We start from the raw sequence: 72089 nt of genomic DNA, 5'->3' as shown, positions 1-72089 counted from the left end.
CCGTCTTATTGTAAGGGATGTCAACTAGATGAGCAAAGGAGTCGCTAAAATTGCATCTCTAACATGGTCAAGTGCACCGACTTTCTTAATATCATCCCACCACGCCCTAAGCGACGTGGAGTGCACCAACCCGATACATAACACATCTCGATGTACGCAAAAATGAAACTAAAATTAAAAAATAAAAATAAAAATATAATGTATTGAACTACTAAAATTAACTACTACTACTACTAATTTATGAAATTAAAATATACCTGTTGTTCAAGAACAACTCTTGAGACATGCCTATCATGAAACCTCTTAGACACCGGCCTAAGATGGCTGAAATCAATAGCATCCGCAGGAAATTCAAAATCGACTTGCTGATATTGAAGCAGCAATGGATCGTCAGCCTCAGCTCCTTGATTTACAGCTCCGGAAGTGATTGGTTCATCATCTAGATCACCACTGGGATTATCCCAAACGTATGCACTGTTTTCTTCTTCCTCACCGCCACCACTCCATCGTGTTTGGTTATTATAGACGGATTCGTCGTCGGAACTCATTTTTTTCCTACTAACTAGAGTGACTTAGTTGAAAAAAAATTTGTAAAATGACAAAAGTCCGACTGTCGCGCGACATTAAATAAAACATAGCACGCGACATTAGTCTTGGGCGCTACGCTCTTTCAATCGTCGCTACGACAGTGATATTGGGCGCGCCAGATTAATGTCGCTACGGCCAAGACTAATGTCGCGCAGGTGGGTCCCCAATGAATTTTGCGACCGCGAATTTGCGACCACCTAGAGTTGGTCGAAATTTGCTATCAGATTCTGTGGTAGCATTCTTCAAATTTGAAGAGTATGCTACCACCACCTAGAGATACTCTAAGTAAACACACAACCACACAATTGCAAGTACCACATATAGCACAACCGAAATATCTATAAAACAAGCTCATCCAACATATAACACAACCAAAATATCCATAAAACAAAATAACACATCGGAAGTATCCATAACAAAACAACGTATCCAGAAAGCAAAGTAACACGTCCAAAATCCTGACTTGACTAATACAAAATAAAATACTTCCAAGTCCAAAATGAAAATGACACTATGTGTCTACTAAAAGAGGAGAAATGGCCTTTAACAACGAGGGGAGAAACTGCAGAAATTCCTTAGGCCAAATAATATTTCCTTGCCCAACTTGACCAAGGGTACGAAAGTGATTATAGGGCTCAGGCAATTCGCAAGAACCTATAGTAATCGCCTCAATGTAAACCAAGAATTTTCCATCTCCCAAAGTTCTATCTCCAATCTTAAATGTTGGATCAACTTGTTTCACCATCCCAGATGCAACCTTTCTCAAGGGCCAAAAGGCTCTCACATTGACCATTCATGTAATTGGGTCCCTTCAAAAATAGATAAAAAATAAAATAAAATAACATTAGTTAAAAGTTCAAATACACAAACTATTAAATTTCACTATTACTATGAGAATAAAATAAAGTCATACATATTCGTACCTGAGAGAATATATCATGTGATCCAGAAGAAGAGGGTCCAACAGGGGAATTACATGTGGGTGGCATCTGGCGGACAAGATTCTGCACCGTTTCATTAATCGATTTACTTTTTCCATCAAATGAGTCCTTCAAATTTCATCAATTTTCTTTTCAAACTGATCTTTTAACTCCTCAGTGACCTTAATATGTTTCTGATATCTCTTCCTATAAGGAGCCGAATGCTTAAATGAAAACTTAGAGACACCAGAACCCATGACCCGCATGCGTCCTCTTGAGTCTTTACCAACAACCTGTGTACTTGGAGATTTTAATTCGAGGAATAAAAAAAAAATTGAGCAAAGTATAAATTCATACCTCTGTTATAACATCACTGTCGCATGTTTCAAAGTCGGAGTTGGAGGTCGTGTTAGAGTTCAAAGGGGAACGTTGAGAAATCTTATCCTATTCAATGCAAAACATAAAAACATTCTAAAATCATATAGATAACACAAATGTATCACTGACTAAGCATACACTTTTAAATAGCATATATATAAGTGATGCATTGACTAAGCATCCAGGAAAAAAGTTTATAAAATAAAGACTTATTGCCAAACTCTGTCGTTGGGGTGTACCATTTTTTTTAAGTGTGTGCATTTCTACGTACATATCACCCTGATCAACTTCTTCCACCGACACACTTTGTTCTTTTGCAATTTTACGGCGATAAACTTGTGCTGGTGTCCTCCCCCTACAGTTTGGTTCAATTTACATTGCACGGTTCTGAATATTTCTCGCACTTAATGCCTACATAACATACACAAATTAAGTTACAGTTTGCTTTGCATCTTATAAGCTAGTAAGGGAAGGGAATATCGTATAGTATATTGTTAGAATGTCTAAGACAATACCTTAAATTCATCTGAATGACAATGATTCACAAAAGCTTTCCAATCCTCCAAAGGGATTCCGTCTGGTGCCTTCATTTTCACAATTTTTGGATCCTTACCAGCAACATATATCTTTTTCAGTTAACCCTTGTGGCTCTTCCATGCGGCCATGACTTTATCCCAAACATACTTACAGTCTACCCCCTTGTCTTCATCACCATTAACAAATACAAAAGTGTCGTTCAAGATTTTAATGATTCTATTATAGTGAGTTCCTTTACTAAGTTTCATCATAGTTGGCCAATCCTTATAGAAGCATGGAATCTCACGGTCCGCAAGGCGAGCAGCTTCACTAGATAGCCTACTGACACCTTCTTCAGGAAAATTAGGCTGGTTATAGATATTAAGCCAAAGTTCAATTCTCTGCCCCTCTTCCAAATGATCGGATATAGGTAGAGTAGGACCTCTAGTGTTATCTGAGCGCGGTCGTGAAGTAGCAGACCCACCTGATAATGCAAAAACTGATGATGTTATACAAGGATGATTAACTTAATCAGATAATCATGAATAATTAACTAATTACCAGTGTTAGTGTTGGGGGAGTGCTACTAGCCATAATACAAAGTGACAACTAAACTCTGCAAATTAAACAAGCACTTGCATATACAGTTAAGTTAATGATCAATACAATAAGGATCAACGCACAAATAACAAAAAATGAATTAAAAAATTAGTCAAAATATGAAACACTAATTTAAAAATGTGAACCACTAATTTAAATATGAATTCATAACAAGCAGCAAAACAGGTTTAAATATGTAATTCTCGGAACAAAAGACTTCATATAATAATATAACATCTCATTTCTTTCTAGGTCTTTTTCTTCGGTTGATAACCTCAAACAGCAGCAACCATATTCTCTTCATTAAAGATCAACTCATCCTCCATACGTTCTGGAACGATAGGACTCGCGAACGATTCATCCACAACTATATTTTCTAACACTACTCTTGTTGAGTCCAGATCAGAATAACCTTTCTTGGAACCTCAATACCCACATGCCAATCAAGATTCATTGGGTCTTTAGAGTAAAAGACCTGGGATACATGCTCAGTAAGAATGAATGGTTGGTCATTCATTTGAGATGAACCAAGCATATTGGATAGATTGACCAACAACAATTTTGACTCGTTATCCACCTTCACACCATTTGGGAGCTTAACCCAATCGCACTTGAATAACACTGGTTTGTAATCAGTATTTCGGTACTCCAATTGAACAATTTTCCTAAGAACACCGTAGTATTCAGCAGATGGTTCTATAGGATTTTTATCCTTAGCACTCGAGCGAAAGGTAGTTGGGCATTTGGTACAAACTCCACTGTTTTGGTTTCTTTTAGTCAACTCATAATCTTTGGTGACAAATAAAAATCCATTGACTGTATACTTCTCATATGTTATGGCAAAATGTGCTGGTCCCCTTGCTATTTCTATAAGCTCGTCATCTTTCAGGTTTTGAACCTCAAGTTGTCTCCTCAACCATGGCATGAACTTATCTTTTTAGGTACTTTGAACTGGCCAGACTTTCTTCCTGTGTTTCTCTTGCAGACCTCGAGGAAGTTATTGTACTCTTTGTTCAATATCATTAATAAAAGCACAATAAATAATATAAAAATGTCTATTTGGTAATTGAAAAATACATACACGTAAACTACAATAGACTTACTTTTCCCACATTTCATACTTTGGATGACTTTTCAATATCCACTTACGTGCTTGCTCCCACTCAACACCCTCTAAAAGGTAACGTTTACTTGGACCAAGAGGACCTACTTCGTCATCTTCATCGAGCAAACTAGGAGGCATTGTTACCTCAAAACCCTCGGTGCACTCTTCTAGCTTTTGAAGGAGGCCACCCCTCTTCAGATCCTCCACAAGATATCATTGTCTCCTCCTTCAAGTATCGCCAAAGAATGCAACCTTCCTCGCGGTGCTTTTTATTCAGAACATAATCCTTGTACTACTTAATTAACCTTTAAATAACAAAACTTAAATAGAAAGTACGAGAAATAAAACCAAATAATCATGTGAAAAGTTCTTTTTTATCTAAGTATACCTTTCAAAGACATACATCCACCGATAGAACAATGGTCCTAACACGTGGGCCTCATAGGCTAAATGAATGGGAAGATGCATCATTATGACAAAAAGTGACGGAGGACACATCTTCTCAAGATCACATAAAGTTCTGGCCATACCCATCTCAAGTATAACCAAAGCATCAACTTCAATTCTCCTCGAGCATAGAGCACGAAAAAAAGTACAAAAACTCAATATAACAGCCAGGGCCTCCTTTCGATCTTTATATACGTGCTGGATCAATGCAGGAAGCAAATGTTGCATTAGAATGTGATAGTCATGAGACTTCATCTCATAGAGTTCCATGGACCCCTCCTTGACAATAATCCTCCAATTGCTACTAAAACCAACAGGTACGCGCATGTTTCTTAAGGTGGTAAAAAACAAAGACTTCTCGGCAGGTGTAAGACAGAACACTCCACGCTTTTTACGATTATTGTCTATCACCCAATACTTCTTCTTTATCCCCAAAAGTTTCAAGTCTTTGCGTGCATTGAGATCATCTTTGGTTTTTTTTTTGTGTCCAACATCAAAGCAATAAGAATTTCACATACATTTTTCTCAGTGTGCATCACATCAATGTTATGAGGAACGGTGCCTCTCCATTATCAACTCCGAGACCTCCAATAAATGAATCCAACTCTTCACCACCAGATTCTTCAACCATGGTAGTAAATGCATAATTTATATTCATCTCATGCAAATTAGAGTTCCCATGGGACCCCACATTCGGATCATGTCTTTCTTCACCATGAAATATCCAGTTTAAGTATGTTGGGTCGAATTGGTTTTTATAGATGTGATACCTCACGAGTTCGTAGGCCTTTGTTTTCCCTCCATTTTTACACACACGACAAGGACACGGCATTAAGAGCTTGTTACGGTAGGTTTTTGGCCACAAAGTCCATAAAATATTTTACCACATTTATAAAACGGGTGTCATGGCAGTCTAAATTGACCCAACTACTTCTATCATTTGGAAAAAAATCCTCCATGACGTATCTACAAATAAACAAGAATCACACAAGTTCAAAAATTATTGATCAGATGACAAATTATATGCAAGATAAATAGCACGATCCATTCGAAAAAGAATTGTTCTGTGAAAAAACATTCATGAAACAAACAATTAAGGTCAACACTCAAAAGCAGTGACATGATCAAAACTTAACGAATTTCGTTCAACCTTATTTTCATCAAAAACTAAGAGTACCATCTTCAATTATTAGCAAACCATCAATCATACAAGTTAAAATAAGGAAACAAAACAAGCACTCAAATCAAATCTTAAACCGGACTAAACCAGTGAGAACAACAACAACATCCACATATAAATCAATCAAATAATGAAACCCAATTAACTAGTAGTGAAAAAACAAAAGCCCAACTTAAAAAAAAATACTAACTTTAATCTAACACATGTCAAATATCAAACTACAACTTCAATCAGTTTGTTGGTACAACGTCAAACAACACATGCAACCTATTGCACTTAATTCCAAATGGAAAATCCTATATGAGTTGAGATGGCAAATACAAGTTTTGATTACCGATAATTTGGAGATGAAGTTGAAGGCAATAACAAAATCAATATAAAAAAATAACACAAATTTAAACAAACCCAACAAGTTTTACACCATATAATTACGAAACAACCTCATATTTCAACAAAACAAAGAACATCTCAAACATTAACAACTACCCCAAGTGATCAAATCAAGTTATCAAGTTATACAACATATAAAAACAAGTAGTTGAGTAGTAAATAATAACATATATCTTTGGAGATAAACGATACTTACAGATGAATAACAAGAGATGCAGTACTCTGGATTTCGAAGAAAAGCCAATGCGGTCTATATACAATCAAAATAGAACGTTGCATAAGCATTACATCAAGAGATAATATGGGAAAATTGTCATCTTTAACTTAAGAAACTCTGAGTCAAACTAAATGACAAATCATTCATTAAGTAACTTTAAATTTTATTTCAGATGAATTTATTGCGGAATGGATATCCAATATGAAGTTGGATCAAATGAAAAATTAGAGAAATCAGTCGTTTAAATATTCTGGAAATTATTTGTAAAATGTTTATTAACACCCTAGTGCAATATCTCATTAATCATGAATGAAACTACCAAATATGTATAAATAAATATTCTTTTTTGCTAACCTATATGGAAAAGAAGAGGTAGCTAGCTGGAACATGAACGTGAAGAGGAAAAAAAGACACAACCACCTCAACCTCCTAGAGAAAAAAATGGGTTATTAAAAATTGGATTGAAAATGTCAAGTAGTCTAACAATTAGGAAATTGTCTCTCAGGAACCAATCTCATATGATGTACGATAGCACATATACAGTCATGGGATTCTTAGAGATGTACCAAAAGTTAGTTGGAAGAAATTAAAATAATTATTAGAAAAGTAGTTTTCTCTTTTTAATGTTGAAACAAAATTAAAAGGAACTAATTTTTATCTAAAAAAACAACCTTTAATAATAAAAAAAAAACAAGCCTTTAAACATTAATAAACATTACCTTTGATGAGTGAAGAATATAGTACGAGAGAGATGGTGAGAGAGGGCGATGGTGACAAACTGTGAGAGACGGAGGCGGTACTGGAAGAGATGAGAAGAGAGAGAGGCGGTACTAAATTTCTTTTCTAAGTTATTTCGTTTTCGTTAGAAGAAAATTTTGGTGCTCCGCGCCCAGAATTTTCCACCACTTTTGGACCTATCCCGTTGAAGTATTGTCGTGGGTTAAAATCCACAACTATTACACACCATCAAGATCTGATCCGACGGTCCAAACCGTGGGAATATCAACGGTTATGACCGTGGAGAAAGGTAGTAAAATAAAGTGATATGGTGCTACGGCTGGTATTAGTTTGCCAACAGTAGTTAGCCGTGGGTAAATCTTCAACAACTTTTTAACATTGATAAACCAACAAAACTGAGACGAGCTATAACAAATTAGTGTGGAGAAAACCAGTCATCAATTAGTGCAAGATCTAACAAGCATATAGAGATGGAGAGAGAGGAAGAAGAGAGTAGTGTTGTGTAAGTAGTAAGGTGAATAAGTGGAGGGGTATTAGCGTAAATGCACAAACATATTTGCTATTTTTGGAGGGAATTATAAGATTAACACAGAGACAGAAAGCTTGGCATTGGGGTTTCCACTTTCCGGTTGTTAAGTTTCAATAAAGAATTGCTTGTTTGGAGATATTCACCTTACAAATTATAAGATTAACACAGTAAAGAATTGTAAGTTATAAGTTATAAGAATTATAAGATTATAAGTTATAAATTCCTATAAAACTATAAGTCTATAAGATTATAAGTTATAAGTTATAAGATTATAAGATCTTTCAAGATTGGAATCAAGCCTTCGTAGTTCTTATTAGTCACATAGTTAAAGTCAAAGTTCATTAGTGCCAATATATATAATTTTATAGTACCACGCTAAATTTTTATTAGATAATGACAAACATGTTTATACAAGTTTCGACAACATCTTATTATTGGATTTATCCACAAAGTTCAATATGTCAAAAGTTTGAAAAGTCAACGGTCAACAGTCAAAGCCAACGGTCAACAATCAACAATCAAAGTCGACGGTCAATAGTCCTAGTTGTGGTCAACAGATCATTTTCATAGACAACAAACTCATGGTTCATGGCTCATGATCATAGCCATAGTTCATGGTTAAAGTCATGGGTCGTGGTCATAACCATGGTTCATGGTTAAGGTCATGGTTCATGGACTAGACCCAACTAACCAACCCATGGTTTAACCAACAGATCATTTAATAAAACCGAATCCACCTAAACTAAACATCAAAGCCCAAACCAGAAATCGGCCCATATCAAAACTTAACAAGGCCACTTAAAATACTTAAAACCCAGCCCAACAACTTAAGGCCCAAAACCATAAACTAAACTTAAGCCCAAGATCTAAAACAAAAACCAGCCCAACACTAACAACAACATTCCAACCCACTTAAAATAATAAGGACCCAGCCCACAAAAAATAATAGAAACTGGCCCAAGCCCAACTAACTAAACATATCTCATGTTACCAAAACAAGATTAGGAGCACCAGATCGTGCTCTCGGTCATCTTCCCCACCAGCACCAACAACTCAGTTTCTAACCACCACAACTTCCACTCGCCACCACTCCAAAACCGTTCGGTTTTGCCCCCACAAAAAATCCAACAACATTAAAAAACCCAAAAACTCAATTCATCAAATCAATAACCCTTCCTCAAACTAGATCTTGACCTCCATTAATTTCAAAAGCTTCACATCAAACCACCAAAATAACAGTCAACAACCACAGTTTACCCAACAACACAATTCACCTATACAAACTCGATAGTTAAACAACCGATTCTAAACCCGACAACACCCATAAACTAACAATCCACAATCAATATAAATCAAGAAATGTCACATAATAAATAGATTGACCAAGTAAATAACAATAACACTTAATCCACAATCGCATTTTATCAATAAATCTTGCCGAGTTAGTTTTCTTGAGACTAGATATGTTCTTCAATTATGATGATAACCTTTATTTAATCACAGTTAACATTAAACAGTCGACAGTACCAAAACCAAATAATAAATCATGATGTGGACAATTTAAATATTAAGTAAAATAATTTTCCACAGTATCATGAAATCTACAGCGACGTGAAATTTATATAATATAATCAAGAAAAATAAATACTCACTCATTCAAAGGAAACTTGTTTGTTGTAAAACCCGAGACCGAAAGCGTAGCGCAATATTCCTCCTTTTCTTAGTAGATCTCCCGCAAAATTTCTCCCTTTTTCTCTCTGTGTCAAACTCTCTGTTTCCTCCCTGTTTTTAAAACCCCCAAAAATAGGAAAGAGGGTTTATCCTCTTTTCCCACGCTTCCTATCTCCAACTAATCTTTATCCCTTTATTATTATTATTATTATTATTATTATTATTTATAGTAATAGGAAATATATAAAAATACGGGGTGTTATAATTGTCTACTCTAAGAGACATCCAACAATTCCATGCTCACACCATTAAAATTGGCCAATTCCATCACATCACAAGACTCGTTGAATCTTGCTGCTCTTCATTTCAATTAATCTTCTTCTCCAAAATCCATCAACGACGTTTACTACACTCTTTCAATTCCCTTTTAAATCATCATCAAACCACCCCTTGTTATTTTCTTTACAACACTCTTATTAGAGCTTTCAACCAATCAACTCCATCAACCCCAACAAGCATTTGTACTCTTCTATCAAATGATTCACCGTGGCTAAAATCTTGAATTTACTTTGGAGTTGTTACTTTGGTGTTTAAGTTTGTATTGGTGTTTTCAGATTTGAGTTGGTGAAAACGGGTTTAATGGGTGAAGAAGAAGGATAAATGGGTCGGTTTGAGACCCATTCTTACTCAAACTGTGGGTTTTAGAAAGATCCATATTTTGTAACCAATATTTTGCCACATAAGTTGCTTGTATTTTTCCATGTGGAAAATGCAAAAAAATGAAATTGAAGAAAAAACAGACATATCAACACTTAACTAACAGATCCTAACAGATTGTTATTTTTGTTAAATCGATATAAGTACGTTGATACGTTTATTAAAAAAAATTGTATGTTGATATAAGTGTTAAGATGACCTAATTACGTTGCATATTTATGTAATTAAGCCCAAACGTTTTAGTCCATTAATTTTTTTAATTTTTAATTACATTAGGCATTTAATGTACAACACAAATTATGATTTTTTAGCCTATATAAATGTGTGAACGACCTTTGCAATGCCCTGTAAAAAATGGCTTCACAATAGAGAATATAATATGAAACCCTTCAACTCCTAAGTCATTATTTGTGTTAATACAAAATTATTTAATTCAATATTTAAAATTTCAAGTGAAACCCCTAAGTCATTAAGTGTTATAATAAATGAACCATTTAATTGGTAGTGTTTAATTCATTAAAAATGATCCCAGCCGCACACTTGCCAACATCTAATGCATATCCCTATGCGATCCTGACCACCCTTTGTCTATCAGAATGTTCTAGTCCGGACTTCTTGTACCAAAAAAAATCCGGACCTAAAGAAACCAACTCTCTCTCTCTCTCTATAATTTTTTGTTGCCAACACTCTCTTCTTGATTCAGAGACAACATACTTTAGAACAATATAATTCCTGCTTTCACTAAATGGTAGTCACCACTCACCAATGGCTTTCCAACTTTCTGGACTTTTGGACCATTTTCTGCATTCTATCATTCTATCAGTCTTTCCGAAATTAAGAACACAATTACTGGGGGAATCATCTTATGTTGGAACTTGGAACCTACAGATAGTGAGGCTGGATGCCCTAGGGTATTACTTGTACTTGTCTGACGTGGGGCATGAACTCTTCCTCTATAACTTACATTGTAGAGACTGGATTGCGAACTACAGAATGCGACATGTGCATCTAATACCATCTTGTGGTCATCTTTTCCTCATGTTGAGAAGCTAGATTATGTTCCTACATTGATTATGGAATATGTCCATTATGCAGTGCAAAATGAAGGCGCAGTCGGTCACTAGTTAGCAATCAATCGAACCTTATGTCTTATTGTTAAGTTGACAATGCCCCATCCCGGCCCCCAAGTGAATGAAAGTGTGCAGTCAAAAGTACTCGGGATGTGTTCGATTCCATATAGCTTCACTGGTAATTTGCACTTTTTGTGAAGAGTCTTCATGAGATACGAAACAAGATGGGCATGGGAAGACATTTTTACCACCCTCGATAAATATTCAAAATTTTCATGGGATAATGTATATATAGGGAGGGATAGAGGCACATTCTTATACGCACATTATAGCCACATTGTAAATTAATTCAATCAAAATTATGGACTTAAAAGTTGAATTAATGGCAGATTTTTTGTAGATATGATCTCCCCACCATGGAGAACATGCTCACAAAAATTTAGCTCATTTAAAGAAGTCTAACATTAGAACATGCTCACAAAACTTTTCGACCGTTAGATGAAAAGTTTAAAAATGAACACAAATGAACACTAATTTTTACATGGTTAGACATATCCAAATATTATGATTTTTTGTGAGAATGATCTTCATGGTGGGTAGATCATCTCCACAAAAAACTAGGCCTTAATTCATCTGTATGTCGAAAATGTGGCTATAATGTGCACATAATGCATGTGCCTCTATCCCTCTCATATATATATATATATATATATATATATATGAAGATGGGATAATTCTGATGGATTTTGGTAGGATATGAACTTGCTCAATGATTGAAAGTAGGAGTGGGAGTGATGTATGTTCTAGTATCTACACGTTCTTGGTTTAAGATGATGACCATTCTTTCTGGATGTCAAATGTGTAGTTAATCTCCAAGTAGCATTTGTTGTCGTCATCAATAAACTTCAGTCTTGTTGGAATGTACATGTTACATGTGACGTGTAGGACTGGCCAATAATAATTCTTAGTAGTGGGTGAGTAGATGTTCTATTAGAATAGGAAGTGGTCTTTCAGTTGGAGAGTGGTTGGTTATTTGAATAGAGTCCATGTTAGTCGTAGGTGATAAGTGTTTCCTTATTTAATTTCAGTATTTCAGTAGTACTTCACACCTATTTAAAAGATGAAGAGTTATCAATAAAGAAAGGAAGATAAATAGTTAATTAAACTTGTGTGATGTAGAGGTCAAAGGCTCCTCCATCAACCTTATTTCTTACTTCTGTCATTTTATTTGTTGCTTCACACAATTGGTACTAAAGAGTACGTACCAAAGTGGTATCGGAGCTTAGGGATGGACCAACATGTAAAGCACTTGGAGCAAGCTATGGAGAAGCTCTCAACTGGGCAATCAGATCTCTTGAACCGAATGACTGAAATGTGTGAGAAACTCAATGTTCGTATCAACAAGATGTCTGTTCAATCTGCTAAAGATGGTGGAGAAACTTCTGAACTATCAGCTCGAGTTTCCATTGGGCGGAATGGTGGTTCCAACATTTCATATGTGCCTAAGTTTGTGAAGTTTGATTTTCCGCATTACAACGGTGAAGACGACCCAAGCAGTTGGTTATACAAGGTGAAGGAATTTTTTCATATGAACCACATTCCTATGGAGGAACGTGTGTCATTGGCAGCTTTCCATTTTGAGGGTCCTGCTCAATTGTGGTACCAAATTTTGAAACAGGAGATGACCGTCATAACATGGGAAGAATTCGAACAAGCCATGTTTATTTGCTATGGTCCCAACCCATTTAGCAATTTTTTTAGTGACTTGGCTAAAATACTAAACTACAACAAGTTGGCTCTATAAGAGAATATCAAAGTCAATCTGAGCAACTGCTTGCAAAGGTTGAACATCTTCCACAGGAACGACAAGTGAGCTGCTTTGTTAGTGGGTTATGTCCTTCAATTAGAACCGATGTTCAGGCTGCAAGACCAAATTCATTATCTAAAGCAATAGGATTAGCTCGTCTGTTCGAAGCTTGTGATAGAGTTCACATTGATTCCAGCGACAAGGCTGCTAGCACTTCGCTAACAATTCCGGTGAAGCAATTAACTGCAAACGAATTACAAGAGCGATGTTCAAAAGGGCTATGTTTCAATTGCAACGAAAAGTTTTTTTTGGGCCATCGTTGTGAAAGATTGCTCTTGATTGAGTTGTGTAATGAAAAGGCAGATGGAGACATTGCCATGGAGAATAATGAAAGTGGCTAAAGTTCCTTGTTGTTCGTAGTGCCCTTGAGGACAAGGGCAATTTTAAGGGGGAAGGAGTTGTTACATGTGACGTGTAGGACTGGTCAGTAATAATTCTTAGCAGTGGGAGTTAGCAGTGGGTGAGTAGATGTTCTGTTAGAACAGGAGGTGGTCTTTCAGTTGGAGAGTGGTTGGTTATTTGAATAGAGTCCATTTTAGTCGTAGGTGATAAGTGTTTCCTTATTTTCAGTATTTCAGTTGTACTTCACACCTATTTAAAGGGTGAAGAGTTATCAATAAAGAAAGGAAGATAAATAGTTAAGCAGACTTGTGTGTTGTAGAGGTCAAAGGCTCCTCCATCAGCCTTATTTCTTACTTCTATCATTTTATTTGTTGCTTCACACAATTGGTACTAAGGAGTACGTACCAGAACATTCTTATTCTTCCCATCAAACCCCATTTTATTACCGGAACTTGAAAGTTGAAACTGCTCCAACAACTCATCCAAACAAAAAACAGATACCCAAGTACCCAATGTCCCAAATCACGTACCAAACAACAAACACCCACAACCCAAAACACCAGAAAACTTAATTCAAAAAGTATTCCACATTTCCCACAAAAATCTGAGTAACCCAGCAACATTAAATTGCTATCACTTGATTTTTCTTTATATCTTTGTTACAAAAGGGTAAGTAAACTAACATAACAATAAACATAATCAATAAAGCTTCACCAGATCTAGGTGTTTGTTTTTGTTGTGGCAAATGAGGTTATTGGATTGCCCTTGTTTTAGCTTTGATTCATGTAAAGTTTTTCTAATTGATCAAGTTTTAGAAGAAGAAGAAGAAGAAGAAGATTGGGGAATGGAAGTGCTATCAATTTCTATATGGACAAATGAGGGTCAATCACTGGAATTGCATAATTCATGTTAAGTTCATACACATGTGTAAGAGAGATGAGAGAGGGCGTTTAGAATTGAGAGATAGGAGAAAGGAAAAGTGGAAAGAGAAAGAGAGAGGGAGTGTGGGGTCTGATAGGAGAAAAAAGTGGAGAGATGAGAGAGAAAAAAAAAGTCGTGAGAATTCAAGTTGGTTTCTTTAGGTCTGGATTTTTTTTTGGTACGGGAAGTCCAAACTAAAGCATTTCTGTATATATATACATATAGGGGAGGGATAGAGCAACTCCCATTATAGCCACTCCCAAGCCACTCCATCGACTTACAAATTGAATTAAGACCTGATTTTTTGTGGATATGATGTTCTCACAATAGATAGCATGCCTACAAAATTTCATCCTATTTGGATATGTCTAACCTTGCGAAAACTAGTGCTCGATTTTGAACATTTATTTAACGGTCCAGAATTTTCCGATTTCATAATAATATTTGATTAGGTTAAACATATTTGAATGAGCCAAAATTTTGTGGGCATGTTATTCATGGTGGGGAGATCATATATACAAAATATCAACCCTTAATTCAATTGGTAGGATGAGATATGGCTTTGTATGTTTTGGGAGTGGCTCTATCCTACCCCATATATAATAAGTACGTACTTATTATAAGTACATACTTATTTTGTGATATTAGAAGTACATACTTATTTTAAGTTAAAATTAGTACGTAAGTAAAATTTAACTTTGAAAATGAATTCAAACGTAATAATTTGTGAATATTCACCATAAAGATCATTTCTACAAAATTTCAGCTCATTTAGAAACCTCTAACATATATATATACAGAATAAGTTTGTGGACAAGCAACTGTTTGCTATCCACAAGACCTCAGTTGCTGATTGGTGGAGTGGTTGCCCGAAAAAACTGTTTTACTGCCAAAAAAAAAAGTTAAACTGCTTGAAAATGGATTTGACCAATAGAAAGGTGTTGTTTGTGGACAAGTCTGTCCACAAATTCGGACTCTCTATATATATCTTATATATAATGCGGATACTTGCTTTTCCAATTAGTTCCCATATTCCCAGTTTTAGACCAAAGTTTTTAATCGAAAAGGGTATCGGAAATTTGGATAACCACTTTATTTTTCCTCTTCGTTGAAAGGGTAAATAGGTAATTTAAAGTATTCCCAGGACTATAAAACTTAATATCTTTAGCAAACAGATACACCGTTTCGTGGTTTCCCAATTAAAAAAAAAGTTAACCATTCGTTCGTCTTCTCTGTTCCTGATATTCCCAATTAAAACCCGTTAAGTTCGAAAGTTCAAATCAAACACTTTGCAACCAACAAACATAAATTTAAACCCTGTTTTCCATTTTCAGAATCAAAGGTAATACTTTCTTTCATTTTTCGTTTTCTTAATACTCTTTAATCATGTCCTCCTCTTTCCTCATCATCTCTCTCTCACTCTCATCCTCTTTCACTAATCATCTCTCTCACTCTCACCCACTACTGTCATTTCCCGTCTTTAACCCCATTTCTCTTACTCCCTTTTATGTAAGTATACTCTTTGTTTTTTTTTCTTCTTCTTAAATTTTAGTTTCTTTATTTCAATTTTTTTTGTTTTCACTTTTCAGTGGAATCAATGTCGGTATATTTCAAAGACGAAAGCAAAGAAATTTAACAAAACTACACCGGCTGTTTTAAAATTGAAGAAATATAAAATCAAACCTTACTCGTAAGTTCTACTTTCTTTATTATTATTATTGTTTTGTGTTTGGTTATTTATTTAATTTATTGATGGGATATGTTTTGGGGCAGGTCGTATAAGTCGAGATTTAAAACTTTGAAGGATGGTACTATTCGACGCTGGCATGAAGGGAAACTACACAATGCACATTTGAAGGTATCTATCTTCATTCAACAATTTATTACTACGCAATATAAATTGGATATGTCTGCAATTTAAGACTGCAATTTTCCTACAGTTATGTCTTCTTGCCTGGAATAATTGCTTCAGGGATTGTTTTCGTTCTTTTCGTTTCAAATTCAAAGGTACGTTCTTCTATCCCCTTTTAATTTTTTGGTGATCTCATCAAGTTTTAGTTCCATGATAAAATTGTGTCCAATTCATTGATTTAGAGGAGATGTTTGATAGTGAGATGCTTATTAGAATAAGCACTTTCTACCGTCACAACTTTACTGTCAAACTTGACCCAAGTTATTCAAGCATCTTCAATTCATTTCCTTTTTTTTTGGTTCTATCTGTGTTCTTATTCACCCATTTTTTTTGTTTTAAGTACTCATACCTTTTTGCTTTTTATACGAAGTTCTGCAATTGAGAGAGTCATACATACAAAGCCATGATTTGAAGGAACAAAGTATAATGAACATTCTAACACTCTGGATCTGCTTCAAACAAAGACAAAAGGCTTCTCGATCTGTAGGGTATGATTGTCCTTTAATGTGCTATAAAGGATTCTAAATGTGTTTGGCATGGGTTTCCTTAAGGGTAACTCAAATCAGATCAATGCATTATATTTTAGCCTTCTTCGAATGTGTTGGTTGTTTTAGTCAATATTTTTTTGGGTGAACTAGTATTACCCCCACTAGATGAGCCAATTAGGATTCCCCTAAATACACACAAAAAAAATTCGGTCAACCCACTTTGACTCTTTTTTTTGTGTGTATTTAGGGGGGAGACCCTAATTTCCCATCTAGTGGGGGGGTAATACTAGTTAACCCTATTTTTTTTTATTGGAAATAATTGTTGGCTTACTGTAGCTTTACCTGATTCCAATGTTTGTGTCTCTTGCAGGTAGCATCACATTTCGAGACAACAGAGTTTCAACTGCTACATTTGGGTATATCTCTTTCTCTTTCTCTCATATATTGATCGACTAATATCTTGGGCTCATCTATATATTAGCTGAAACTATAAAAAGCTTTTAAATCATTCGTATATACCCGATGTTAATCTATCAACTTTCATCTTCATTGATCAGTTATAATGATTTATTTATAAGAATTTCGTCAACAAAGGTATACTCTATCAGTTTCTTCATTTTGGTTTGGTGCTTGGTTTAATGTATCTACTACTCCCTTTTTCCACAGGATCCCGTTAGTGATGGCAAACAAAGTTCAGGATATCACAAAAAAGGAATATGAGATTAGGTTTGTCACTCTCAGGATTGCATCTAAGGGGCTGCAACTTCTGCATGTAGGACTTATGCAAAGTTCAAGGTACTTATCTTAGATTCTTGGCAATTTTGTTGTATTTTATTTTGTACTCATGGTTGAATGCATTTCACTATCTTATATATAATGCCAAAACTTGCTTTTTCGATTAGTTCCTGTATTTTCGGTTTTAGGCCATAGTTTTAAATCCCAAGGGTACGACAAAGTTGGATAACCACTTCTAAATTTGCTCTTCATTAGAAGGGCATATATATAATTATACACTGAAGTTCCTAAATGGTTTCCACTTTCCGAATCGTCGCACCGTTTCGGATTTCTAAAACTATTCGTTTTTATTTCTCACAAGGTCGAAGGTCTTAACTATTTCCCCATGAATAGAAAATAATACCCTCCAAAGGTCTCTTCAACTTTTGATTGCTCGGCCGCCACTTATCTTTTTTGTTATCATCACTATAATTTCAAATCCATTTGTTTAACGACTTCCACATCCATTTGTTTTTTGCATTGTTCCAAATCCAAGACTTGCAACTCTCAAATTTATGTTTCAAAAAGCGTATTCAAAATCATGAAGTTCAAATTTATATTTTATTTTATGGTTCCCTTCATTTATTTTTAAAGTTAACGGGAAAAAAGTTAACAAATCTACAATACACTAACTTTTTAAAGTTGTTTGTAACCCATGAAGATTTCTAACCCAATTTGTGTTTTATTACTAAGTTGAGTTTCTTTCATGTTCTAAGATGTGGAGAACTATGTAACCATTATATTCTTTGTTTTGTTAAGGCAGTGCTTGACTCTCCTTAGCAGAGCAGGAACTATGGTTTTGTTGCATTTTCTACTAATGTTGCTGCTAAAGCATGATGAAATGAATGGGAACATTATTGGGTGGATACCTCTCTTTATTTTGTTGTTGTCGAGCAAAAAAAAAAAAGTAAGGTCTCTTTATATGCTATCTTTTTCTTTTAAGCATTAACAAATAGATTTGGTGCATGTGACACCTCCTCATGTATCCACTGAATAGGTGCTTGTTTATGTTGTGGACAATTCATTCCAATTGCCGTCAAGTTCTCATAACACGTACATTGTGCGCTTTTAAGCCATAACTTTTGGCGATAATGAATATTAGAGTTGATTGTATTCAACATGATTGAATGTGGCAATCATTCACAATGGTACGAGAGAATTCATCTTTGATCGAATTCAATTTTTCCTTAGTGCCATTTGATTATGTTTTTAAGAGAGTTCTACTACTTTTTTTTTTTTTTTTTTTTTTTTTTTTTGTAGGATCCCTTTAGTTATGGTAAGTGCCATTTTCTTTTTCTAAATAATGTAAATGAATCACTTCTAACTACAACATATTTTCTAGAATTGCTTATGTGGCTCTCAGCATTACTATCTAAGGGGCTACCAACTTTTACAAATTAGTTGCAGCAGACTTCAAGGAGAACATCAGTCTTAACAGTTTGGGTAGATTTTCATTTCGTACTGGTAAAGCAACGTAGCAACAAAATGTGATTGACTTCTTCATTTGAAGGCAGAATAAGAATTTCATTGTACTTTCTTTGTGAGGACGTACTCCTGTCGTAACTTGCTCAAGTGGGAAACGATGCAAATGAGGAAGGAGCATCGATTGCCTCGCTTGAACAGGCAGCCCAATCTGTTAACTCCTTCAGTAGCCGTTCCCTCAAAGAGCCTCTCGGTATGCACACTTGATATTGATGTAGTTGTAAATCTTTGTCAGTTTGTGTTATTTCGTTATGCTAGGTACTTCTTGGTCATACTTGATTTTAATGTAAATAATCGAGTGAGTTAGTAAGTAAGGAATGTGTTCCAATGTTGTTCCATCATAGTTTAATACAACCTTTCATAGTAGTTGCTAACCTTCCATGCCATTTCTTAGTCCTCTTTTTCCCAAATAAAAAATCACTATGCACCGAGAGCATCAAGGTGAGCATGAATACCTTACCTGCTTCTTCATTGCTTTACACTTTTTACTTAAATTTTAGATCTTGAAATTTTTATCCATGTACTAATGATTGTACACTTAGCGAAAACAAGCAATTAAATACATTTTCAAATATATTTACTCGTGAAAAAAGGTTAAAATTCTAGGGTCCTGTATTGGGTGCCACCAGAATTGGATTGGGCAGCTTCCAGCCCAAGCCCAAATTGCGAAGCCCAACAAAAAGCCTAGTACACCCCCCACTTCCATTGTGAAACCGGAAAAACCTACTCTAACCTGTCATCTCTCTCGCGTACTCGGTCAAAAAACCCTTCGAACCCTAACCCAAAAAACCCAAAAACAATCCAATCTTATTGAAGCAATCCAATCCATAATTTAATCCAATCGCGAAACAATCCAATCCAACATTTGAGCTTTTGCAACTTCACCATTGAAGCTTTTGCAATCCAATCCAATTCAGTGAAGTATTCTCTCATCTCTCGCCAACACGCCATTGTTAAGCTATTCTCATTGCGAGTTCTCCAATTGCTCTAAAATTCAGGTTGGTTCTTCTTAATTTTCAAGCCTGGTTTATAGTGTTTGAAAGATTTATTAGATACATTACGTTCCGTATATATGAGTTATTTTCTTTTTGTAATCATCCCACTTTCCATCTTTACATTGTTTTACTAATGGTTAGTTTCTATTGAGATAATGCTTGTATTGCCAAGGATGAACTCTTATATGGCATTCTGTGATGGTTTTGTAGGAGGACTAGTGGCCCTACAAGACGATCTACTAAGGGTCAGTGGACAGCTGAAGAAGTAAGTGCTTGAAATCAAATTTCCAATTTATTCCATGATTTTTAATCAGAATGTTATACCACAATTTCATGCTTTGCTATATCAATAGTAAATATTACTCTTATTTTCTCAGAAACTCTTGTTCATGGACTTTTTATGTATTCTGTAAACATACCAATATTTTGAATTTGCCTTTGAGTCCTTTATCCTCAGTTCATTCAATTTTAAATTATTTTATGAGTCGATGGAATTTGTGATGTCGTGCTAATCGGTTGACAACTTCGTACGAAATAGTACTTTTTATTTTAAAGGAAGAGAAAAGTACGTATAGTCAAGAAGAAAACTTATTAGGAAGGTTAAGACGTCTTATTGAAGACCTTTTTCCATTTGGAAGGTCAATTTGTCATAGCTTTAGTGAGACTGAAATTTATATAAACTGCATTATGAATAAGATTCCTTGAGCATGAATTGCTTTTAGACATGAGTTTGTGGATTACTAGTTGTGACTGGGGTTGCATTTCTTCATTGTTACGCCGAACTTGTGGTACCCCCATGAGGATTTAGTCCCACATAAGATAGGAATTGTCTTTGGTTTTGGTAGTTTTTATGGTCTTACCACTTGTAACAATGCGTTTTGGGGAAAACCTTCACCAACGTTGGTGTTTGGACATTCGGTGGCCAAGTGACGACAATTGACTCATGGTTGTGAAAATGGTCTATTTTAAGATACAATTGGATCAGGGTTCTTGTTGTGAAAATGGTCGGTGTGGCAGTCGTTCTTCCATGTGTGTTTCTTGTTGCACCTATAATCTCTCGGGAAAAAGGGAACCAGGATACCATTATTCCACAATGGGGAGTCAGGATTTGTTGGAACCTTGACGTTATGCCTCTTTGTTGATTGTGAAAAGCTAGGAGCTTACAAAGTTTTTAACTCGTGCAATGTCTTAGTTTTCTCTCAAAGATCCATAGTTGTGGAGGATTTGCTAATGCCCTTTCATAGCTCATTTAGGTTAGTATCCAGATGCCTCTCAAGATATGTACCCATTGAAGATCCTTGGAATGTTACTCGATGAACATTGAGACAAGTGTTGATCTCTCGTTCCAATGCACTTATGCACGAGCCCTACATGAATAATATACCTCAGGCATTTTTCTATCAGTGAGGTTACTCTTTCTGAGCCCTTTGTAGTGACAAAAACATTTATGTTGAACACATACCTCAAGGGGAAAAAAATGAAACTTCAGTTTAATTATACGTTATATGGTCGATTTCTCAGGTTCTCCAACATTAGTAGAGTCTTAAGAGTTAGAATTTAGGAGTGATGTGCCTTACAAGCATTTTTAAGGCAGAGAGATCATTCTTTCAATGTAATTGTATTGGCTGGGGAAGTTCAAGTAGTTGGTGGGGGGGAAGGGAGATAGATAAGATTGAAACTGACTTCACAAGGGGAGGAGTCAGATTAAAATAGATCTGTGAACAATCAACAATGACAACCTTTATTTTTTTCTGCTTTTTCTACGACATACATGGTATACAACTATACATACTTATGACATGATGTAGGTATTAAACATGAGGGATTGAGGAATAGTGGTTATGATGGATGTGAAAGTGTGTGTTGATTTTCATGCTTTCGAAGTGAACAAAAAGAGTTTTCTAAATAATTCATCACTTGATTTGATGAGCACATTTTCAAGTTATTCAAATGCCAAAACTGTTACAAATTATCCTAGAGTTGAGCTGATACTATTAGTCTATTACTATGACATAGAGTTCCTTGAAGCCCATAAGGCCCAAAGAAATTCTAAAGCGTAACAAACTTGATGCTGAGAATGCTGGTTTAAGCATCTCCAGTGGGCAGTACCTATATGTTCAAATTGATAGTACAACCTACATTGTCACACATTTATAGATATTGTACATTAAAGTGGATGAATATTTAGTTACTTGATTTGTCGAGAAATTAGTTTTATGGAAGTATACCCGGTGCATTGTTTTCAGACTAGGTTCATTTGTATTAAACATAGCAATTTATCTGGTTCGATTCCATTATCTATTAGAAATTGTTTGAATTTACTGATGTTTGATTTTTATTTTAATGATCTTAGTGGTGTACCAATTATGACATTTGTTTCGTTGCGAAGTAATCCTTGTTGGAATTTTTTGAAGTTTTGGAAGTTTGGATGTTTTGGAACTGTAATAGTTACTAATACTTGTTTATTTTTCGTTGTAGAAATGGGTTCTCGATCAAAGAATGTGAAGAATGTAGCGAAAACTACATTCAAGGGTGTGAAGAAATTGTTTGGCGGCGGTTCCTCTAGTGGTGACGAAGTTGGAAAAAAGAGACAAAGGGCATAGGGCTTAACGATATCAGCGCGTAGAAGGGACCATTTGGAAAAGGAGGTTCCTGAAGTTGATTCATCGAGTGAAGATAGTGTAGATAGTGATAACAATGTAAGTTTAGATGTAAATATGGACAAAAGGAAGAGTATAGTGGAAGAGGAGAGTGAGGAGGATGATGAGGAGGGTGATAAGGATGGTGATGAGGAAGGTGAGGAGGGGGATGAGCAGGATGAGCAGGATGATGATGTGGAAGAATATGTGGTATAAGTTGTACCACTAGTGGAAGAAGCACATTTGGTATTGGATTTTGTAAGAAAATCCAATGATGATTTGGAGTTTAAAAGAGGTGAGTATGGGGGTGGGCCGTATGAGTCAGAGTTGTTGTATGACTATGCGGTGTATGTCGCTCGCGATGTTTGGGAGAGAAGGGTAATATTTTGTTTTTATGTAATACTTTGATTTTCTTTTACAAAATCTTTTGTTTCTACTCATATATATCTAATGCGTGTTTGGTTGTTTCAAGAGGATCACGGAGCGTTGAAGTGTGTTTCGCACTTAACGAAGTTCTCCCAATGGAATTTCAAGGATGAATTTCAAAAGTCTCCGAGATTTTCCCTACAGTTGAGAAGGACTGGGTTGTTTGATCTCGTGGTAACTTATCACGAGCATATGGATCCTCCATTGGTCTCTGTGTTTGTGAAGAGATGGCATCCGGAGACCAACACCTTCCATATACCATTTGGGGAGATGACTGTGACTTTGGACGATGTTGTGCAAATCTATAGAGTCACAGTTAGAGGAACTCACAGCAAGGGGACAGTGAGTTGAACTTAGAAGAATCGGTAAATCTCCTACATCGTGCTCTGGGTCTCCATATTGATTTGATTAAGGCAGAGATGGAAGCTAGCAAGTTCACTTCAAAAGTAAGGCTAGAATTCATCCGGAAGTATTTTGCTAACAAGGTTCATGATAGCCTCATATGTGATGCTGCTGGGAAGGTCGTGGAGAAGGCCTCGAGTTTCCAGGAAGTCCAACAGGCTGTCAGAGCTTTTATCCTGTTTTTCTTTGGATGTGTCATTTTTACTGACAAGTCTGGGACTAGAGTGCCTTTTTGTTATCTGAGGCCGTTGTTGAAATTCAGTGAGATAGGAGAGTATGCATGGGGTGCGCGGCCAGTTTTGGCATTTTGTATAGAGGTCTTGGGGTCCATGTGCGTAAGGTGAAAAGGAAAGTGCTATATGACTCTTCCACAGGTAAAACTTTAGTATTTTAGAGATTTTTTTTTTAATGTTAATTTTATTACTCTATCAATATGTTAACTATTTGTGTATATCTAGGCGTAGATCTATGAGTATTTTCCTATTTTCGGGCGGTCCCAAACTTCAACTATAGCTTGTCTCATTTGCTAATAGACACAATGAGTCGCTTCTACACTATTACGATACAACGCATGCATTGCGATTATCGGCGATACTGGATGATATGAACACTAGGTGAAAATAAGACTTTTTTTACAGGTAAACCCTGTCAAAAAACACTGTTTTGACCGACATCGCTGTCTCAAGGCCCGCCAAAAATCCGTGAAGTCGTTTTTTTTCTTGACGGTTAGTTACCACAATAATTTTAAATTTATTTGACGGGTGGTCAACGTCAATAATAAATAGAATTGTTGACGGTTTATAACCGAATCAAAGTTTGCTATTTCACTAGTCAAATTTTTCTGATTTTAATAGAATTTGGGATGCAAATTTGAAAATTATTGACGGTTTGCTACGTCAATTTTCTCTCAGATACATAAATTTTCTTGACGGTCTATATCCGTTAGTTTTTTTAGCATTAATGTTTTTTAAAAAGAAATTCTTATAATCTAAATTTCATATCCATTTTTCCTACAAAAATTAAACCATCCAACTCAAATCAACATTCTACCAAAATACAATAGATTCTTTCATCAAAACACCAAAATATTGTAGCAAAATACATTACATGAGTTTTAGTATACTCCATATGCCCCATACATCTTCATGTGTATGCAAAGCCAACTAGGTTGCACAAAAAAAAAAAAAACTACTAAAATGCATACAAAAGTTCACCAACTCACATCAAATTGGCTCCACAAAAGGCATGGGCCATGTGATTGTATCTCCAATTGAAATGTCGCCAAATGTTCCTTCACCAACATATAACTCAGTTGTGTAATCAAAGATATCATCAATTGTTATGTTATAACGAAGTCGCGGATGGTGCGCCATTAGACACGCTTCCAAGTGCAACGGTTCTTTCCCTGAAGTTCTTTAAAAGGCATCGTGTGGATGGTGGAACATGTGACACTTCATCAAGAACACGTGATTGTCTTCTTACCTCAATTACAACATCACGGGGTAAAATGAATACAAATATACAAGTTCAACTCTCAATGAAAGCACAACAATATTTAAATTTAAATACTCAATTTAAATTGGCCTATTAGCTCGAGTTGGCTAGAGCAACATCCATTCTCTCTCTACCGAACGGATGCTTAGAATCGGTTCCTTAAGCATGGATTTGGAGGAAGAAAGGCGTGAGTAACCCCTGTCAAGGATCAAGGCCAATGTGGTAATCTTATTTACTTGGAGATCTTGACTAACTTTCATAATGTAGAAAACATAACTAGCTAGCTTTATCCTCTGTCGCTAACCATACATGTCTTTAGTTCTCCGACTTTTATCCCTCTTGATAAACCCAAGTTTTTCTACTAAACATGTTCTAGTTGCCCCTTGCTCAGGAAAAATTAAGTACACTATACATTACTAACTTGTGAAATTTCAGGATCCTGCTGGGCATTCTCAGCAGTGGCGCCTATGGAAGGAGCTACTCAGCTAAAAACAGGGGAAGTTGATCTCCTTATCCAAACAGGAATTGGTGGATTTAAGACACTAAAGGCGTGGACCAAGGTGTGAGGGCGGTGAAATGGATGATGCATTTCTATTTGTCTAACTCAACAAAGGCATTGCCTCAGAAACTACCTATCCCTACACTGCTGCAGACAATCTCAATGCTTGATATGGGCTGACATTATGATCTATCAATTTACCAAGAAATAAACAGTGAACCTTATTAATCTATGTGAATTCAGATAAACATAAATATTAATCTAGGGGACTCTTGTTGTAAAAAAGAATTTAACTTCAAATCGCATAGTGTTCTTATTAAGGGAGGGATTTCGATTTAATCTGTTTAGTAGAAGTAATGGGTTTAATAGAGTAGGTCAGACTGAGGGTTACACTCTCTATAAATATATCAACCTTTACTTGTCAGAAAGGATACACTTGTGTGTCCTGATCTTAATGCTTTGTAAAGACAATGCTGACGAATGTCAATGATCTGTAAAAGACACCGAAGTCAACATTCCACCAAACGAAGTAAAAACATCATAATATATTTGTAAGTATGGGCATCTCTATCTGTTTTTTTCTATTGGCAGATGATCTCAATTTGCTACACTTAATTTATAACTTATCTGAGCAACTCCTATCCTTCCTAATCCTAGGGTACTGCTAATCCATTTTAAGATCAGCGTCATAGCTGCTCCAAACATATGATATACCTACTTCTGATCCATTTTAAGATCAGCGTCATAGCTACTCCAAACATACGATATACCTTTCTTGGTTTTCCAACACTCTGCTCATAAATCTTAGCGTGCCTAACTGTTGTCTAGCATATGTTCCCTTTTAATTTTATTTCGGGGACGAGCAGAACCTGAAACTAGCAACATCAGGTTCATCGGGTGAGAAGAAAGCATCAGGTTCATCAAAAGTCAAGGAAGTTATAGCGGTCAAGCAAGGTTGCGCTGCTGCCGCCAAGGGAATGATTCCGATAACTATCGGGAATGAGGTGAACCTTCCAGGAGTAACGCAAGAACTCAATAAGGTTTCGAACCTGACTAACCAGGGAGCAAACTCAAGTGGCGACACCACAGGTACTCAAGGAAGATAAAGGCAGTGCTGAAGTAGAAGCTGCTGGACACACAGAGCAGGTCTGTCATCTAAGGGTTCATCAGTGCCAGTGTTTTCATTCTCCCAAGCTGGCAGTACTACTTCGTCTGCGTCTCTTCCGTCTCAGCCAGTGTTTGGTACCCCAAACCCAGCTGTCCCGTTTGGTTCAAACCTTCAAAGTACTAATCAGATGAATATGGAGGATAGCATGGCAGAGGACACAGTCCAAGCATCTAATCCTGCACTTCCTAAGAACTTCTTTTCAGTAAAAATGGGACACTGAACTTCTTTCATTTCAGTAAAAATCGATAACGCCTCAATAAATCTCTTTGTTCTCAACAAAAGTACTAAGAAGCAAACAAGAAAAACAATAATAAGGAGAAAGAACAATAACTAACAGTATCGGGATATCCATGACACTCAGAAGAAAGAAATCAAACAAGAAGCAGCGCCTTCGAATGTAGACGAATCTACTGAGGCTAGACTGCTGATCTTCTGGAGTAGTCTTAGTCTGGGAAACATAATGTAATCGCCGCCGAGAATAAACATGCTGTGCCGGGTGACTGGAATCCTCTGAGGTCAGCTGAACAGGCTGACAATCGGCAGAAGATGCTGGGCAAAGCTGCTGGGGGGTTTCCTTTTCCTCAACCAATTCGTAACTGTCAGCCTTACTTGGTCTAACATTTTGTTATGAGCTAGCTGAATGGGTAAGATTTGAGTTCAAGTGGCGCAGGACCTTCGATCGACCATGGGGCGTATTCTACCCTTACCGAATTCATTCTATTGAAGCGTAACGCCCATTTCAGGGGGGTGCAACACTTCTAAGTTTTGGCCCACCGACGACATTTCCTTATTTTGGGATGTTATGGCAAAAGACGATGACTCTTGGAAGGAAAGATAAGGCCACTGACTACCTCAGACCTTGCTCGCAAAGACTATCCACCTTCAGCATTTGGTACTGAGGAGAGCCAGCCATTAAGCACAGACCCTTCCCTCCAAAAGTCTCCGCTAGATTCTCTCAAAAGCACCTCCAGGCAGTCGAGTAGCACCTCTAGTACTACTTCATCTGCCTGTTCTTCGACATGCTAATGCTTTTCTGTGTTGTTTTGTTATTTTTTCAGTACTTGATTCAACAATGCAACTTTAGCAGGACATGTCCTCTCTCCAGTCTGAGTTGGACAGGATTCTTTACTTGCTAAAGATTGCAGACCCAACAGGGGAAGCTGCTAAAAAAAGATACTTGAACATAAAAACATCTGTGTTAAATGAAGTTGAGGTAGCCACTTCTGGCATCACTAAACTCTTTCCAAGAGAACGAAACAAAAAATCTGGTTCAGGAAAGCTCACAGATGACTCCACCCGTCAAGAAGGTACTCATGAGGGTACCACCCAAGCTGTTACAGTTGCTGAAGTTGAAAACAATGTTACTGATTCAACTGAACGCAAAGGTCCTGCTTACACTGCAGAAAACCTCAATGGCTCGGGGATATCCATGACACTCAGAAGAAAGAAATCAAACAAGAAGCAGCGCCTTCGAATGTGGACGATTCAGATCAGTTTGTGGACTACAAAGACAGGAAGGATGCTTTGGGTTCTACCGTCTCTATACAAGTGGAATCAGGGATTGAAGCTGCAGCTCCTGGTCTATGTATGTCTTCGTCTATGGATAATGGAAATAATACGCATTTCAATTCACTCGGGACATTGACACCTATGCATGGATGTAACGTCTGACGTACTACATTCCATTTTGGCCCACAAAATGTTCCTTTGACGGGCAATGCAGCTTTCTAGGTTTTCACACCTTCTACATTTGAGGTGGCAGGAGCATACACTTTTTCTTAACTAAACAATAATGCATTTACAGACAGGTCACTTTGGCTTTTCAAGCCAAATGGACTTCCTTGCGAACAAAATTTCGAAGACTGAGCAAATCCCCCAAACTTTCACGATATATTATAAGTTTCAAAGATGGACATTCAAAATGTATGTGTGTTCACTGTATGTGCCTACAGTTCCCAAGGTACTGCACTCAATACCTTACATGATAAATGGGTCGCAGAAGAATGGAGGATGGATGTCAGGCTTGGGAAAATGCCTAGTTGCAGGCCAGAGATAAACATTGATAAATTTGGATTCAAGATAGGCCATTGATAAGTTTATTCCAAATAATCGGATCACAGCCATATCACTAATGATGTGTGACTAATACCTCCACACAAAACAACTAGTACTAACTAAATTTGGAGCAGATATAATAGACTGAACAAGTTAAAGGAACTTGAAGGATGTCAAAACATGACTGAGTATAACTAATTCAACAAGAACTACTCTATACTAAAATCGTGTAGGCTATATAGCAAGATATATATTACTACATGTATAAAGAAATGTTGCACTAAGTCATCTTTCATTACCTGTGGAGAAGTATTTTCGAACTCTGGTGCATAACCCTCTAACTTTTCCTCAAGAATTTTACGTGCCCTCGTCTCTTCATCAAGACGTTGCATCACTAGTTTGACATTTTCATCTGTAATTTCATGTTTTCTTTTTCTTCTTCAACAATTTTGATGTAAGGAGCGGAGGCATGTACAACAGTCTTTGTAACACCAGTTCCTAGTCCTCGAACGCGACCCTTGCCATCACGACCAATGACCTAACCATAAGACAAAATGATTACATTCAACAAAGGACTACATTTAACACATACATCAACTGAAAAGTTTTAGAGTATACTAGATAGATGCCTGCTCTAACATGACCATTATCTAAATATATATACCTTTGCCACAGGATCATTATATACTAGATTATGACTTTCAAAGAGTAGAACACAAACTTGAAAACCGACTTCATGAGAAAGATGCATCATCCCAATATACTAATTAAAAAAAGTAACATCTTTTCTAAATAAAAGAAACAAACCGCTAAATTGAAGCTTGCTGAATTTGTTACCTTTGGCGGAAGTTGTTTGAAGTTGCTGTAGAGATGAACAAGGTAATGAAATTACCCGCGCGGCTTGCAAATAGAGTCGTAAAGTAGTCTGCGGCTTGTGAGGTATCGAAGGAGAGTTTTGGTTTTGAGTTTTAACAAACAGAAACCGAAAAGAGAGAAATAAAATTGGAAAAGCGCCGCTTGCAAATAGAGTCGAAAAGTAGCCTGCCTTGTGAGGTATCGAAGGAGAGTTTTGGTTTTGAGTTTTAACAAATAGAAACCGAAAGAGAGAAATAAAATTGGAAAAGTCGCGAAAATTTTGGGGAAGGTATTCGCTAACCGATTTCGGGAATTTTTTTTCGAAATTGAACCATCAATTTTTGTTTGACGGTTATGGACCATCAATTTAATAAAAAGCCCACCAAATATATTGTTGACTATTAGTACCGGTCAATTCCTATCGGACCGTGAGTCAAAAAAATCATGTTTTCACCTAGTGGAATGAGTTCAATGTAAGTATTTAAGTTTGTTTATATATATATATATTTTTTTTTAGTAATTGATCATTGGAGTTGTTAATGACACATTTGATTTTGTTTTAGGTTGATTGGCATCCCTACTATAATGTCAAAGATACAAACCCGATCGATGACATTGCATTTTTTGAGGGATTGTTATGTTTTTTCAACATTGTCGAGCTTTACGCTGTCGCAAGGGTGGTGCGTCAGTTGGGTCACGTGCAACTTATACCCGTAGATCCTCCAACACCAAATTGGAGAACAAAAACTGTGGAAGGACGCGGGTATGAGGTGAACTGGACCAATATTGGGCCACTTTATTGGGAGTCATGGCAGAATCACGTGATCCAACCCTGCAATCGAGGACCTATCTCGTCTTATCCATGGGAGTGTCATCAAAACTACATGACTTGGTATGCGAGGAATTCTCACGTTCGATTGGTGAACCCTGAGCGTCTTCCTATTCATCCCTCCCTAGAGATACTGCCTAAATGTTCACCGATTGTAAGTATTGTGATTTTTAATTGAGTTTTTCTAACTGTGATTTTTTGCATTCGATTGGTAACTTATCTTGATTTCCCTTTTTTCGACAAAACGTCGTCATCGATGAAACTAATCGTTTGCTAGAGAGAGGTCTGCAATTGGCTGGGAATAATATTACAGAGGAAGCAAGGTCCTCCTTCGAACGGGCGTACAACTTGACTAGGTGCAAATACAGTGGTGGGCGTTATGGTTCATGATTTGTTTCAGTTTAGGGTTTGTAACTTTATAATTTGTAACTTTGGAACGAATGGATGGATTATTTGATTTTGAATGAATGATGGATATTTGGAATTTGTTGTTATTTGATTTTGAATGAATGATGGATGTTTGTGTTTGTTGTTAAGTGGAATTTGATGTTAGTTTGTATGAATATGAAAGTGTTGTAAAAACGAAATGAACTTTTAAATTTTTTTTGTCCAAACGACCCAGCCACATCGTTTGGCATAAAGGCCAAACGACCACTTCAGATCATTTGTCCTTTATACCAAATGACCACGTCAGATTGTTTGTCTTAATACTCAAACGACCCAGCCACATCGTTTGGTATAAAGGCCAAACGACTTGACCATGTCGTTTCGGGGTAAAATCAAGTAAAATCAAATCAAATCAAATCAAATCAAATCAAATCAAATTACACTTATTCCAAATTACATCAAAAGATCATATTGACAACATACGAACATTATTTCCAAATCACTCGATTGCCGTCCGAATCAACTTAGTCGATCACTCGATTTCCAAATCAAATCAAATAAAAACCCTAACATTATTTCCAAATAACATAAAAATAAAATAAAATTATACTTGTTCCAAATTACATCAAAATATCATATCGACAACATACAAACAACTTAGTCGATAACATGTATTGTTGGGTCTTCAACGGACTCGTTTTCCCATATTAGATTGGGAATGTTTAATGCCATAAATTGCAATTGCCTTGCTGTCAAGGCCAAATTCCAACTTTCAGCAATATCATATCGAGCTCTAAGCTATTGGCGCATTACTGGAGGAACCTGACAATCTTCAATAAGTTCAACATTGACAAAATGATTTCCACCAACCTTCATGATGTGAAGAAATCCACTGATGAGGACTACTCGGTTTGGTGGCCCGACATTAAAGGACACTTCTCTGCTCAATGTGCATTCCAGGAAATCAGATTCAAGAGGCCTAAAGTACACTGGTCTAAACATGTATGGAATTCCTACATACATCCCAAACACGCAGGTAAAGTTTGGAAACTCTGCTCAAAAGCTACTGCTACATATGAGAACATCAAGAAAAGGGGAGTCACTATCGCGTCTAAGTGTAGACATTGTGGCGCTCAAGAAGAGTTTCTTATTCACCTTCTTTGGGAGTGTGTGTTTGCGAAAGAAATGTGGAATTGGCTCGCCAAAAAATTCAAATTCAGAGGGACATTCTCCAACATGAAGGAAGCCATTAAACTGAGCAAGAATAGTAGCCCGAGAGTTGTACATTTATGGACTACTGCAGTTTTTGGAGGCATGATCGGCTTATGGAAACATAGGAACAAGGTTTTCTTTCAAGACAAAGCAGTATCAAAAGCTTTTTGCGAGGGCATGGTAAGATCACATATCATCACGACCTCTTACCTCTCAAAAGGACACACGATGCGGGAATTCTGAATGAATGGGGTATCCATATGAACGCTGCTGCTGCGAGAAGGAGGATTCGTTGTATTTGGATACCACCAGCCATAGCACAAGTGAAGCTCAACACTGACGGTGCAGCCAGAGGCAATCCTAGGCCTGGGGGTTTTGGGGTCTCCTTTCGCGACCACAATGGCAACTTCCTATACGCTACGGGTGGAGGATTGGGCAACACTACATGTTATCTAGCGAATGTACAACCATAGTTGAAGGGGTGGAGGCAGCTTTGTCAAGGGGATGGAATAACCTTTTGGGTGGAATCCGACTCATCGCCAGCCGTAATCGCCGCCAACTCATCAGCTATGCCATGGGAACTTCTCAACAGATGGAAACTATGCTCTCGTGCATGTACTTCCTTGTGAGTGACCCATACTTGGAGGGAAGCCAACCAAGCGGCTGGCATCATTGCTAAGAGAGCGTCTCGACTGGCTAACAAGGAGATCATATTTTGTAATGGCAGACCCCCATGGATATATAAATGGGAGGTGCCTTACGGTTTGTATGTGCGCCATGCATGAGTGACTATGGGCATTAGCATTGCCTAGAAAACTTGTAATTCTTTTCCATTCTTTTTTAATATATTTTTAACTTACCAAGCAAAAAAAAGAAAAAAAAAATATATGTGCTACCCAACACTTTTTTCATTCTCTCAGGATTTGCTTGGGTTCTCAGCGGCATGATAAGGAAGCACTGACGAGCTCCTAAATGCAGGAGGACAACATTAAATCTTGAAGCAAATAGGTATCCAGCAAAGGGCATGCTCATCCACTTATTTAAGGGTGTGTAACTTTCTTCATGTAGGATTTCCTTCATCGTATAAAAAACCTCACTTTGATTGTACAAAGTACAATAAATGGGGAGGTTGTTAGTAAGCTCTTCGTACAAGTCATTTCTCATCTGCGGCCATTCTTCTTGACGTTTTCCTAATGCAATGCAGAAAGCTCTATAACCGCAGTTGCCATCGCCAATAGGGTCATGGACTCTAACAATGTATTTATGCATTTCTTTAGGAATATCCAACCCGTAATCCTTAGGACCCCTCGTCTTTCCAAAGTCTAACCCATCTCTCACATTTCGTAGTGTGGCTGTTTTTGGAGAAGGCTTATTTCTTGGTGTAGTTGTTGTTTTTTTTTTTTTTTGGAGAAACCTTATTTGTTGGTGTGGTGTGGGTGTTTTGGGTTGATATTTTTGGAGAAAGCTTCTTTCTTGGTGTGGTACGTGTGGGTTTTTGGGTGGGCATAGTGTTTGGTTGTGACGAGACCCACTCCTCATGGTCACATTGAGAATGTTCAAAATGAGATGGATCTCCCATTGAAGAGTTCTCATCCCCAGTTGGAAGCTTTCTGCTGCAGCTACCTTTCGGCCGACCTTTGGTTTTTGCTTCCTCACAAGGCGGTACTAGCCATGTACTTTTTGGTACGACAATCTCCATAAGTGTCACACCCCAAATTTCCAGAAAATTAAAAATATGGAATTATCCACACCCTATTCCATCTTCTGAAAATCCAGGATGAAACAAAACCCTAATAACCCATTATCAACCACGATATTAAAATATGAGATCAAATTAAAACCAAACGAACAACTCTTAATGTACAAATTCAAGAATTTACTAAACCACTATATTACATCTGTTTCAAATCAAGACTTTATACTTCATAAAACTTATACCAGTAAGACTCCAAGAGCGAATCCCAATCAAGCGTCTTCATCCGCTGCGTTCCACCATCTATGTTCCCAAGAACACACCCACGTTGCATAACAAAACAAACATGGGTCAACAAATTGAATTTGCTGGTATGAGTAGACTAACAACAAAATATATATAATAATCTTTCAAATTAATAAATATAACATTACCAACCATTTCAACTTGAAAGACAATATAGTTCCGTTTTCCAAAACGGCGTGTAGTTTCTTCCCAAGTAAGATTTCAATCCCAATATACATTTCCAAGATAACTCACAACAGAAATACCACTTATTACATACACATATGATAACTTAATTAAATATTGGTTTGATACACATTACCTTTTAAGCCAAAGACGCCGTCCTCGGGGTAGGATATTTACGTCCCTGCATAAAAGATTAACAGATCCTACCTTCCTGCAAAAACAGAGTTAGACAGCACTATAAAAGGATTTATCTCAGCCAGTCAAATTTCTATTCATAATCAAACCTCATTTAAGATATTGAAGTCTAATTAATACAACATAGTTCGTCCCGCATATTCGGGGAATACTACTTATCATACCACCTATATCAAGGGTAGTCATTCACATGACATCATTACGTCATAAAGTTTCCAAGTGCATCACTATATATCTCAGACTATTACAAGTCATTAATGTTTTCATAATAACATATCATTTTAGAGTCATTCCACAATCACAGAAAAGATCACAAGCATTCAATAATATTATTCTCAGTCACACTTCACATCCATAACCTCACACAAACCACCTCTATATTTCTTTGTAAGAAAGCATATACATATCATAATACATAAATATTCATAGGCAATAACTCACTCATACGTAAAATCAATATTTCACTTTGCTTATTAATTATCTTGTTGACTCATTTATAAATAGACTCAACCCAACCTTTAGTTCCTACTCCACGATTTGCACTCCACATATTTGCCAAATCACATATACACGTGTGCCTCTCTCCCACCGAGTATCACTATATCACAGCCATCTCTGGGATTTCAATACACATAATCACATCCTCCTTGGCCATAAAATCTCAGGTCATTCATGGCACATTCAATGAATACATTGGGTCATTCTCGCCACATTCAAGGAATACCCATCATAACACTAACGGGTCATTCATGGCACATTCAATGAATTCCCTGAGTCATTCCTGCCACATTCAAGGAATACCCAAACCTACATTCCCGTACATTCAAGGAATACGACCAACCCATAAGGCGAATACCTTAGTTCCTCTCTAGGGCAGTCCAAACTATTGGGTCATTCATGGCACATTCAATGAATACCCATCTATCACATGACATCGCAAGTCATAATATCTCATTAACAAATCCTAAGGCGTGGAGAGTTCTAAAGATGTGGGCGACACATTAAAACATTATTATCACTTATAATTATACTAGCATTACTCATGTCAAAACAAACCACACATGTAGAGAGTCATTTTTGCTCGTCAAGGCAAATCAAGCACTTAAATATCATTGAATGTAAACAGACTTATAATCAAACAAATATAATTTATATAATCACACTCATATACACAATATCGTAAACAAATAGTTCATTAGCCCAAATTCAAGTCCACACACACTAATATCCAAAATAGATCCATATATACTAAAGTCTATATTCATATACAACTTCTATCTCACACATATATATTTATGTAGTCTCAAAACAACAGTAATTTCTAACACAATCACATAGTTATCACACAAACTAATATATATATTATAGATATAGTGACTGCACTTTTGTTCAAAGCTGCCTACGTATCCAAATCTTTCAGGATTGGAATTAAGCCTTCGTAGTTCTTAACCAATTCTCCAAATATTTTAATAATCACGATAAAGAAAACATATAGATATCTTTTCATTCCACACCAATATTTCCACAATAGTAAGAATATATCGAAAGTATAATAACCACTGGCCATCTAATGCCATCATGTAACCACCCAACTATATCAATTTTAAACTTTAGCTAATTCTAACAACCTTGTTAATCCGTGCCTTGACAGACAACCCACCATTGGATCTGCCTAAAATTTGTATATGTCATTTAACTGGATATCAAGAATCTACGGATTTAAATTTGAGGTCAATCCCATAATAGGTTGACCTCCATCTAAGCAGAAACAAAAGACTGCGCCCATCAGTTTTCTGGTGTAGTTTCTACTACGACCAGTCCCACATGGAAGCCTCGATAGATATCAAACCGTTGGATAAATCCAAAAATCTAATATGGAAGACTACAATGTGTCAGAAAACTATGGATTAAATTTTATACAAATCCGAGTACTGGAGGGTCACCATCTAAGCAGAAACAAAAGACTGCGTACTGCAGTTTTTCTGGTGTAGAAACACTACGACCTGTCACGCTTATGTGCGCCTCGATAGAAATCCAACCGTTGGATCTATCTAAAGTTTTAATATGTCAGACTACAATGTCTTATAAAACTACAGACTAAATATGAAGTCAGTCCAATAATAATTTAACCTCCATCTAGTAAGAAACTTTTGACTGCACAGTGTAGTTTTTCAAATCACCCTTTTTCAATTCATCTTCTTTTCAAATATTTCTAGTTAATATAAGTAACCAAACCTTAACAAAATTTAAGTGGAGAAATCCAGCACGCACAAGATAAGTGTATTAATACATATGAAATTATCCAACAGGAAACCAACGTGAAAATTACCCATTATATTTTAATTGTTAACCTTGACACCATATCAAACAACACTTGCATCATCCGTTCTAACCTATCTTTTGTCAAACCACAAGACATTAATAATTACAATAATAGATCATAGAAGTGAATATATATCAAAGAGAAATAAAAAGAAAAATCCATTCACCCGTGATACGCTCCTGCTATCAGCTATCTATCAGTAGATTTCCAGCAAGAATCCTCCCTTCTCCTTTATGTGTAAAACTCTATTTTTTCTTCTCTGTGTAAAAACACTCTCTCTCTCTACTATTTAAAACTCTCCGTATAAACTCCTATGTAAACACCTTTTTTTTCCAAAAACCCCTTAAAAATAGGGAATGGGGTTTATCCTCTTTATCTTATCTCTTTCTAATATTTATCCTTTTATTTTATTTTATCTCTTATTATTATTATTATTATTATTATTATTATTATTATTTATTGTACTAGGAAAATATTAAATAAAAACACGGGGTGTTATAATAAGCTTCCTAATCATAACCCTCTGCTCTTCTTCATAAACCATTGCAAATCTATTCATGAACAAGTCCATCGAAAGTGTAACATTGGGACCAACACCCACTAACATATTGGGAGAAACAGACAATGTTTTCCAAAAGGGGTCGATAGCAGTCAAAGGGATGGACCGCTCATACTCTTCAAACTCAATTAATTCATGAGCACATGTCAATCTATGGCTCGTGCACAAATAGCACCAACACCTAATCTCTCCATCTTTAACACGCTTTACGCGGGTATCTATTTCTTCAAATAACAAGTCCAAACACTTGCGTGAGACAAGGCCTCTAAGTTCACGAAACAAAGGAATCCGGTGGTGGTGCTGAGTTACAATCATATTTCTCTCAAAGGTAGCTCTAATCTCAGACATCTGGATCTTTAGAATCGGGTGGATTAAGCTAAACATACTCAAAAAAAAATCATGATAGTTTGCATTTCCTAGTACACGCTTCATCTGAGCATGAGACTCTTCAACTCTATTGGTCATTATACTCCCAAAGTGAATATGTTGGTCAGTCCAACAACATACGAATCAATCCCTGTGAGGAAACCAAGTCTCTCGCAAATAACTAACAAAATTGAAGTACTCAACCTTGTAATATTTTTCCAAAGCATCCCATCTACACTGGAAAATAACCTCTGTCTTCAATTTGACTACAATGTTCCACGAGAACTGGGCCTTCTCTACAAGTTCTGTAGTTGGAAAAATATCGTAACATTTTGAAAGGACGCATGTAGCGATATGCCATCTACATAGATGCTTGTGTGCGTTAGGGAAAACTTTGTCAGCGGCACTCATCAGGGCCAAGTCCCTGTCAGACACGATCACGAATGGGTTTATGTCACCAAGCAAACCTCTAAAATGACACAGGGCCCACTCATAGTCGACTGTTGTTTCAGACTGAAGCAGCACCTGACACACGGTGAAAGACTTTCACGTTGAACTCACCCCAACAAACTGTACGAAAGGCCACCGATACCTGTTAGTTTTGTAGGTAGCGTCTAACATGAAAACTATTGGAAAAGTTCGAGCCAACTTAACACCTTTTGATGGGCCCATAACAACCCTGTTATCTCCTCGATATTCTCATCCTGTCTCAACTCCTCAAAATAATGTTCTTTTGTTAACAACTCACGCAATCTCTGCAATTGTGTGAGACCGCTCTTATCCAATTTTCTCACCTTTTGCCTTGCAATGTAGACTTAGGATATACTAGATATGTTTTCATGATACCTATTCTTGATGGAATCCAAAATTTGTTTAGGCTTTATTCCACACTTACTCATCTCTGACAAGTACTCGAACTTTGGAACGGTCAGAAGAGTAACAAATACATGTCCTTCATGGGTCTTCGCCAATACATGGTTGTGAATACCATTTCTAACTTCTATTTTCCAACTATCGACAGTGTCGTGTTGGAAAATACCTTTTAACTTAAATGGACATCCCGATTTCTTGGTTCCCGACCTTCTCTTATTAGCCATCCCTTCACCTTCCTTTTTGTGTGACCGATACACACCCGAGCACTCGCAAGCCAAATTCAATCTTGCTACTCGGTTTCCCTTGGCACACTCCGACTTTTCAATGACCACAACAACATTAACTTGTGTTCCTCTAGCGGTTGCCCAACCGATTGCCTCGTTACATGTATGAAAGACTTAAACACATAAAAAACAACAACTTTTATTAATACACTAATAAAATTATATTTAGAAAATTTTAAAAAAAAAAAATGAAATCAATGCCTACTCAATCATACATCTTTCGTAGTAAAATTTTCTGTTGAATCACTTAAAATCGGTTGACAATCCATGTCATTCGAGTTTGCAGAGGATCGGTTCCCGGATAGCGGCAAAGAATCCTACATATAGAAGAATAAAATAAGAGTCTCAAACAATTTGCATTTAGGTAATGAGGGATTTCAAAGTCACAAAAAAAATGAACTTCTAACTAAATTTAGTCCAAACGACCCACCATGTAGTTCCATATAGGGTCCAAACGACCCAGCCATGTAGTTATATAGGGTCCAAACAACCCAGCCATGTCGTTCTATAATGTCCCCAAACGACCCAGCCATGTCATTTCATAGTGTCCCCAAACGACCTAGCCATGTTGTTTGGGCTCGGGTTTTGCATTCATTCATTCATTCAATCAATCAAGTGTTTTGTATTCATTCTAATAAAGTGTTACCTCATTATTTAGGTTTGCACTTTGTCATCGACGATTTCTCGACATCTCATTTGTTCGATTAGTCGCATCTTCAAATTCTTCAAATTTTTTACCTTCACCTTCAACATTTTGTTCCACTTCTTCACTTTCAACATATCTTCTATTTTGTCCTTTGTTGTTGCATCTCATTTGTTGTTGCACCTCAAACATTACCTCAAATGCTTCTTCTTCATCTTCATGTTCCATTTAGAGAAACTTGAGTATTCTAATATGTAGAGAAACTTGAGTATTCTAATATGTAGAGAAACTTGAGTATGTAGAGACACTTGAGTATTCTATGTAAGGAGTAAAGATTTTGATGAAAAAAAAGTAAGGAGGAGTAAATGAGAAACTTGAGTATTCTATATAGAGATATTTGAAATTTTGATATATTTCAAATAATTGAGTGAAATATGTTTGTAAACCCTAAACTCTAAACCCTAAACCCCAAACTAGTTTATTATTCACAATTGAATAAAAAAAATGGAAAATAACAAGTTTAGATATAAAACAAATTATTATTTTAGATTTGAATAATTGAGTAAAATATGTTTGAAATTAAATTTTTTTTATGTCGGTACGAAATTTGTAAACCCTAAACCCTAAACCCAAACCCCAAACCCCCAAACTAGTTTTTGATTCAAAATATGAAAAAGAAAATAAAAAATAACAAGTTTAGATATAAAACAAATTATTATTTCGAATAATTAAGTGAAATATGTTGGTACGAAATTTGTAAATCCTAAACCCCAAACCTTCAAACTAGTTTATGATTCACAATTTTAAAAATAAAATAAAAATAACAAGTTTAGATATAAAACAAATTATTATTTCGAATAATTAAGTGAAATATATTGTTACGAAATTTCTAAACCTTGAACCCTGAACCCCAAACCCCAAACTAATTTATGATTCACAATTGAAAAAAATAATAATAATAACAAGTTTAGATATAAAACAAATTATTATTTTAGATTTTAGCATGTTTGATTACAAGTTTTAACTTGGTTATGTAGATACTATGTCATAACAGATAAAGATAGCAGAGTGCATGTAATTGTGTTGTTCCTAACCCAATTTTTTAAATCGGATTTCAATTTTCCTAATTCAATTGGGATGTGTTAATAATTGATCATTACTAATTCAATTTTGCACATAATTGTTTAAATAAATTATTGTACACTTATGATCCATTAATTATTTGTATTATAAGAAAAGTGTTTGGTGTTTATGTATAAGAAAAGTGTAATTGGTGTTTATGTCCAAACGACTTCACCATATCACCCCATAGAAGCCCTAAACGACCCAGCCATACCGCTTGCATGTGATACCACATGATTAGCCAAATCTAAAATACACACACAAACGATGTGGTCAAGCCGTTTGAGTGTACACTCAAACGACGTGGCCATATCGTTTGAGTGTATACTAAAACGACTTGACCACATCGTTTGAGTGTATACAAAAATGACGTGCCCATATCGTTTGAGTGTTACTCAAACACTCAAATGACGTGGCCATATCGTTTGAGTGTATACCCAAACGACTTGGTCATATCATTTGAGTGTTACTCAAACACTCAAACAACGTGACCATATCGTTTGAGTGTATACGCAAACGATATGGCCAAGTCGTTTGAGTGTATATAAAAACAACGCGTCCATATCGTTTTAGTGTATACTCAAACGACTTGACCATATCGTTGGAGTGTATACGAAAACAACGTGGCCATATCGTTTGAGTGTATACGCAAATGACATAGCGGGATTGTTTGAGTGCACACCCAAATGGCCCGAAAGGTTCGTTTTGGCGAGACCGGTTAAATTGGTTGCTGGGCCTAGGCTTTGATGGCAAACTTGTAATATAGCAAACTTGTAAAATTTCTTTTTTTTTGAGGGGTTGCCCAATCTAATTTGATAAGTGCCCGATGGAATCACCAAATTCTATTGCCCAAGATAAAGCTAACACTAGGAAGCACTCTTAGTGCCTCCAACTTGATTTACGAAGAAATTCTATTATTTTCTTTTTTGCACAATTTTTTAAGAATTTCGATTATGTGCATGCTCTAACACCATTTGCTCTCTTTTTTCTATTTGAAAATTTACTATCTCTGTAACACGTACAACGTACGTGCCCATTTACTAGTATAATATAATACAAAATATAATACATTTGGAAACCTCTAATATATATATATATAATATAGTGGTAAAATCATATCCAGGTACAAAATATTATCCATTAATATAATACAACTTATAAAAGGGTGTTGTATAAACTGTTATGTAAAAAAGTGTTGTATATGGATTCCTCCCCTATATAGGGGCAGATACATAAAAGACCATGTTTTGAGGGACTTAGTTGTATATTTTAGTGATGCACTATATTTTCATTCATCACACAGCTAGTGCAAACCAGACTGCAGAGAGTGGTGCTGTTTTTCTTTTGGTAATTGAGAGTGGTGCACTTTTGTTTATGGAAAAATCATTAAAAAATGAGGACAGAAAACTGTTGGGTGCTTCTCCACAAATTGTCACTACCACTGACATTTTGGATAGTTATTATAAGTTCAACAAAAGTGAAGTATAGTGAAGCTCGACTTGATTAGTTCGAATTCTACCCTTACAACCCTACAAAAGGATATAAGAGATTTTTAGCGAGGAGAAAGAATTGAAAGAGGAAATAGGATTTTGCTCGCGAAAACTTGAACAGAAAAATGGCTAGCTCATTCTTTTCATAGTCCCCCACCCTAATGGATTTCTTTTGGAATAATCAGTGCCAAAGAAATGATATATATAACATGTTTTGCAAATTTTTAACATAAGAGACTATTCTTCTGAGTAATTCATATGCAGATTTGGGGTTCCCTAAATAGCTTTAAATGATACAAAAATCTTACAAATATAGTTGATGAACTGCTGATCCAAACTTTGCAATGCCACCTTCATTTAGTTATTGGATACCGATTGAAACCCTAGCTTTGAAGTAAAATTTGATTTACTTATGTCAGTTATTGCCGTAATAACACTAATAAACTCATTGGCAAAACAAACATATATATGCATCTAAAGCGCTTGAGTCACCTGAATATCACATGTCATTTTGTTCTCCTGCAATTGTCCTAGTAACCAAAAGGGTGCTTCCATCTCCCAGAAATATATATGTCATTTACTTAACCTAGATTGAACATATAATTTTTGATGGAAAACGTTTTCGGCTATTTGGGCCCATGAATCAGGACTGGTTCTGGGGTTAAGGCAATCTAACGCAGCTGCCTAGCCCCCCCCCCCCCCCAGTCAAAGTCCAATAATAAGGCACCCAATTAGGTGGGGCACACTATGGGTTAATTATTTGGACTACTATATTCAATTGAGCAAAAGAGATATCATGTAGAGTCAACATTTGGGTGATTGTAAGCACTTGGTAACAACCGACTTGACCACAGAAATTTGGATGTTTATTTTGTGGGGAGGGATCCATATACACTTTTTATACAACAGTTTATACAACATTTTTTTACAAGTTGTATAAATGGCTAATATTTTATAGGTATGATTTTACTACTATAGAGATCATATCTACAAAATTTCATATCATTCTAAAATCTCTAATCCTTTCAAAACTTAATTTGAAAATGTGATTTATTTTAACAGTCAGGATTTAAAATTTTACAACTCTTTTTTGGCATCTTTAGAAATTTCCAAATGAGCCTATTGCTTGCAAAGATGTTCTCTATGGTAGGAAGATGACATTCATAAAAAATCAAGTCGTAAATAAATTTGTAGAGTGAGATAGAAGCCACTGTATAAACTGTTGTATAAAAAGTGTTGTATATGGATCTCTCTATTTATTTTGTAGCCTAAGCAACGATAACTTTTAAGAGTAGAGTTATTTTGGAGACAGAAAGCATATTACAACTACAGTGGGGCATAATCACATTAAAAACTACCAAGAAATAAAGGAAAATGTAATTCAACATCTCATCATCTTGCTTTTGGGACTTTTTTGTTTGTGTCGACCATATTGGATGGAAAATGTTTTGGGTTAACTAGTATTACACCCCCCCCCCCCCCCCCCATCAAAAATTATATGTTCAATCTAGGTTAAGTAAATGACATATATATTTCTGGGCCCATGAATCAGGACTAGTTCTGGGGTTAAGGCAATCTAACGCAGCTGCCTAGCCCCCCAGTCAAAGTCCAATAATAAGGCACCCAATTAGGTGGGGCACACTATGGGTTAATTATTTGGACTACTATATTCAATTGAGCAAAAGAGATATCATGTAGAGTCAACATTTGGGTGATTGTAAGCACTTGGTAACAACCGACTTGACCACAGAAATTTGGATGTTTATTTTGTGGGGAGGGATCCATATACACTTTTTATACAACAGTTTATACAACATTTTTTTACAAGTTGTATAAATGGCTAATATTTTATAGGTATGATTTTACTACTATAGAGATCATATCTACAAAATTTCATATCATTCTAAAATCTCTAATCCTTTCAAAACTTAATTTGAAAATGTGATTTATTTTAACAGTCAGGATTTAAAATTTTACAACTCTTTTTTGGCATCTTTAGAAATTTCCAAATGAGCCTATTGCTTGCAAAGATGTTCTCTATGGTAGGAAGATGACATTCATAAAAAATCAAGTCGTAAATAAATTTGTAGAGTGAGATAGAAGCCAATTGTATAAACCGGTTGTATAAAAAAAGTGTTGTATATGGATCTCTCTATTTATTTTGTAGCCTAAGCAACGATAACTTTTAAGAGTAGAGTTATTTTGGAGACAGAAAGCATATTACAACTACAGTGGGGCATAATCACATTAAAAACTACCAAGAAATAAAGGAAAATGTAATTCAACATCTCATCATCTTGCTTTTGGGACTTTTTGTTTTGTGTCGACCATATTGGATGGAAAATGTTTTGGGTTAACTAGTATTACACCCATTAACATTAGATGAGCCAATTAAGATTTTTTCATCGAAAATTAGGGGTCTCCCCACAAACACACGCGGTCAATTTGGTTTGATCACATTAACTTTGTAAGTCAAACAATTGAAAATTACACAAATACCCTCATTGTTTTCAAAAAGAAAATGTTCAATTTTAATTAGGTGGAGGCATTTATGTCATTTTCAGTTGTTTGATTTGAAAGTTAACGGTCAAACCAAATTGACTGTTTGTTTAGGGGAAAAACCCTAATTTCCCATCTAGTGGGGAGAAATCCTAATTGGCTCATCTAAGAGGAGTAACACTAATTCACCCAAATGTTTTATCTATCTTAAAAATCCTCATATCAAATGATTGTACTATCTTATTTTCCCTCGGCCGTGCCCTAAAGAGAAAGAAAATAAAAAGGAAAAAGGTTATACCCTCGGCAAAATCATGCGAGGGATAATGTTGCATCATGACACGAAAAGGACATATATGATATCTAAAAGGTTACAATAAAGCTTACAAGCTAATGAGTGAACCCTCAAGTTGATTTTGTGTGAAAGAGCTCCCTGAACTTTGCTTACATTGCAAGAACTTTTAGAGGCTTTTGTCGCCTATCTCATCTCTTCACTTGGTCTTAGGTGGGGAACAAACACCCGAACTCGCTGCAATGCAAATCATATGCACACTCATGATCTCGGGCTTCAGCTTTAGTTCACTGTTTGATTGTTGTTGGGCTTTTGTTGAATGCTGACTAGGGAATAGTACGCTCCAGTGGGCCCCTTACCCAAGAGTGATGAGTGGGTCCCTTTCTCCACCACAGCACCTTTATCCAGAACAGCAATCTGATCACAGTTCTGAATTGTACTCAATCTATGAGCCACAACCACACTCGTCCGGCCCACCATGACACGGTCCAAAGCATCTTGGACAACTTTTTCTGATTGACTATCAAGGGCACTTGTTGCTTCATCTAGTAAAAGAACTGCTGGATTTTTCAGTATAGCTCGGGCTATCGCGATGCGTTGCTTCTGACCCCCTGATAGTTGCAATCCTTTATCGCCGCACCATGTACCGTAGCCATCTTTTAATCCCGCGATGAAATCATGTGCATTTGCCGCTCTAGCTGCGTTAATGATCTCGGATTCATCAACATTATTGGATGCTCCATATGCAATGTTCTCTCTGATGGTACCACCAAAAAGTGTTGGTTCTTGACTCACAAGTGCTATGTGTTTCCTTAAGGCCCTAAGATGGTATGACCTTACATCCTTCCCATCGATCTTGACCGTGCCACTTAGTGGATCATAAAATCTCTCAATCAAACCAATGATTGTTGACTTTCCCGAACCACTTTGACCCACCAATGCAGTCGATTTACCAGCCTCAATGGTTAAAGAGAATCCTCTAAAAATGATCACATCCGGTCTAGCTGGGTATGCGAAATGTACATCCCGGAGCTCAATATGACCACTTATTTTTTCAGGTTGGCGAGCTTCTGGGTCCTCGGGTTCAATTCGGGTGTACCGATCCAACACCGCAAACACTGATGCAACCGAATCCGAACCTTTGGCAAGATCAGTGGTCATACTTCCAGCATCAGCAATCACACGCCCAGTACTGACCAGGATCATAAATGTTTGGAATAGTTCCTTAGCTGTTATGTAGTTTTGAGAAATTAGTTTCCCACCATACCAAAAATCAAGAGCCCATGTGCAAGACATTAAGCTTTGTGCTGCAGCAAGGCCCATACCAGCATACCATGATTGACGATTACTCTCCCTTCGTGGGCCATCTTGGGCTCGATCCAGCATTTCAAGAATTCGTGATTGAGAAGAAAAGGCAGTAATGGTTCGAAGGTTTGAAACTGCTTCGGCAGCAAGTTTGCTACTTTCACCTTGAGATGCAATTGCTTTACTGGACATTCTTTTCAATAAGACTTGGCGAAGGTAGAAACACACGATGATCAAAGGTTGAACAGCTATCATTACGATGGCAAGTCGCCATGCGATTATTAGTCCCATGGTACCTGCCAATACGACAGCTGAGAAGGTTTGCACAAGAAGTGCCATTCTATCTCCCACCAATGATCTCACCTGCGAAATTGTACCAAGTACAATTAAAAGCAAAACGATAATTTTACTATATGAGACAAAAAACATCGTTACTTATAAATCACAGGTGTATTATGTGTGGTGGTGGTTATATGAACTCCACTTAAAATGACTCCAAAGTTACTCCATTACTAAATACAATGAATTAGAATTTAATTTTTGGTGGAGATGTTCTCCGCACAATGGAAATTATCCTCACAAAAACTCAGTTTATTTGAAAATGTACAATCTTGTCAAAAATCATTTAGAATGTTATGAAATTATCCAACGGCTCAGATGTTTTTTAATTTTATAACACTTTTTTATGAAATTAAACATATTCAATTAAACTGATTTTTTGTAAGAGTATTCTCCATCATGTGATGTATATATCTACAAAAAAATTAGCCCTTATGAATACAAAGTCATATAAGCATCTCTAGGTGGTGGTAGTATCACCTCTAAATTTGAAGGCGAAATTTGAAGAAATTGGACTCAAATTTTGACTAACTCTAGGTAGTCGCAAATATCAGCCACAAATTTGGAGTAGGGTCTACCATGCGACATTGATACTGTCGCCCCAAATTGAAAACAAAAACCCACACGACATTTCCACTGTCGTGCAAAATTGAAAAAGTTAAAAAAAAAAAACTCACGCGACATTAGTAATGACGCGGTGTGTTGGTCAAAGTCAAAAAAAATTTTGGAGCGGCATTTGTAATGGCGCGCGACAGTACCACATCCGCCATCCAAATCCCAAATTTACTTCTACGGATGCAGCTAGACAGGTGATACGACCAAATTTACCTCTACCTAGAATTAGATTTCCAAGCAAATTTAGAAAAATTGGGAGTTCATACCATGGAGCAAAATATCGCCCCTATATATCCGATATATTGCCAATATATATCGAGTATTTTGGTACACCGACATCGATTTTCGACATATCCACCGAATATATAACTCTTTTTTTCCCGATATATATTGGAATTTCCGATATAAAACTTTATATCGCCGATATAATCGATATATCTGATATTTACGATATATATCGGTTGATTTTTTGACCATTTTTTAATATAAATCCGATATTTCTAATATATTTCCGATATATTTCCGATATTTTTGATATTTTAAATAGTTTAGACTGGTCACCAAAAAAAAATAGATATATCCGATATATCTGATATTTTGGGCCTTGGTTTATACTACCGCATGCTCCAACAGTACCAAAAAATGCATCTATCAGTTTGTATATGCAATGAGTGCAGTGATGTTGACATTGGCATGCGACCAAAAAAAGAGAGACATGCACTGTTAGTGGGCCATTACATGAGGCCCAACAGTTAAACTTCCTATTTTCCTTTTTACTCTACTCTTCATCTCTTTTTCAGTAGGCTTGCAACTGTTGCAACTTCCAAGTGACCATTGTCAAATCCTAACTTTTTTCGCCCGTCATCTAACACTCCATCCTTGGAGTCATGTCAGGGACTGAATTAAGTTTCCATGGAATAGTGTATATTTTTCTGGGAATCTTTTCAGAATAATAAAACAGGACTAAAATATAAATAAAACAGAATTACTGAGAAAAACTTACCACGCTGGCGTCCTTGGCGAGCCTACCACAAACAGCTCCACTAGAATTTTCATCTTGATCGAACCATCCAACTTCAAAAGTCAAAATCTTGGACAACATTCTTTCTCTAATCCTTTTTGTCAAACACTCACCCATGACAGCAAAATTATAATGCTGAATAATATTAATTAACAAGGATACCACAGCTAAACAAAGAAAGAATAATGCGTAGATCCTGGTCTTAGATCTAATCTCGTCATGATCAGTCAAAAAATAAACGGATATCATGCTTCCCATCATAAAGGCGTAAATTGGCTGCACCGCACCGAATAACATTGCACCTGTGCACCCCAAAATTGCTTGTTTCCACTCTGGCAGATTTAGAAGTAACAATCTCCTAAATGATGGGACAGGGTAATTTTTCTCTTTGTTTTCAACTGGTCCAACTCGTCTACTCGATACAGAGTTTGCTGAGTTGGACCGGCTCACTAGACTGAGTCGTCGGCTACTTCCACGACTACTACGGTTATTATCCTTGTATGTAATGTGTGATGATGAACAACATGAGGCAGTGTTATTATGTTCTGTTGCTTTCTCAATTTGTTGGAAACGGATAAGTGAAGAATACAATCCGTTCTCATCTTGGATTAATTCGTCGTGTGAGCCAAGTTCCTTGACTAGTCCATTTTGAACCACGGCAATGACATCCGCATTGCGGATTGTAGAAAGACGGTGCGCAATTACTATTGTGGTTCGGCCTACTGATGCATTATCAAGTGCTTCTTGAACAATTCTCTCTGATTCAGAGTCTAACGCACTTGTTGCCTCATCCAATAGTAGAATTTGAGGCTCTTTGATTATAGCTCTTGCAATTGCTATTCTTTGTTTCTGTCCTCCTGACATCTGAACACCTCTTTCACCAACCTATGTAACAAATGTACATGAGTTGGTATGAGACAACCACTTTATTCCTAGAGTCCTAATTATTGGACATAGAATAATAAAAAAAAAAAAATAACTATACATTAAGTATTCCATGTCTTTGTTAATCAAATAATTTGCTGTTTTCAATTTTTTAATACCTTAAGCTAAAAGACAAATAGAGAATCAACAAACAGAACACTGACCTGAGTATCGTATCCTTGTGGAAGTTGAGAAATGAAGTTGTAAGCATTGGAAGCTTTTGTTGCTTCTATTACTTCTTCAAATGTGGCATCTTCTTTACCAAAAAGAATGTTTTCTTTTATAGAAGTTGCAAACAGTGCTGGTTCCTGGCTTACTAGTCCCATTTGAGATCTAAGCCATTTCAGTTGAAGCTTATTAATAGGAACACCATCAAGTAAAATATCTCCACTGATGGGATCATAAAACCTTTCTAATAAAGCAATGACTGTAGACTTTCCTGAACCACTTCCACCCACTAGTGCTACTGTTTTTCCTGCTGGAACTTTTAAGCTGAAATCTTGAAAGATTATGGCATCTGGCCTTGATGGATATGCAAACCTAACATTCTTGAATTCAACTTCCCCTGAAACATTCTCCAAAATCTCACCATCCATGTTGTTTGAATCTATTTCAGGTACTCTTTTTAGTACCTCCATTACTCTCTCAGCTGCTGAGACTGCTTCCGAAAAGTACTTCACATTTGAAAGTCCAGCTCCCAAGGCTCTAGTTCAAATAATAAAAACAGATAAAATGAAAACTTAGTGAACCCCTAGGAAATTTCAGCTATGACAAGAAAAATATAAAGAAGCTGAAAAACACATTGTAGAGAGAGTAACTTACAGGCCGCCAACAGCAATTGAAGCACTAACAGCAAAAACAGTACCACCTTTGCCTTGATGATACATAACAAGCCTACTACCATACCAAGACATAAAAGACCACACAACAAAAGTAATAGCAGTGCTTCCAATAGCCAGTCCTTTGGCTAAACCCTGCTTCAACCCCAGCTTCACAGATCCTTGAAGTGCTTCAGAGAATTCTGTCATGGTTTTATTTTCTCCCACAAATGAATAAACAGTTCTGATTGAAGAAATAGCCTGCTCCACGACTGAACCAGCTTTGTTATATTCTTCCCTTATTTTTCTTGTTAATCCCATTAAAATTCGACCATACATCAAACCTGGTATGATCAACAGCACGGCAAAGGGGAAACCAACTATAGCCAGTCTCCACATCAATACAAACGCCACTATGTAACTTCCAATGAATGTGGATAAGTTCAACACAAAATTTGGAACCTGAAATTAAATCATAAGCATTAAGTCATTAACTTCTGTTTACATGTATAGCAAGATAATATTATTAATGAAGCAATGCATTGTATAGTGTGAAACATACCTTTTCACTTATAACATCTTGAATAATGAGACTATCATTACAAACACTATCTACCACCTCAGATGTACTTGCCACCTTCAGATCAAAATAGCCAACATCTTGCCTTAGTACTGCTTCCAGATATCTATGTCTCATTCTTGAAGCTTGTCTCTCTCCCGTTCTTGTCCAACAATATCCCTCTACAATATCATTAATTCAGATTTAATCCTCTGTTCAATGGGGAAAAAACGGTTAAGAAAAAAAGAGAGACAGAGAGATATAGTGACATATATACCTAAGAAACAAACAAAGAAAACTCCACATGCCATGTACAAGAAATTGATTGAATTCTGCAAAAAAAATGTGTTAGAATCTTCTCGATAGTGAACTTGTACGGGAGAATGTAAATGAACAAAAAATGTGAAGAAAATATACTTTGCTGATGGTGCGGAGAAATTGAGCAGGGTCATCACCAGGGCCCATACCAAGATTGTTCATGATCTTGCTAGTGACTAATAACATAACCGGAGTAAGGATGCCATCGCCGATTGATCCGAACAAGCCTAAAGCCATGAACAAGATATCTATAGGGTCTGCATGCATGAAGATCAGACGGATTGATGAATTGCTCTTCATTTTTCTCTTGGTGCTTATAGCACCCACCTTATCACCCATATTTGTCTTTTTCTTCTCCTAATGAGAAATGAATAAAACCAACAGAATTGGCACCAACAAGAAGTTCCCACTCTTTGTACTTTTTTTATGTTATGAAACTAGCAGTATAGAGTCATACTGAAATATTTATAGACAACATAAACAGCTTGGATGATAGACCCTTATAGTTATGACCTATAACAGCATATTTAGAGCATCTTTAGGAGAGCTACCAAAAAAACACTAAAATTTTGAAGCAAAAAAACACCAAACCAAAAACACTAAAATTTTGAAGCAAAAAAACACCAAACCAAAAAAACACCAAGCAACTTTAGGAGTAACATCAAAATTTCACCAAACAACTACGCGTGGTTTTGGCAAAACCGCCCCATATAGCCCACGCGGTTTTGTCAAAACCGCGCCACTAAAGCCCAACTGACAGGCCCAAGCCTACACGGTTTTCAGAAAACCGTGCCATGTATCGCACATAAACTTTTTTCTTTCCCAATCTTTGGCGCGGTTTTGTGAAAATCGTGCCATATAAGCCCAATTAGAAGCCCAGCCCACGCGGTGTTGGGAAAACCGCGTGAGTGATTTGATACAACATCAAATCTATAACCAAATATTGGCTGATTTGGTGTTTGGTTTAGTGTTTTTTTGGTGTTTTCATTAACATGTAGCTCTCCTGAAGTTGAAAAAACACCAAATTATTAGAAATTTGGTGTTTGGTGCTAGGTTGATATCACTCTTAAAGATGCTCTTAGGAGAGAAATCAATAAAACACCAAAATTTTGAACCAAACCAAACACTAAACCAAAAAAACACCAACCAACTTCAGGAGAAACATCAAATATTCAATATCAAATTACGCGGTTTTGGATAAACCGTGCCGTATAGCCCATGCGACTTTCTCAAAACCGCGTCACTGAAGCCCACCTTAGAAGCCCAAGCCCACGCGGTTTTCCAGAAACCGTGTGATGTGTCGCACATCAATTTTCTTCTTTCTTCTCTTTTCAAATCTCTCGCACGGTTTTCGCAAAACTGCGCCATAGAAGCCAACTTAAAAGCCCAATCCCATACCGTGTTAGAAAAATTGTGCGGCTTTTCTAAAATCTCGAGAGAGATCTGATACAGCACCAAAGCTGGAACCAAATTTTAGCCAATTTGGTGTCTTTTTGGTGTTTTCATTAACATGTGTCTCTCATGAAAATGAAAAAACACCAAATTATTGGTGTTTGATACTAGGATAGTATCTCACCTAAATATACTCTAATGCTATAACACCAATTTTTTTTTAACATATTATTTAGTGATTCTCTAATAATAATCGACTTATTTTAAAATTTAAATACATAACGAACTTAGATACTTAATTGTTCAATGAACATGTGCGGTGGATCACGGTTGACTTTAAAATTCGTCATTAATGACGTTCAGTAATTGGCCCCCACTAAAGGGTCCGTAATACTGTAATAGTCATGCTTTTCTTTTAGAAAGCTGGTCTTGTAAGTTAATAATGTAGCAGAAGAAGAGAATAGAATAGGCTGTTTCACTATTTCAAGCCAATTTTGTCATCTTGAATATTGTGAATTTGTGATAGCCTTCATTACTTTGCCATTTATGGTGAAGTGTTTCCTGAAGTTGAAGTTATGGCCTCAATTGTGCAACCCTAAGCAGTATTTAAGAAGTCTAGATTCCATTATTCTTAGAGAACTTCACAGCACTGGGCTACTATGTTTCTGGCTTTCTGCTGAGTTATATACGTGGTCAAAACCTTCACACTATTGGTTGTGAATGAGAATACAGAGCTCTTTCTTTAGTGACAAAGATACTGTCCAATTAGCTATGAAGTTGGTAACTTGGTATACGGTAGAAAATTGGTTTAACATTCATTCTAAAATCCAAGCAAAACATAGTCTATAATTAAGAGCATTCCCAATGCAAATCACTTTGAGGAGAAATAACAACTTGCCATTTTTATGAGCCAAAAACAATGATCCAACACAAAAGGGAAAATGAGAGTAGTTTTTCACTAGCTAAATAACAATGAGGGTAGCACTTGCTATTGAGATAGCTGCTGAGTTGTGAACTTCGGATGAAATCTTTTATTCCGTCTCGTATGTTTTTCCGTTTTTTTTTTCAAACGGAATGTTTCATTCCGTCTGCGAGTTTTTTTTTCTTTTGGACGGAATGTTTTATTCCATCCGGCATGTTTTTTTTCGATATTTTTTTTTTTTTTTATATTCAGACGAAATAAAACATTTCGTCCGAGTCACATTTACATTGGGCAACTCCTAGTAACTTCTCGCCAATAAAGTAACTATGAGACAAAATAGTCCTATATATGTGGCGCCTATGTGGAGGTAAAAGTTGTTGCTTGTATTGAGAATGCTCTAATGTGTAAGTAAACCATTTGCATAGTTCTTTGAGTTTTTAACTATATTTAATGAGGATAGAAATTGCAGTTTGAAATAACTCTTTGTGAAAATGTTCAATATACTGAGGAGATTATTGTCTCACAAAAAAGTTACTTTGATCCAAAAATTCCAAGTGCACTAACAAATAACAATCATCATCGAGTTTGGTTAACCGTCAAATTTTTTGTTCCCTTCAGTACGTACGTGCAATATATATGCTCATATATACATATATACTCCTAATGTTGAACTTTATGCGTAGGTCCATTAATAAGCATTGTAAATGTTATATTTCGTTTAACCTTACAAGTATGGGTAATTTGGAGGACATAGACTGGTTGATTGGGTTTGACCGAATTTGTATATATGGACGAACTGCATATCATGATCAAATTCTCTCTCCGGGACTTCAATTAGGTCAGACGTAGTTCCTCATCCTCTTTATATAGGCAAAAGGTTCGCGCCTCCGGCTCGTGCGCATTAGGTCAGATTTAGGTTTTCAAGTCACTCGCGCGCCATGATGACGAGTTAATGACATTTATGGTGAAGCGTGCCTGAAGCTCCGGTCTTTATGATGGTATTTAAGACTTACATTACTGTCCGTTGGTGCGAGCAAGAATCTTGGTGATCGCTGTTCGAGAGAGGTCGTTCGTGTGTAGCGAGTCACTATAGAGCGAGCTCGTGTGACGAAGACTTCAGGTCGGTTGACTACTGTTTAGTCAGATCAATTGCTATAGTTGGGTTGTTATGAAGTGAGCTACGAGGACGAGGATCGAGGATCGATCTGCATTCACGTCTGTGTTAGACACGTGCTTGATATCCATTGGATGTGAATATTACTCTCTCATACAGCCCCATCTCAGTAGGTCGTTAAGTTCGTGTTATCGATCTACTGAGAGTATGGAGTTTGCGCGTGTGTGGCACGTGGTACATGTGATTTGAAAGGTTGCAATTGAGACATCTCGTTTTGCTAGAACACGTGGCACGCTAGGTTGAAATAAAATGATTGTGTTTTTTTTTTCGAAAAATGAACCGATGGGTGGCTTGTAATATATGCCTAGAGAAGTGAAGAGTTCTCATTTGCTTCCCTTGAGAACGAGAGCTAAAGTTAGTTTCCGCCATTTTCGTTTCTTGCACTTTCCTTTTGTTCGCTTTACTTTTGTTGGTATCTGGTTTTGATTTTGGTTTAGTAGTTGTTATGATCTTGAAGAGAGGAAGAATAATGTCTGATTCTGATGATACTCATTCTGAGGAGGTTAGGGAGGAGTTGAGTGGCGAGTAGTTCTGGTGCATCATCCTCTAGTAGGTTGCCTCCTAGGGTAGTAGATAAACGAGCTCTAAAAAGTTTTGGTGATTTGAGGCGTGTTTACAGCATTCGTTGTAGCAATCTGGAGATTCACAAGCTAGGTGAGGATGCTAACATTTTTAGTAACGCGTTCGTCCCTCGTGATCATGGTATGGTTATCTATGAGGGACAGCTGAGAGCGGGGTTGAGATTACTATTTTCTCGGTTGACGTGTGAGTTTTTAAATTTTTGTGAGAAAGAGCCCTTCCAGTTCGTTGGGAACACATGACGTTTACTTAGGAGTTTGATCTTTTGAATGAGAGTGGACAATACAACATTGATGTTGTGGATATTGCTGAGCAATTTGTTGTGAAGTGATCTAATGCTAACAACTTCAGCTTACAGACTTTGACTGGAAAGTCTAGCGTTCTGGATGGAGTTAGTAATGAGCCTTGGAAGAGGAGGCCGTTTTTTATAGTTGCGAATTTTTGCACCCCTGGGTTTAGTGGAGAGACTAGGGTGTGTAATTTCACTGGTACGTGCTAGGTTGTATGGTTTATCCATGCCTTTGTTTTGTTTGTGATGAATTTGTGCTATAACGAACTAACCTTTGACTTTCTTATGTGCAGAGATCGCTATTGCCAGAAAGAAAGGGCGTAGTGTGATAGAGAGGTTTGCTTGTTTGACTCGTGCTGAGAAGCGAGAGAAGCTGCTGAAGTGGCCCATTACTTTGTCGAAAGAGGTGGTCGTGGGATCAGGGTGAAGAGGAATGAACAAAAGAAGAGGTCTAGGGGTGAGGACGTTGTGATGCTTTCCAGTGATCAAAGCATGAATCGTGAAGATAATGGGATAGTAAGTAGGGAGCAGAGGAAGAAGAATGGTGGTGGGTCTATGCGACCTGGTGGAGGTGTTGGTGGAAGTGGTAAGCGACCTGAGGTGGATAGGTCTACTGCTAGTGGAAAGGGGAAGGAACAGGGGAACTTCCTCGTTGATGTTGAGGACATCTCTTTCGTTCCTCGTGAGCGAAAGAGTTCCCTGGAGAGGAAGGCTGACAAGCCTATTTCTAGGGCTGCAAAGGTCGCTAAAGCGGCTGAGATCATCCTTGGTGGAAGTTCTGGTGCTGCTAGTGGGGAACGAAGTGGTGGGAAGTCAACTCAGTCTTCCCGATCTAGGATAGACTTTAGCGTTCTAGGTCACGGGGACGCTGGTACTGCTGCTGAGAAGGTGAAGGAGAGAGCTCCTGTTGTGAAGGCTCGGAAGGGTCATGTTGATGCTGGTGGGGATGACCTACAACGTACTCTCATGTACGTACACAAGCGAACTGGTCGAGAGGTGACTGTGAAGAAGTCAGACTGTAGTTATAAGTCCTCACCTATAGCGTCGTGCTTGCTGGAGGGAATTACGCTGGACGATGATCGGAAGGATCTGGATTCAAAAGATTTGTCTGAGAACCTACGAGCATTGGATCGGGCTCACTGCTTGGTAAGTGCCAACCCGTGATTTGACGATGAAGCTTTTTTCCTACTAACCGTGTTTACTTGGCTGCAGATTATAGCATGGTACCAGAAGATGAAGACTGTTGTTCAGTTTGCTGAAATGGAGAAGGAGCTGGAGAAGCTAAGGGACGAGCTTGCTAGCGTTCGAGATGTGTAGTAGGCTGAACATAAGGAGTTGCTTGACCTTCAAGGCCAGGTTGTTATCCTGTCTTTGCAAAGTACGATCGCAGAGAACCTAGCGACTGAGCTGGAAAGGCAGTTGACCACAGCCAATGACTTTGCTGACAAGTGTAAAAAGGTAGCAGTAGATGCTAAGGAGGCATATGATCGTATGTTCACCGAACTAGATGAGCTGGAGGAGATGCATGAGCAGCTCAAGGAGGAGTATGCTCGTGTAGTTGCGGGTAAGAAAGAGGTCTCTCCCACCGTAGATGTAAGTGGCGATCTTGCTATGGTACCCGCTCCTACTACTCCTGCTGTTGAGTTGCTTGCTGAGACTGACGTGGGAACGAACTCTGAAGTTACTCGTGTGTTGACCTTGCTCCAGGTTGCCTCCGAATCTTTTGTTGATCCTCTTCTAATTGATGATGTTAACCAATTTGTGTAAAAGTTTAAGTTTCTTTAATTGGTCGTGGGCCTGATACATTAGAACTAATAACTTGTGGAAACCTGAGCGGTTCTCTTCTATGATGTGCTTTGAGGGAGAATTGATTGAACTGGTTTCCCGAATTATTCTGGGCAGTTTGCTTTGAATTATTGTTGTATGGCCTATGGCCCGATACATTAAGAGCTGATAACTTGGGCTTGCCTGGGCAGTTCGCCTTTATTATCTGCTTTATTTTGGAACAAACTCGCTTCCACCGGAGTTACAGTTTGGTAACTTTAGAGAACTGGTTTCTTGAGTCTATTCAGGCAGTTCGCTCTTTTACATTTCTGAAATGCATGCTTAGTTTCCTTGCTCTCTTTCTTGACGTCTTGAATGCATTTTGCTTGATATTGTTGTACCTGTACTGCGTTGTATGTTCCAACTGGTGAGAAGTCATGCTCATAGAGAGCGTTCTGCAGTGAGTCACCTCTAGTGTTGTAGGCTACGATTAGTGAGAAGTGCTAATGCTTTGTTGCCTGTGAGCTCGAGTGAGTGTTTTAGTCATTTAGAACGTTTGAGCTTCGGAGGAGAGCGTTTAAGTTCGCTTGAATGCTTTGCCCTTGGAGAGTGTTCGCTTAGTTGACCCTAGAAGTATAGGTCTCCAACTAGCGATAAGTGTTAAGGCAAAGAAGCCTATGAGCTATGTAGCTCTGAGCTCAAGTGAGCGTTTTGTCATTCAGAACGTTTGAGCTTCGGAGAGTGTTTAAGTTCGTTTGAATGTTTTGCCCTTGGAGAGCATTCTGCACTTAGTTGACCCTAGAAGTATAGGTCTCCAACTAGCGAGAAATGTTAAGGCTAAGAAGCCTATGAGTTATGTAGCTCTGGGCTCAAGTGAGCGTTTTGTCATTCATAACGTTTGAGCTTCGGAGAGTGTTTAAGTTTGTTTGAATGTTTTGCCCTTAGAGAGTGTTCTTCGCTTATTTGACCATCGAAGCATAGGTCTCCGTCTGACGAGAAGTGTTAAGGCTAAGTAGCTTGTGAGCTATGTAGCTTTGAGCTCAAGTGAGCATTTAAATGTGGAGAACGTTTAAGCTTTGTAGAGCGTTTTAGTTCGATTTCGCGTTCTGCTCCTCAAGAGCGACCTGTGCATCGATTTGACAATACTGCGAGATTGCAGTGCATTGATGCAAAATAAAAAGTATGAGTATTAACGCTAAGAATAAGAATTCATGAAATGGAATTGTTTATTGATAAAATTTCTTTAACAAGAAAGTATTCCAAGGACGTGGAAGTGCCTGTCCCTCTTGGGTTTTGATCCAATATGCTCCATTGCTAACGACTCGTTCCACTATATAAGGCCTTTCCCAAGTTGGTGCCAATTTCGAGTCTTCCTTGGTCTTTTTTAAGACTAGGTCTCTAGGTTGGAAACTTCAAGGGTTAACCCGTTTGTTGTAAGTCTTCCTCAGGGTTTGCTGGTAGGATGTCACTCGAATGGCTGCTAGGTCGTATCGTTCTTCGAGTAAATCAACCTCACGAGCGAGAATGGAATCGATCTGACCAGATTCAACGATCTCTGATCGAGTCGTTGTAATTGTCAGCTCCGTGGGATGACGACCTCAGTGTCGTAGCATAATGAGAATGGTGACTCGCCTGTACTAGAACGAACTGGCGTTCTATGAGCCCACAGAATGTTTTCTAGTTGCATTGGTCATTGGCTTTTATTCTTTTCAATCTTCTATTTCAAGTTTTCTAGGATTGCTTTGTTACTAGCTTCCGCTTAACCATTGCTCTGGGCATACTGGGGAGTGGAGAATGCGTGAACGATTTTCCACTTATCTAAGAATTCTTTCACCGTTTTTCCTTTGAACTGAGAACCATTGTCCATCACTAATGTGTGGGGGAGGCCAAATCTGGTGATGATGTTGGTTCAAATGAAGTTTCTGACATTAGCCTATTTGACAAGTGCCAAGGGAATCGCTTCCACCCATTTGGTAAAGTAGTATGTTGCAGCTAGGATGAACCGAAAGCTTGTGCTCTTCTGTGGAATGAATGGACCCATGATGTCCAAGCCCCACATGTGGAATGGCCAAAGGCTGGCAATGTTGATCAATTCCCGAGCTGGCTGAATGATGTTGTGGCCAAATGTTTGGCACTTGACGCATTTGAGTACATACTTCTTGGCATCGATCTGCATTCACGGCCAGAAGTATTCTTGTGAGATCACTTTATGAGCCAGAGAGCGACCTCCTGCGTGGTTACCGCATTCTCCCTCATGAATTTCTACAAAAATCGTCTGACCCTGTTTTGGGCTAATACACCTCAGATGTGGTCCCCCAATCAATTTCCTGAAAAGTTTGTTGTTGACGAGGCAGTAGCAACTTGACTAATATTGAACCTGTCTAGCGTTTATGCGATCTTCTGGTGCTTTGCCTAGTTGAATGTAATCTATGATAGGTTGCATCCATGTTTGACTCATCTGACTGTCAGAGAGTGGGCATAGGTCAGTCACTTCTACGACGTGCTCATTTTGGTAAGCAGGTCGGTCTATTACTTCAATAAGTAGTTTCCTAGGGTCACCGTTCGGTGTTTGGGTTGTGAGGTACGCCAAGCTATCAGCGTGGCGATTCTTGTCCCGTAGAAAGTGTTGTATAGTGACTTTTTTGAAAGATGGTAATAGTTGATCTATAACTTGAAGGTACTTAGAAAGGTTACCTTCAATGGTGGTATACTCATGGGCGACCTGGCGAACGACCAGTTGTGAATTGCTGAAAACCTTGAGCTCCTGAACATCGAGTTGTAAAGCTATATGGAGTCCCATAATCAGAGCTTCGTACTCCGCTTCATTGTTGGAGGTCGCAAATCTGATGCGAACTGACTTTTCCAGCACCATGGAGTCATCTGGTGATACCAAGACTATGCCAACTCCACTACCCCCTGGATTGCTAGCTCCATCCACGAATAATGACCATACCAATGGGTCCCATTGTTTAGAAGTTGGGACGTTCTCCTTTGGTTCCTAGTTCAGGTCGTCAACTGGGAAATTCCACTAAGAAATCAGCAATGACTTGACCTTTCTAAGATGTTCTTGGGGCGAACTCAATGTGGTGTTCACCGAGTTCTTCTGTCCATACTGCCATGCGAGTTATCTTATTGGCTTTAAGAAGGATCTTCTTAAGTGGCAGGTCGGTGAGCACTTTGATTGGATGTGCTTGGAAATAGGGCCTGAACTCTCTTGCTGAATAAAGCAGTGCGAGTACCAGTACTTGCCTTTTCATTATTTTCAATGTGGGAGTAGTTCTTTTCAGCTGCCAACAAAGTCTTTCTTGTGAAGTAGATCGGTTTCTCCGCGTTCAGGTCCTCTTTGAAGAGAACTGAACTAATAGCAAAGTCAGAAATAGCTAGGTATAGCCCCAGCGTTTCATCATCAATTGGTTTTGCCATCACAAGTGGTGTTGTCAAATATTCCTTGAAAGTAGAGAACGCTCGGTGGCATTGATCATTCCAGGAGAATTGTTTCCCTTTCTTGAGGATTTGCAGGAAAGGTCGGCACTTGTGTGACGCTCTCGATATGAATCAGTTTAGGGCGGCCACCATTCCTGACAATTTCTAAATTTGTTGCTTTGTTTTTGGATCGGGCATATCTAAGAATGCTCGGATCTAGTCTGGGTTTGCTTCTATCCCTCGTTGGGACACTTGATACCCCAGAAACTTCCCGGAGGACACGCCGAAGACGCATTTCTCTAGGTTGAGCATCATCTGAGTTCGTCTGAGTCTGGAGAACGCTTTTCCAAGATGGTCTAAGTGATCCCCAGATTTCTTGCTTTTTACAACCATGTCATCTATGTAGACTTCCATGGTGTCTCCTAATATGTCCTGGAAAATTTTGGTTACCAATCTTTGGTAAGTCGCTCCAGCGTTCTTTAGGCTGAATGGGAGGACATTGTAGCAATAGATGCCCTGTTCTGTGACAAATGATGTTTTCTCTTGGTCTTCTTTGACTAAAGGAATCTAGTTGTAGCCACTGTAGGCGTCCATGAATGACATGAGCTCGTGGCCAGCGGTTTGGTCTACGACCTGGTCGATTCTTGGTAAAGGGAAGCTGTCTTTGGGGGTATTTTGATTGACGTTGGTGAAGTTGACACATAGGCGAACTCTGTCATTCTTTTTTGGGATTGCTACTATGTTAGCAACCCATTCGGGGTATTCTACCTCTCTAATGAAGCCTACCTTTTTTAGATTGTCGATCTCGTCATTTATTGTTTTTCTGAACCTAAGAGATAGTTTCCTAGGTCGTTGGCGAACTAGCTTAACATTGGGGTTCACATTTAACTTATGGCATGCAATATTAGGATCGATTCCGAGCACATCAATATACGACTAAACAAAAATATCTTTATTCAATGATAAAAAAGTTTACAAGTTGTGCCTTGATAGTAGGATCAAGGTTGACTCCTATATAAACAAACATGGGGTCATCCTCCATTCCTAGGTTGACCTTTTCCTTCATCTTGATCTGGGTAATCGCCCGGGTCACACTTCTTGGTCCCCTGCGATGTCTCCTCCGCTTGTATGGGTGGAGCGACTTCTGGGGGCTGGAGTCCTGGAAGGACATTTTTTGCCGAGCCCCCAATGTTTTCTTTAGCGACCTCGATATTGGGGGTATTGATCAATGTATTGACCTCAGAGATGAAGTCTTTTGCCAACTTGGTTTTGGCGATCTCTCCCTTGTTGCTGAGGGAAGCCCCAGTGGGTTTGCTAACTGAGTGGATGTCACACCCCAAATTTCCAGAAAAATTAAAACTGATATTCAATCATCTGGAACCCAGGGTGAAACAAAACCCACTAACATATTATCAACCACAATATTTAAAATCTAAGATCAAATTAAAACTGAGAGAACAACGCTTCATTCACAAATAAAATTTTTTCTAACCAACTCTATTACCTTTGTTTCAATTCAAAACTATACACTTTCGAAAAACTTAAACCAGAAGACTCCAAGAGCAAATCCAAGTCACGTGTCTTCATCCACGACTCCACCATCTATGTTCCCAAGAACACACCCACGCTTGCAAAACAAAGCAAACATGGGTCAAAGAAATTGAATTTGGTCGGTATGAGTAGACTAACAACAAAATATATATAATAATATTTCAAATGAATAATATAACATTACAAACAATTTCAACTTGAAGACAATATAGTTCCGCTTTTCCAAAACGGCGTAGTTTCTTCCCAAGTAAGATTTCACCCCCAACATACAAATTCCAAGAATCTCATATAATAGTACTTTCGCCATTCCCACTTTCCAAAATAACTCACAATACAATACCACTTACATTTCATTTATTAACTACACATATGATAACCTAATTAAATATGAGTTTGGTATACCTTACCTTTAAGCCAACACGTCGTCTTAGGGTAGGATATTTACGTCCCTGCAGAAAAGATTAATAGATCCTACCCTCCTGCAAAACAGAGTTAGACATCACAATAAATTGATTTATCTCAGCCAGTCAAAATTTCATTCATGACCACACCTCCTTTAAGACATTTAAGTCTAATTGATATAACTGTTCGTCTCCAAGATATTCGGGAATACCACTTATCATAATACCTATATTAAGGGTAGTCATTCATATGACATCATTACGTCATAAAGTTTCTGGTGTGCATAATCATAGATCTCGACTATCACAAGTCATTAATAGTTTCAGAATAACATATCAAGTTATAGTCAATTCACAATCCGCATAGAACTCACAATCATTTATTAGTATTATTCACCGACACACTTCATATCCATAGCATCACACAATTCATATATTTTTACTTTAGTATCACTTTCCTACTTACTTAGAACGAGGAAAAGTCACAACCAAGGAGTACATTCATCCCTTGTGAGTATCAACTCATACAAACCACGAAACATTTCTCATAAGAAATCATAGACATCATATGCAATAACTCCATCACACGTAAAATCAATATTTTTACTTTGCTTATTAATTATCTTGTTGACTCCTTTATTCAAAGACACATTTCAACCTTTAGTTCCTACTCCACGATTTGCACTACACACATTTGCCAAATCACACATATCCGGTATACTTCACACCGAAGTACCACTACAAGACATACGTCCCAAGCGGGATATCGCTTCCAGGAAACATACTTTCATCTTGTAAACTCAGAATTTGTGAGTCACCATCATCTCAATTTTCCATACACAAAATCACAAAGCCTTTTTGGCATAACAAAATATCAGTCATTCATGGCACATTCAATGAATACCTTGGGTCATTCCCGCCACATTCAAGGAATACCCATCATAACACTAACGGGCCATTCATGGCACATTCAATAAATGCCCCGAGTCATTCCCGCCACATTCAAGGAATACCCAAACCTACATTCCCGTATTCAAGAATACGACCAACCCAAGAAGGCTTACCTTAGTTCCTCTATAGGGGATTGGGTCATTCATGGCACATTTAATGAATACCCGTCATTCATGGCACATTCAATGAATACCCATCTATCACATGACATCACAAGTCATAAACATTTCTTTTCATTACCAAATCCTCGAGGTGGAGAGTTCTAAAGATGTGGGCTTTATCACTTATAATTATACTAGCATTACTCATGTCAAAATAGACCACACATGCAAAGAGTCACTTTTTTGGAGGCAAATCAAGCACTTAAATATCATTAAATGTAAAACAGACTTATAATCAAACAAATACAATTTATATAACCATACTCATATATACAATATCGTGAAACAAATAGTTCATTAGCCCAAATTCAAGTCCACACACACTAATGTCTAAAACATATCCACATATACTAAAGTCTATATTCATATACAACTTCTATCTCCCACATATATATTTATGTAGTCTCAAAACAACATGCAATTTCTAACATAATCACATAGTTATTACACAAACTAATATATATATATTATAGATATAGTAGTAGTGGCTGCACTTTTTTTCAAAGTCACGCGATCCAAATCTTTCAAGATTGGAATCAAGCCTTCGGTAGTTCTTATCGACCACATAATCAATGCTAAGGTTTTTTTTCTACATTCATCCAAATGACATGTAACTTAATTATTTAGAAACTAAGGTATTTAGATATACTTTTTCATGTAGAACTCAAGTCCCAACCTTAGCCCATCTAAAAGAAAATTTAGGTTGAAAAACCGGTTTAAATCCTAATTTCAAAGAAAATGGGATTTCCGACGGGATATCTTCTGGAACAACTCTTTCCACGTATCCAAACGCATCGGCTTTTTGGGGACGCATTACTTCTCTTGTTTAACATCAAATCTAAATTAGATAATTTACCAAACCAAGTTATACAATATCCGGCGATTCCATATATATATATCCATATAAAGCAAACATATGAAAAATCTTTCAACATTCACATTCCAACGGTCAAAGTCAACGGTCAACAGTCAACGGTCAAAGGTCAACACCTCATGGTCAAGGTCAAACTCAACATGTCATGGTCAAAGTCAAACCGTCCTAGTCAAAGTCAAACTATCCAAGTCAAAGTCAAGGTGAAAGTCAACCGCCCATGGTCAAAGGTCAAAGTCAATTCGATGGTCAAAGTCAAACCGGCCCTAGTCAAAGTCAAAGGTGAAAGTCAACCGTCCATGGTCAAAGGTCAAAGTCAACGGTCGATGGTCAAAGTCAAAGGTGAAAGTCAACCGTCCATGGTCAAAGTCAAATGCATTTTCGTGTTTGATGGTTTGAGTCATAGCCATGGTTCATGGCTAAGGTCAAAGTCAACCGCCAATGGTCAAAGTCAAACCGTTCCGGTCAAAGTCCAACATGTCTTGGTCAAAGTCAAACAATGGTTTCCAGTGTTCGACAGTTCAGGGTCATAGCCATGGTTCATGGGGATAAGGTGCATGGCTCATTGGCTCATGACCAAAGGTAATGGTTCTGGACCCAACGAGCCAAGCCCAAACCTTAGAACCCTAAGTCTAAAAGTCCACTTATTTATTCTAATTCGACCCAATTGGATCTATATTAAATTATATGGATCGCCCAAAGAATAATATTAAACGGGCCCATAGACTAATATTAGAACCGGGTCCCAAAACTTACTTAAACCGGGCCCAAACTAAACTTAATTACACCGGGTCCAAAGATTACAAAACAAATGAAAAGTGGCCCAACCACTTGTTAGATTTCGCCCACATAAAACAAATTCTGAAATTTCGCCAACCACCCTTCGAAATTTATTTGACTAAAACTAAACAAGGTCGCCCAACTAAAACAAAAAGCCCCAAAACAAAACTTAAGGTTTCGCCCAAGGCCCAAACCGAATTCAGCATCATCTTCTCTTCTCCAACAGCAGCCCAAATCCGGCCACCACCAGATTCCAATCGGCCACCCAATCCAACCTAGCGGTTTGACTCCTCATAGAAACCCACACCACTTTAATGAAAACAAAAACTCCAATCCTTCAATCCCCATTTATACATCAACCTAGATCTAAAATCCGACCTCCATTAAAGCTTGTTTTCAAGCTTCAATCGACAGCCCCACACAACCCTCAACCACCACTAACCAACCAATAACCAATTCCTCCATCTTCAATCAACAACAATACAACACAAACAATAAAAAAATCAAATTATCGAAGATGCCCCTGCGTCATTGATCGACGCACCTTCAAGCTTGAACTCCCACTCTCCAAAGACCCAATCGACTCTTACACTCCAACATCAATAATACAAAGAACCAAAATCCAACTAGAGCAAAACAACAAAACCAAAACGAATCATTGGGGTTTCGCTGCCCCATCGACGCTGTCGAAAACCGGCCAAAGATCGTAATCTTCATCCCCTTACTACCACCAACAGTTTATATAATATGGTATCGATTTCTTGGTGCTGCCATTGATGTTTCTTCAGAGCTTGAACGGTACGCTTTAACATTATGAACGATTATGAGTTTCAAAAACGGGATTTAATGCAAATAACAAAATACCGAACCGAAAAATATGAGCGGATACTTTTTAACAAGATACCCCGGTACAACGGAAATTATAAGTTCGGTGAAATAGCAAAATAGCTACTCACTTTGATGAATGTCGAAATCCTCCTAGCCCGATTCGTCATTCCTCAATGCTCCAAAGAAAACCAACTTCTCTACCTCCATTTTTAATATATTATATTATCTTCTCCACCCTATTTTCTAGAAAAGTGTTTATATACTTGGGTCCAAAACCCAAGCCCAACACGTACTTCGCCCAAAACCAGGCCACGTATCCCGAAGTCCAATCCGGCCAATTTTAAAATAAACAATTAAATTAATTAATTAAATAGAAAAATAATGTATGAAAAAACGGGTGTTATAGTGGATCCGACATACGGTTGTGAGCGCCGAGTGGTTGCTTCGAGCTCCATCATGCCTCAAATAGGGGAAACGCAACACTTGATGAAGTGTTGATGGGACGACTTGCATCTTGTGGATCCAACGGCGTCCTAGTATAGCCGTGTAGGATGAGTTGACGTCCAGGACACTAAAGCATGTGTTGATGCTGACCTTGTCTTCATGCGATCCCACTGAGACAGGTAGAATGATATCACCTATTGGATCAGCTCGTGATCCGTTAAAGCCATAAAGGGGGGATATTGGATCAACCATGACCGACTTGGGCATGTTCATCTCATTCAGAGTTCAATAAAATAGGATATCGCACGAATTGCCTGGATCGATGAGGACGCGTTTGACAGTCCAGTCGCTAATTTTGACTTGGACTACCAAGGCATCATTATACGGGAAGCACACCTTGTTGAGGTCGGCCTAGGTGAAGGTGATGTATCCTGAGCTGCGGCCACTTGTGTGTGGAATGGGGGCCGCTTGTGAGGAGAATTGGTAGACTTCCTTGAGGGAGCCTACTCGTCTCCTTTTTTCTCTGGAGGACGTGACAGAGTCGTCTTGGAAGGTGATCATGTTGATTGTTCTATCGGTGTCTCTGTCAGAGGAGTGCTGGCGACGCTCGTGACGCGATCGCTCATTTGAACGTCCTTTTGTATGAGAATAAGCTATGTTGGTTGGTCATGGTGGAGTTCAGCTTCGCTCCCTGCAAGCCATGAGTTTGTGGCACAAGTCGCCATCAGGTATATCAGTGTAGTGTTTGATATGCCCTGCCTCGATGAGGTTTTGAAGGTAGCTCTTGATCCCTCGGCATTCGTTAGTCTCGTGACATTTTGCTTTATGAAAAGCACAGTACGACTTTCCTAGTGTGTCCTCTGGGCGTTTCACCTCAGGTCGGTAATAAGTCGTGTTTTTTATCTTCTCCAGTATGTAACTTGGAGATCTTATAATCACAGCGAACTCTCTTTTGCTTTGGTTCCTGGTGCTGGTCTGTTGGCCCTGTTGCCTGGGTCGCTTGTTGGAGGATGGGGAGTTATCCGAGATCACAATGACCTCGCCTACTGTCTTCAACCTTTCTTTTTTGAGGCCTTCGATAAGCTTGAAGTATTTCTCCACTCGCCGCGCAGCTCGAGAAGTTTTTCAAGGTGTTCTTTCATGAGCGACCTAGATAACTCCGTGTTTTTCCTGATTGCATTGGAGAAAGCTACTGTGGCGAACGACTCCTTGAGGTTGCTTTCCATGGACAGTAGCTCTATCTTGAAACTTCCGAGGAAGGTGCGGATTGGCTTGTCACTCTTTTGAGACAGTTGGAAAAGTGAATTCAGGTCGGCTGTTTTACGTCTGTTGTGGACGTACTGACTGGCGAACTGGTCAGTGAGTTTTTCAAAGCTATCGATGGAGTTTAGTCCTAATGAATAAAACCAATCAAGAGCTCCATCCTTTAAACTTGCTGGGAACACACTACACCATAACTGCAATTTTGTGACAGAGGCTTTTGAGGCTTTGTGATGGCAATTAGGCGTCAATATTCAGTTTTTAGCGTCACAATAAATCAAAAGGTAATTTTTTTTTTAAAGAAAATTCTGAAAAAATTAGTGACGGCATATAGGCGTGAAGTTATAAAGATTTTAGCTAATAAAAAATTGAAACCAACGCATGTGTTCGCATGTGCACGGCGTTGTAGTAGCCATATTCAGGAATGCATCACATAAGTACTGGCCCAAGAGATAAGGCCCATACCATAGTATGTATTGAGCCCATAGAATAGGCCCAAGACCATACTATGTCCCATGAGTAAAACCTAAGAGAGGGAGATAAAAAGAGGGGGAAGGAGGAAGAAGAAGGGGGGGAGGAATGGAGGCAGAGAAGGGTGAGGAGAGAGAGGTGAACTACAGCGGCTTGATCCCGAGATGGGTACGTAGGCAACCGAATTGGTGCAGCCGATCCAAAATGTATAGTGAATGGGGGTAAAGTGAGAGATTGGCGAGATTCGCAGAATGAGGTTGTAACAAATGGCGCCGTCTGTGGGGAATGATTAGTAAAATAGTTGTTCATCCAGAGACTCGAAGATCGTTACACCCACCAGCTTAACAAGGAAAAATCAATTTGTACTATAACCAAAACCAAAACAGTGAAGATGGAAACCAAAACCGACATCAACGAGGACGAAAAGAAAACAGCTAGAATCTCGAATAGAAACCCAACACCTGACTCAACAGCGACGCATCGCTTCTCTCCAAACCATAATACCCAATCTCGTTTCTTCTCTTGATATATCTCTCAAAGTCGTTTCTGCTTTCAATGGCCTTCATTATGCCCCAACTTCAATCCCTCCCCAAAATCCAAGTCCACGACCGCGTGGGTAAAAGAGTTAATATGTGATTAGCTATCAATCGATGCGCTATGCTGCTCGAGTTGGCTTCTACCTTTGTTTGGCCTATTCGAAAGCCGAGCTGCTTTGGATCTGATGATATATTATTAAAAAGATTTAGTGTTCAAAGATACATTAGTAATTATACAAGGGGCTTTAATCGGATCTATGATATTGGGATTAAAAGGGTGTGTCGATCGTTGGCTTCAACTATGGTCCTTTCACTACTTCCTGTTCCTGTTACTACCTTGGACTTAGCTTGGAAGTTGGAACCATATACTCTGTTACTTTATCTATAATGAAGAAAGATCACGTTCTAGCATTTCTTATTATCATCACTTGCAGACAGGAGTGTTCTATCTGCTCAGAGGCAACAAAGAGTGGTTCTAGTAGTCCTGAGTGGGATCAAGTGTTTGCCTTCTCCAAAGATTGTATCTGATCTCTTGATGGTAGAAATATTTGTGAAGGAAAATAATAAGGATGATTTCTTGGGTCGAGTTTGGTATGATTTGAGCGAGGTGCGAAGCGTGTTCCACCTGATAGTCAGTTAGCTCCACAATGGTACGAAGGGAAGATAGGAGAGGGATAAATCAAAAGGGGAGAAGTGATGGCTTCGATCCGGTTTGGTACTCAAGCCGATGAGGCATTTGCGAGAAGCATGGCACTCAAAGGCTAATGTGCATTTGGATAGTCTTTATTTAATTAAGTCTAAGGTTTATCTATCCCCAAAACTGTGGTGTCTTCGAAGTTTCAATTATCGAAGCTCAAGACCTAGTGCACAGGGGAGAAAGGTCTGAGGGTTGATCACGATTTCCATAGATTATGGCCAAAGCCCAAGTGGGGAATCAAGTGTTAAGGACTAGAGTTGCTCCCCGCCACAGCAAATAGAGGCCTATCAAATCCCTTTTGGAATGAGGACATGATGTTTGTCATTTTAGAGCCTTCAAGATTATCGATGGTATCCGTTGAGGATCGTTTGGCACCGGGTCGAGATGAGGTTTTGGGTCGGATACATGTACTGTTAATGCAATAGAACAACATTTGGATAACAAGCCCGTGGTCTCAAAGTGGTTTAGTCTTGATATGAACAATAACTTCAATGAGTCAAAAGTGTCTAACGGGTTTGGTTCTAAGATTCATCTTCGTCTCTCACTTGATGGAGGTTACCATGTTTTGGATGAGACCATGATGTACGTGAGTGATGGAAGGCCTCTTGCAAAACAGCTCTGAAACCGCATGTTGGTGTGCTTGAAATGGGTGTACTAGGAGCAACCGGACTAATGCCAACGAAGATCAAGGAGGAAAAGGAAGCAATAACCGATGCATCTTGCATTGCAAAGTATGGTCGAAATGGGTTCGCGACTTCGTATAGTGATCGACAGTTTGGTGCCGAAATGGAATGAGCAGTATACATGGGAGGTGTTTGATCCCTGCACCGTCGTGACGGTTGGAGTGTTTGACAATTGTCACTTAGAGAAAAACACTACAGTTGGGGTGAGAGAGGCTGTTCACTAAGGATCTGGAAATTGATCAGTTACAGGCTGAGCTGGCAACAACTTCAAAGGGTCATGACATTCTTCGATGTGAAGTCCAAGCTGCACTAGATGCCATTTCTATATGTCTCACAAGATGAAGGGTCTTGAGCTTCAGATTTTGAGGAAGCATGAGCTGTTCAGCCGGCTAGAAAGTGACTTGCACAAATGTGCGAAGAAGGTGAAAGTCGTGGGAAGGGATCTAGCCGAAAAGTATCCTCAGAGAAATTCGTTGTGGGAGGATGTGAAGCAAGTACAATAAGACCTCCCTCTTTGTTTATAAAATGATGATGCTCTTTTCAATTGTGTTACACAACCTATCCAGAGGAGCAAGGTGACAAGGAGTTAGGAATGGAATATATCGTAGAGATTGTTTCTTGTTGTAGTAATAATGAGGGAGAAATGCTTAGCTGTTACGATGCAAGGGATAGTTCTCATCTTTGGGACCTGAAGTTAGGGGATGGAGCCTTGTAACAATGATGGTATCTCTCGAGAGCTTTCGACAGAAGGAGAATTTTCAGTTTGTACAATGTGGGAAAGAGTTCAGATCAACTACGAGGGACAGGGAATGTTTTTATTTGAATGATACCGTGGAGAACAATGAGGATGGGAATGTGGTGAAATTCTGGATGTGGCAATGGGGATAATTATCTAAGCTTATTGGATTCAAAAGATGGTGATGAAGATAATGAGTTGGTTGAGGCTTTTTGTGACAAATGAGAATACCGAGGTTTCTGTTGAAATTTTGGGCCTTGTGAGTCATTCTACTTGGGGAGTTGGAAAGATGTCATGTAGTTCTTCCTAATAATGGTGATCACGGAAGTTATGGAATCAGACCACAGGAACAATGATGCAAAGCCCGAGAATATTCATTGCGAAGGAGGTTGCGAGTAAAAGCGATGTGATAAATGATCATATGGTGGGTATTCTTGTTGATGCACACAGTAAGAAGAATGAGTTTGAGGAGGCACGTCGATTGATAGAAAACTTTTGGAGCTTAAGGAAGTTTCCACTTGGGCATACGTATGGTATCTGGATTCGAGATCTTGTTCAAGCTGGGAAACTTGAGGGAGCAATGAATTTATGGCAAAGTAAGAAGTTAATGGAGAGGTATGTTTCCGAGGTATTCCGATATAATATTTTGGTTTGCCGGCTTTTGAGAGGAAACATGCTAATGGTAGTGAGGATGTTGAGTTTACTCTTATGTGTGAAAGAGATAGAGAGGAGCTGCCTCTATGCCAGAGAGCGGAGGGGTTCGAGAAGACCCTTCGCGAATATTCTGTGGGACTATCTGAATGGGGGCGGGGGGGATGAGCCCTCCGCGGACCCTTGTGTCCGAATCAAACATGGGGTAGGTTGAGCTGTTCCCGGATAAGCATTCCGAAGGATAGCGGAGGGGTTCGAGAAGACTCTTCGTAGATATGTCGTGGGACTATCCGAATGAGTGCGGGGGGGATGAGCCCTCTGCGGACCCTCGTGTCCAAACAGCGCGTGTGGGGCAGGCAGAGCTGTCACGGTCCGGCATGCTAGAAGCCTCGAGCGAGATAGGATATGCGGACATGAGATCCAAGTCAAGCCTGGGGGCAATGAGAGCCCCAACCGGCGAGAGCCCGCGGAGTGGGATGAGCCCTCCGCGGATCAGAGATGCTAGAGATACATGGGGCAATGAGAGAGCCCCAACCGGCGATAACCCGGTCGAGAGCCGCCGAGGGGGGATGAGCCCTCCGCTGATCGAGATGCTAGAGATACATGGGGCAATGAGAGATCCCAACAGGCGAGAGCCGAAGCGAGCCCGCCAGGGGATGATGAGCCCTTCGGAGACGACGTAAAGGCAAGAGACAAGGTAGGTCAAAGAGAGTAGCCCCGTGAGCCTGGTTGAGCCGCAGGTCGGAGATGCAAGAGATATATGGACATGAGATCCCGAACAACGGGGGGATGAGCCCTCCGCGGACCGGTCCCGATTCGAGTCAAACACGGGGCAAGCAACCCTTCATCAAACTCCACTCCGCAGCGAGAGATAACGGGGGATGAGCCCTCTGCATGGACATGAGATCCGAGTCAAACCTCGGGAGCAAGTTGAGTTGCCCCTCATCCGACTCTCCACCCGGGCGAGACAACGGGGGATGAGCCCCCCCCGGACATGAGATCCGAA

At 38.1% G+C, this 72089-nt stretch overlaps 1 protein-coding gene and 3 long non-coding RNA genes across 4 annotated transcripts; 2 read left to right on the top strand and 2 right to left on the bottom strand.

Moving 5' to 3' along the window:
- Nucleotides 1–19586: 19586 nt before the first annotated feature.
- On the top strand, nt 19587–25646 carry LOC147523005 (uncharacterized). The gene is made up of 5 exons (XR_015215434.1): nt 19587–19850; nt 20058–20112; nt 22326–22864; nt 22959–23688; nt 25244–25646. It is a non-coding gene; the product is annotated as an uncharacterized LOC147523005 (long non-coding RNA).
- On the bottom strand, nt 24672–29487 carry LOC147523004 (uncharacterized). Its single transcript, XR_015215432.1, has 3 exons — nt 29368–29487; nt 28830–29068; nt 24672–24796 (listed from the first exon to the last, which is right to left on the bottom strand). It is a non-coding gene; the product is annotated as an uncharacterized LOC147523004 (long non-coding RNA).
- A 450-nt stretch (nt 29488–29937) lies between these two features.
- Nucleotides 29938–30741, top strand: LOC147523003 (uncharacterized). The gene is made up of 2 exons (XR_015195840.1): nt 29938–30368; nt 30492–30741. It is a non-coding gene; the product is annotated as an uncharacterized LOC147523003 (long non-coding RNA).
- A 13812-nt stretch (nt 30742–44553) lies between these two features.
- Nucleotides 44554–50939, bottom strand: LOC147523002 (ABC transporter B family member 15-like). Its single transcript, XM_086596438.1, has 7 exons — nt 50619–50939; nt 50479–50533; nt 50205–50383; nt 49647–50104; nt 48989–49529; nt 47883–48785; nt 44554–46288 (listed from the first exon to the last, which is right to left on the bottom strand). The coding sequence occupies exons 1-7, from the start codon at nt 50856–50858 to the stop codon at nt 44903–44905; spliced, it is 3762 nt and encodes a 1253-aa protein (XP_086452564.1). The 5' UTR covers nt 50859–50939; the 3' UTR covers nt 44554–44902.
- Nucleotides 50940–72089: the final 21150 nt, after the last annotated feature.

The sequence above is a fragment of the Coptis chinensis genome, chromosome 1 (assembly GCF_015680905.1).
Source record: "Coptis chinensis isolate HL-2020 chromosome 1, ASM1568090v1, whole genome shotgun sequence".
Taxonomy (NCBI): Eukaryota; Viridiplantae; Streptophyta; class Magnoliopsida; order Ranunculales; family Ranunculaceae; genus Coptis; species Coptis chinensis.
Note: the sequence above shows the minus strand (reverse complement) of the source record. Positions and strands in the feature narration are given on the sequence as shown.

What these genes read in the sequence shown, in the direction of transcription:
- LOC147523002 (XM_086596438.1), bottom strand. Translation starts at nt 50,858, where the DNA reads ATGGGTGATAAGGTGGGTGCTATAAGCACCAAGAGAAAAATGAAGAGC. An exon ending in AAGATGTTATAAGTGAAAAG is followed by an intron (nt 50,105 to 50,204) that starts GTATGTTTCACA and finishes ATTTAATTTCAG; the next exon opens with GTTCCAAATTTTGTGTTGAA. An exon ending in TCAATTGCTGTTGGCGGCCT is followed by an intron (nt 49,530 to 49,646) that starts GTAAGTTACTCT and finishes TATTTGAACTAG; the next exon opens with AGCCTTGGGAGCTGGACTTT.